Source organism: Rhipicephalus microplus, chromosome 1, assembly GCF_043290135.1.
Source record: "Rhipicephalus microplus isolate Deutch F79 chromosome 1, USDA_Rmic, whole genome shotgun sequence".
NCBI classification, from domain to species: domain Eukaryota; kingdom Metazoa; phylum Arthropoda; class Arachnida; order Ixodida; family Ixodidae; genus Rhipicephalus; species Rhipicephalus microplus.
The window spans coordinates 188,295,556-188,367,644 of record NC_134700.1 but is presented as its reverse complement, the minus strand read 5'-3'; the positions used below and the strand labels follow the sequence as shown (position 1 = coordinate 188,367,644).

The 72,089-nt window shown below is 44.7% G+C and overlaps 3 protein-coding genes across 3 annotated transcripts in view; all 3 read left to right on the top strand.

Moving 5' to 3' along the window:
- LOC119178530 (uncharacterized) overlaps positions 1 to 8,554 on the top strand; it is a 19,445-nt gene extending 10,891 nt beyond the window's left edge. Inside the window, exons 3-5 of the mRNA XM_075888852.1 lie at positions 749 to 816; positions 4,958 to 5,044; positions 8,319 to 8,554. Of these exons, the coding sequence (XP_075744967.1) occupies positions 749 to 816; positions 4,958 to 5,044; positions 8,319 to 8,443 (280 nt within the window). The 3' untranslated portion in view covers positions 8,444 to 8,554. The remainder of the gene's footprint in view (positions 1 to 748; positions 817 to 4,957; positions 5,045 to 8,318) is intronic.
- A 20,349-nt stretch (positions 8,555 to 28,903) lies between these two features.
- On the top strand, positions 28,904 to 33,911 carry LOC119178256 (uncharacterized). Its single transcript, XM_075867991.1, has 5 exons — positions 28,904 to 28,960; positions 30,067 to 30,215; positions 31,617 to 31,684; positions 33,119 to 33,205; positions 33,687 to 33,911. The coding sequence occupies exons 1-5, from the start codon at positions 28,904 to 28,906 to the stop codon at positions 33,809 to 33,811; spliced, it is 486 nt and encodes a 161-aa protein (XP_075724106.1). The 3' UTR covers positions 33,812 to 33,911.
- An 18,393-nt stretch (positions 33,912 to 52,304) lies between these two features.
- LOC119178431 (uncharacterized) lies at positions 52,305 to 71,039 on the top strand. The gene is made up of 5 exons (XM_037429633.2): positions 52,305 to 52,516; positions 68,311 to 68,459; positions 69,804 to 69,871; positions 70,429 to 70,515; positions 70,885 to 71,039. The coding sequence occupies exons 1-5, from the start codon at positions 52,397 to 52,399 to the stop codon at positions 71,013 to 71,015; spliced, it is 555 nt and encodes a 184-aa protein (XP_037285530.2). The 5' UTR covers positions 52,305 to 52,396; the 3' UTR covers positions 71,016 to 71,039.
- Positions 71,040 to 72,089: the final 1,050 nt, after the last annotated feature.

Here is a 72,089-nt window from a genome sequence, read left to right as displayed (position 1 = left end):
CTGTATGTGTACGGAATGTACTGAATGTGTATCGTTATACTTAAAGGGGTCGTGAAACGGCCGCTTTACAGCGGCAATGCGGCACCATCGCCAGCCACATGCGCTAACTGTATCATCAGCCCGAATGGACCTGCATGGATGCATTGCCTATCGAGGAACGCGGAACTCTATGGCATATCGAGCACGCGCAAGTGGCGCTCATCGGCAACTGCCATACGCGATCCGCGTTCCTCAAGGATGCTACTTAATATGACGTCAGAGATCAAGTTAGGGCCGATTGCGTATGACAAAGACGCTGACGAGTGTCCCAGTTGCACGCACTCGCAAGTACCGAAGAGTTCCGCGTTCCTCGATAGGCAAAGCATTACTTATGATGACATCACCTAGTTAGTGCGTGTGGACGCCGGTAGCTTCGCATTGTCGCTTTAGAGTGAGCGTTTCACGACCCCTTTGAGACTTCTTACAGTAACAAAAAAAATTTGTGGAAAAAATGACCAGAATTGTTTGGAGCTGAAGTACTTGCACACAAAACGTGTGAAAGAGTACACGCCTCAATAAAATCACCTAATGAAATGGCTACACTATATATACGCGGACATTTTAATCAAGGGAAAGCAAATTTTAAACACGTTCCTTTCAGGAATTCGTTTAATTTGTAAAGAGCAATGTGAGCGAAAAAGAATGAAGTGCATCTTTTTCTATTGCATTCATTTCATGATATGTACGTTTTCTTGAACAATAATTTTAGGAAGAACATCACCGTCCACTTCGAGAAAGGAGACACACCCGACAAGGCTGTGGTCACCGTAGACAATGGTAACTATTTAAAACAGCACCCTAATGCATGTTGGAACCAATCAGTTGTAGAAGCACTAAACTGCTGAGCGACAATATGACACATACATTCTGCTACCACTTAGTGTCTGCTGTCACTTTGGTCTCACTTTGACACGGTATCAAATGATTGGATACCTCAACAAGAGAGAGCTCAGTATGTACAGTACCGTCCACTGTTAAAGGGAACGCTCTGATAACCACCTGTCATATTGCGGGCCCCATAACTGCAAGTAGACATAGAAACATTGCTCACGCACAGCCCTAGTATATTCAAAGAAGTCAGAACAGTCAACCCACAGTAGTCCTATGCAAGTCTAAGCCACTATGCCTTTTGGTGGAAAGCAAAATCCAGACATGGCGCACGAGAAAGCGTTCTCTTTCACTGTGAATCCATCAGTACATAAAAGTATACGCACAGTTGCGAAGCAAAAAAGAGGTGATGGTTATGCCAAAAAGCAAAGAATTCAATGGTACAGCAGTAGACTGAATGGGCCCAGGACATGGTGTTGTTTTATCCTGTCCATAAGCTGGGTGTCCATTTGCATAGTATCCAAATCAACAAGCATCGTGTCATTGGCGCACCGGCGAACGCAAGCGTGCTTTACCATACATCGCCTCATGCTCCAGCAAGCTCACCATCTCCCTTGGGCGGTCCAAAATGGTTTCTACAATTGAACGGCGTGTCGTTCTTATGACGTCATTGTAGTAGTTAATTATGCACACGACCCCACCAACCCTCACACCGAGGGCGATCCTTCATATTGACTACCCATGTAATTGCTATTAAAAAAATGCTTACATGAAATGGCTGCGAAAACGCAGATTTATACTTTTTTTACTTAAAAATGAAGTTTGAACAGAACATGCGTGTTTATGCGCGTCAGCTTTGCAAAGTAATTTACTTTCACGGTAACATTTCGAAAAAAATATTGTGCTGCTCACTCAAGTACACTGTATACAATGGAATATGAGGCTAATATAAAGGCAGCGCCTTACCTGTACCAGACATTTAAAAACCATATGCAAAGTTTTAGGAAACCTTCACCACGCTAATATCAACTAGCATATTTTCCTTTTTGTATAGTTCATTAAGTGCATATTGCGATGAAATTAGATACTAAATTTGCGAATAACAATTTCATTGAACATTTTAAAACGATTATAATAACTTCTAACAATTTCCGAATATAGTGAATGAATTCCGAACATAGTACTAAATTTCCGAATATAGTACTCAATTAGATAAAGTACCATGGTGAGATATCTTAGCATAGAAGATGCCTACTTACTTACTGGATCTGTTAAATAGTGGCTAGTGCTAGAGGAACAGAATATTACATGACTGAATTCCCGTCTGCAGGGGAAAACCAGCCGCATCAATTGGTCTGAATGGTTTGAAAACTTTTTTTTTGTAAACTCGGAATTTCGATGGAGCTAGAAGTACCGAAACCTTAATTCAAAATTTTATTTCATCGTATGCGTACAGCTGCTTTTGATAACCATGAAATATTTTGAAAACCATAAACCACAATAATTAGCAAGGCTTGAAGTGGTCCTTGGCCGCATTTTCGAGGCAGCAGCAAAGCAATAAAAACAGTAAAATTCTTCACATAAAAATATCAATATCAGGATATTAGCACAAAGAAGTGTGGAAATACACGATTGTACATATTTAAAGAAGCTACTGGTCATCAATACACCATGGAAAGCTCGAAGAAAGAGGTGGAGAATGACAAGAGAAAGAAAATGTTTTAGCACTTCATACACAAGTTTTATAGAACGCAATGCACCATACATTTCATTTCAGAGCACAAAACTTGATAAGAATTGTACACGAGCAAACATAACTTTAACACAAGAAACATTCCACATCATTAGTATTTGCAAGTGCATACATGTTAGTTTGTCTTACATTATGATGCGTTTAATATTTTTGGTGCCTAAATGATATAGTGGTCTGTAACGTAGCATCTCGTAGGCATAATATGTTAAAAACCTCAGTAGTTCCTACAATTCAGAGCTCCATAATTTGGTAGGTTTGTGCATTAACAATATTTTAAAAATGGTCTTTTAGGATGACGTTTTTTTCTGAATACTAGTTTTGTAATTTATTAATATTTACGTGAACATCTGGAACTAGTAGCAGATAGAGTTTTTAGCATAGATGACAAGATATCGTTTGTTAAGGGACGTTTAGAAGAACGCACAGCTTTTTATGCTTTCTATGCAGCATAACTGGTGTTGGTAAGTGTTGTAGTGCCCAAAGCAACATCACAATAATTCATGTATGATAGAAACAGGTATTTGTTCAACATAAGTTTATTAGTTTGTCGAGAATTAACGCTACTTGCATTGTATTTGAGTCGACCAAGATATTTCATCCACTACCTTATTCGCGTGAGCATTCTTTAATAATTGTTGCTGTTGGTGGGGCAAGACAAAAACTTTACTAAAGAAGAACGGACGAAGAGAAAATGCTTGTCTATCAGCTAGCCAAACGCATCTGCCACTTTTTCGGTGCTAAGCGGGGTAATATGAGATGTCGCCAGTGAAATTCGGTGTTGAAAAAAATGGCCGAGTATCTGCTTGCTGCACTGCAAAGGACGTCGAAAAATCTCTCTCTTTTTTTTTTGGAGCTTGTAATGTGGCGCAATTTAGCAGCAGTGCGAAGAAACAAATGTTTTTTTTTTTTAGAACGCAGAGTCATTGGTAGATGGAAGCACCATGTAGTTTTAGCGAAGCGTAATAACCACCAGCGTTTTTGTTCATAGCGTCGAATCGTCACCGCAGCGTAATAAACACTGTCATTTTTAGCATTACGTATCTATGCATTTTCTAATTAAAGAAACACACTACCTCACATCTACGCATTGCTGTAGCGCCTCAAATATACTTAGTTTTTGCTTTTTTTATTCACAATCTTCACAAGTATGAACGCAGCCACCACATGAACATGTGTGGGCGTTGAGCAAGGGCTTAAAATTCCACCGGGTAGCTAAATCTTTGGACAGATCAACCAACAGATAGACAGACCAACGATAGCCCACGAGAGACTATCGCCTTTAATAATCATATTTTAAAGAAAAATGCCTACGTCATCACCTCTAAGGCCCAACAGCTTTGCCATATGCACGATTTCTCTAAAATGAAAGGTCCAATTAACAATTTTTTCTAAAGAGTTCCTTGACGGGCACTTTTGCTGCGACAAAGTTCTGCCTAGATTTCGAATGGTTGTGCGGAAACGGCCGATGTCTTCATATAATCATAAATTAGTGTGCTGTCTGAAAAGACACCTTTTTATAAACGTAACGAATAAGAAGAAGCAAACGAAGGCGCAGTTCTCGGTATTCGCAATGTGAAAAAAAATAATTAAACGTTTCCAGTAGAAAAGGAGACAGGAAAGGCATTCATTTCGTCTAGAAGTAAGAGTATGAGGTGCCTATTGTAGAAATAGAGAAGTAATCAGTGCGTTCTGATCGATTGATTTGTGGGGTTTAACGTCCCAAAACCACTATTTGATTATGAGAGACGCCGTGGTGAAGGGCCCCGGAAAGTTTGACCACCTGGGGTTCTTTAACGTGCACCCAAATCTGAGTACACTGGCCTACAACATTTCCGCCTCCATCGGAAATGCAACCGCCATAGCCGGGATTTGATCCCGCGACCTGTGGGTCAGCATCCGAGTACCTTAGCCACTAGACCACCGTGAAGGGGCGATCAGTGCGTCCTTCTTTTCCAAAAAGACGCCAAACAAGTGGCATTTCATATGCAGTGCTGTCAGGCCTCATTCCGGCATCACGATAGAACAGTGACAATACTTATGAAAAAGGTTAGCTGGTATGTGTACCATCCTATCGCATCATTGACGAAGCAACGTTATTCTTTAAGTAGAGGGTGCGAAATAGCTTAAGAAGTAATTGCGATCCAGAAGTCACCAAAAAGATGGCTTTACAATAATATGATATGAAATTATATAGAGTATATACACTGATATAATGAAGATGCTTTCCGTTTTTTAAGTAAAAGTTGATCTTTCTGGCTATTGCGATTGCCTTTTCATTCGAATGCTGGGAATTCATATGGACGAGGCGTTAACCGTGCATTCCACGATTATTTTCAGCTCAAGACCAGAAACTGGAGGCGAGAGCCATCTATGCTGACTTTCACAGCTGCGCCGTATTGGATATACCGTATAACAGCAAACCACGTAAGAAATACATGTGTTATTGCTTAAATATATGACGTACGCTGGTGCCTGTGATGTTACTTGCAGCTTCAAAAGAGCGTGATATTATAACACACGTGCAGTATAAACAGATTTCCACAGCTCATCAACATCTAGCAGCATAGAACGTGAAGATCACATGTAGACAAGTGCGTTTGGCCTGGCCGTATTGTGGCCTGGCTAGAGGAAATTATGTTTGGAAGTGGATTTCGCGTAGTTGACTAATCTCTATACTATTTTACTTCGAAAGCGTTCCTCTACCGTCTGTTACATAACGTAGCCTTGCCACAAATGTTGTCATGCATGCCTGGAACAATTATTTTAAGTGGCATGATGCCACTGCAATACGACTTAATGTCTTCCTCTAGATGTATGACTGACGTCTATGGCTGTTCTCGCACTACGACAAAACGGGAGGATAAGACGCGCTAGTGCATTGAAGTAGTGCTTGTTGGTTTTTGCTACTTCCTGAAATAATGTTCACTGGTCTGCCGTATACCATAGCCTGAGAGCCTCTAGCAATGTAGCTGAACTAGCGTAATAATCTTCAGCGTAACAATACCATCTCTGATAATTTTCTTGCATTTAAACTGGAGCTACTTTGTTCTTTTTATTTTGGAGGAGCAGCTTGTCCTTTCGTTAATCACTGAGCAAACGTCATAAGCTTTGGCTGGCAATAATTATTATCAGTAGACAGACTGCGTAGCGTACCATGTGTTGAAAGTATTCTACGTATGGTTACCACCGCTGGGGTACCAATAAAGTTATAGTTCAGCAAGGAAAGTTTGTAATTACAATCAAGCGGGTCTTTTGCGACATCCCCAGTATATTTTCAATATGAAACAATACGATTAGTTTCATGCAAAAGAAAATGTTCGCCATATTCTTTTGAGTGCGTTATATACGCGAATGAAAGAGAAAAATTAAAGAACAAAGTAGCAAGTTTGGACAGACAACCCCTCACAATAAAGAAACTACTTGGGCCATGGTCTGAGATGAATCTCCAGAAAAAGGCAATAATCTTCCTGACAGACTTTTTAGTGGAGACCGGACTGTACAAGCGCCTATGATAGACAGCCAGAGATGGGTATATATAAAATGCGGTCGTGTATATACTGACAGTAGAATAGTAATGTGTACGTGTAAATAGTTTATGACTGTGTGAACTGCTCTAAGAAAACTGTGTATTGGCATGATATTTGAACTGGTTTCAGTGTGCTATATATGTTTTTTTTTTCTTTTCCGTATTGTTAATTTTTGGGTACCGTGCTGTAATATACTTTTTTTTCGCTGCAGAACTTTGTGATATGGGGTAGCCGACGCAATATGCACCTCAACCTCTCCACGGCCAAACAGTTAAAACAGAACAGAACAGTTTCCATTTACAATAAGCTAAATAGGCCTACCGACTACCACAGCGACGCCAGTTGGTACCAACAAAATTCAGATTTCCTGGCTGTCGTTTACTAGATTAGTCACTTAAACCTTTCCAACAAAACATGACAGGCGGGATATTAGCATACATGGAAAAATAGCCGACCAAATCCTGCAACACAGGAGTAGCTGATGTCCTAGTTGACATTAGGAAAATAAATAGACTTGGGCAAATTACGTAATGCTTACCACCGTTAGGTCACAGATGGTCAAATATAGACACGAAAATGATGCAAATTGAAGAGAATCGCAGTCAAAGATACCATATAGAATGGTGGAAGGATGAAACAAGTTTGCGCACACAAAATTAAGTCCACTAACGTAAGATTATTAAAATAGCCCTTCCTTTTGCAGCGGAGATCACACATGCCTGAATATTACAACTGAGTTATTTAACAAATGTGAACTTATTGAAGACCACATTCGGTTATGTACAGCTCGTCTCACATGACATTACGACAAGCTAGAATAAAAGAAAACATGGGTGACTCTATCCCAAAAGGAAACAGTATAACAAAAAGGTAAAGCATGTCCTCCCAGGGCTAGTTGAGCGTTTGTTGGGCATTGTTTCTGTCAGAAGGGCGAAGCGATGATAGCGATAGCACCGATTTGCAATGTCACGGGAACAGTAGAAAGCAGCTCAAAACTTCCTGCGTGCCTCTCAAGCATAATCTATGTCCTGTAGGGTAAAGTGCAGGTTGGGAAGCATGCATCGCAACGAGTGGGGCGACGGTCTATAGCGCTCCCTTCGAGCTCTTCACGCCAAGTTGCTCGTCATAACGGGATAAAAAGCCCCCGAGGTCTGCCTACTACTAGTGGTAAATTGTGTATTTAGATAGCTCGTTTTTAATTTGCCAAAGAACGTAGCCTCTGTGGTCCAGTCGTTTCGAGCCACGAGCTACAAAGTGAGAAAAAGTGAGTTATTTCTTGGAGATGGAGCTCCTTCCTCTATATCTTTTCTTGTGATCAGTTAGTATAGTGACTGCGCTTGTAGGTCAGCCACGGCACACATTTTACGAAGACATATCTGTGACGGCAATTGGGTAGCCATTCCTCTTGTGAAGTAAAATCAGGTGGTGGACCCCGTCATAAAACGCTTTCGTGTTAAAAATGAAGAATTCACAATAGTACATTATGACCTACGCAGTCATACATATCCAGAAGCCTCATCTTTCGCTTGTTTTATTTTATTTTCTTGTTGGCAATTTCGCGCTTTCTTTTCACTAAGTGGGCTTTTTTTCGCGCTGTCGCTTTCACTTGCATGCATAAGTGAAGCCCTGAATAAAGCAATAATATGTTACGAAAATTACAATATATATACAATACACAGGTATGCTGTTTTTACTTAATGGTGAACTAAATAATAGAGAAATTAATAACATTGATGAGAGGGTCAGCTTACACAGCATATTTCAGGTTCAGTGCAAAGAGCCGCGAGAATGCATTTGTCCTCCTACATGTCTAATGTTCCTCCGTCCTGTTTGCGTTGAACGCTAATATACGTTTTTTTTTTTTTTACGCTGAAATAAAAAATTTTCAAGCTGAACACTCACAGCTTTCATGCTGACTTGATTGCCAGAGTAGAAGTGTGCACAAACCGCTTTTAAAGCTTTTTATATAAGTTTAAAAGCTTTTAGCTTTCTAAAGCTTTTTTCTAAAGCTCTGAATCTTTTGTAATGCGCTTGTCACTTCTGCGCCAAGCTAAAACATTTTAAGGAAGCCTCACAATACGGCAACTGATCTCTTTAGTCCCGTCTTCACTATATAAGCGCATTTATTCATTTGCCTAATCAGCTGATGCAAACCGAATTTGTTTTTGCAGGTTGCCTTCTGTGGGTCACGGAAGAGGCAAAGGACAACATTCCAAGCAAATGCCACGAAGAGTTTCTAAAGAACTGCAACACAGAAAATATTATTTACGATAAGGAGACTTGCGACCAAGTGTAGGGCTATAGGCGTGAGAAAATTTAACTTGTGTGAGAGACCAGCGCCATGAGAGAGCACCGTTTTGCTGGAGCTTTCATTTTTAAAGTCAAAAATAAAAATATGACCGATAAATAGGCGTGTTACCTTGCAACTGTTACACGTTCTAAACATTTAGCGCAGAAGTTCGCACGCAGCTTTCAAGTCTGCGTTCAAAACTGAATTGAGAAGAAAATACTACATACCTTACACTTCAAACTTTTTGTCGGCGCTGTTCAATGAACACCCGCTGCCCGTAGGCATTTATAGGTTTTCAAACAAAAGTTTTATCACAAGCAATTTTTGGCATTGTGTTGAGTTAAGCTCTGTATACATATAAGTAAAAAAAAGCCGTATGTGTCCAGGCAATTTTATTCTCACAAACAATGCACATCAATGACCTATCAGCAGAAGAGAACATGCGCAGACACATAAATTTTTTACAAAAATGTGTACGTTGCATGTACGTTACATGTGAAACAGAATGCACAAATAGAATGTGGATTGTATAAGGACAAATAGCTCCACAAGGGCTGGAGCGTTAACTAGGCGAGCGAGAGGAAAAGATAAGTTATTTATTGATTGATTGATTCATATGTGGTGTTTACCATCCCGAAACCTCCATATCATAAAGAGAGAAGCTGCAGTGAAGATCTTCCGAAATTTTGACCACCTGGGGTTCTTTAACGTGTACCCAAGTCTAAGCATAAGGGCCTACAGCATTTTCGTCTCCATCGAAAATACAGCCGCCGCTGCCGGGAATCAGTCCTGTGACTTGCGGGTCAGCAGCTGAGTACCTTAGCCAAACGAGGTGAAGGGAAAGATGAAGTCGGGTAATAAAACAGCCCACCCAGGAACGGCTGCTGTCTCTATGTCTCGCTCTTTTACACTGTGTACGTTTCCGTAATTACATGGCCTTCCTGCTGGTACTGAACCGACACCAACCTACCGAAATCACGCAGGCCGACAGTCAAGCTTCCCGCATCCCTAAGAGACGAACACAAAAGGGCAGTACCAGTGCTGAATTTGAAAGTGTGTTTAGTAAAAGTGGTTAATTATTTGCAGTGCATGGCGTATACGGTAGAGCAGACAGTCATCCCGACTGTGCAATGTATTTAGAAAGGGGATAACCATGTCTGTTTAGAAAAAAAGATTTACGACATATGAGGGTTAAAAAAATGGCTGAAGTGGAAATTCTTGCCCACGAGTGAAGCCGTGCCAACCGTAGAATGGCGCCTGCGGAAGCCATCTTACTAGGGGCATTCTGAGCTGTCGGCATTCGGCGATTGAGGAGCGTTTTCCACACACGCCCAACGAGTTTAAAGTGGCAACTTTTTTGGGTCAGATAGCACTCATTGTGCGTCCTTGTGTTACTAGTTTTCTTTACTAAGTCTCGAATCAGAGGCGAATCTTGTTAGAAATTAAGGCCCGTATTCACAAACCAACCTCATACTTTCCTCGAGTTTTCCTTATCGTTTTTAAACATTTATTGCGCATAATAAGCGAATTGGACCAGTATACATGAACTAGTCTTGTCCTTACCTTTCACGTTACCGCTTTTCTATCTTCATAACGCATGTAGAGTACAGGAAGTTGTGGAAAACGTGAGGTAAGGGCGAGGTCGGTTTGTGAATACGGGCCTAGTCACTGATACTAGTCTTTGTGGATTACTTCTTCAAAAGCAATTATCTCCTAATTAATATTTACGTAGCTTTTAGACTAATAAATCAAAGCCACTTGATGTCTAAGTGGGTGCCATTAGAAAATCGCGTGTTTCTTAGATCTTAGGAGGGCAATAGCTGGCTTCACCACAGCTGGCAAAGCAATGCGGGAGCTTGCACTCTAGCAATTTTTTCGAACCTCTTTATTTAAGAATAATACTCGGCGACAACTTTTTATGGCACTGGATCGAAGGCTACAGAGCCAAATAACGTGTATTCTACCGCCAGTGAGCGTAGTTCTAGGATAGTGCACGCATTTTTCACGTAAAATACAAACGTCCCCCTTTACTTTCTACGTACACGTATGTGAGACAGAACGCAGATCACAACAGTAGGATATTCGTATTTCTTTTATTTGTATTCGTTCTGACTTCGTGTTTTTGAACGTGCGAGAAAGTCCCACCTTTTTATGCGTACCTCAAACGCTGCACGGCGTCTGCATCTACATGAAACGCTGATAGTGCTCCCCCGTCACCTTCCGTAGCGTTACAAGACGCGCGCCACATTGGACTACTTCGTGTAGTGCTACATGTGCAGAAGCTCCACCTCCATAACTTTACCTTCAGTGCCAAGAAAAGTTGTCGGCGGGTATAGCTTTGTACCCTATTATGGGGTAGCTTAAAGCCATCCCATGGGCCTCACAATTGATGAGGTCGTATCGCCAAAAAACAAGCACCGGATTGTGTGTTCAGAAAAAGTGGTTAACGATTTAGAGTACTCGGTACTCTACTATGGGAGAGCATACAGCCTTCCCGTGGGCTGATTGTACCCAGCTAATACAAGGTCACTAGATTGTGTTTAGAGAAATTTATTCTCACAGACAGTGAACATCAATTACAATCCAACAGAACATTGTGACAGAACACAACATCGACAGACACACCAAACGTTGTTACAAAAAGATATGTGTACATATGTAAACGGAACACAACATACATAACTTACCCAACTACACAGGAATTGTTACAAAAACAATGTCTACATATTCACAATACATGGTAAACGAAGAACACACAAATGAAATGTAGAGATCTATATGTCAGTTATTTACATAGTATTTACAAGGTATTTGTATGAGTACTAAACAAAGATTAACCTACCAATACCAGGCAGGCTTGAAAACAAGCCTTACACGTTTCTCACAGACGAACACAAAACGGCAGGAACAGTGTCGAAGGAATTCCTCCTCACCCAGAAAGAAGAGTTCCTCCGACAACACAGATAGTATTTCTTTGTACAGTCGCTCCAAAATCAGGAAGAGAGCACGGCGGCGACGACCTGCTGCAACAGCTTCACAACGGTTACGCCAAAGACAGTAGGCACCAGTTGGTAATAAGAAGGCAAGCAAAGCGGCCTCGAGAACAACGTCCAGAAGAAACAAAGCGGTTTCCTCCGAGGCCACGGAATCCTGCATGCACAGCCCTCCAGAAAACACGAGCAACGAAACATTGCCTTAACACATGCTGATTAGTTTCCCGTAGGGAGCAGTTCGGACATGTTGATGACTGGACCATTCTCCACCTTTCACCAGATTAGGTGTGTTTAGAAAAAGTGGTTAACGATTTAGAGCACTCGGTACTCTACTATGGGAGAGCTGAAAGCCGTCCCGTAGCTGTACAGAAGCAGCTACCAGGCAGCGATCTAGATTATGATGCTAAGCTCTGTAACAGCGATCGCCCGCGACCGCAGCGTCGAAGAGAAGGCACCGTCAACAGAAATGTGGCCCTTCAAAAGCACGCTAGGCCCATTCGCAGCTGTGTGCAATGTTTTGCGGTAATTAATGTTCTTCTGATCATGACTTTGTCGGTAGTAAGTCATGCGTGATACGGCAATCCGATCTTTTATCGACGTCACTAGTCTTCCTACATTGCCACACTTATTTGCTGCATGGATATGATAAGTAAGCTGGTGAAAGTGCAATTACAAGCATGGTGTAAGAAAATGGTTTAGAGAGAGGGTGGCGCAATGCGTTAGAAAGAAAGAAAGAAAGAAAGAAAGAAAGAAAGAAAGAAAGAAAGAAAGAAAGAAAGAAAGAAAGAAAGAAAGAAAGAAAGAAAGAAAGAAAGAAAGAAAGAAAGAAAGAAAGAAAGAAAGAAAGAAAGAAAGAAAGAATAGGCCCGGCAGGCACACGCAAAGTATCGCTTGCCCCAAGTTTCAGGTAGGGAAAGAGCCCTGAATTTCTATTCGATGTTGTGGCTCCAAATTGAAGGTTTCAGTGTAAACATACAAAAGGGTTTCAATCAGTCGCTGTTTTTGAAATGTGGAGCATTTCTTGGCGAACTTCGGTGACTGTGAGCGTATCTATCTATGTACCTATTTATCTATCTAGCCGCCTACGACTTTTACCCCCGTATTCTAGAACGTCTCTTTCCTCAACGCTTCACCTTCACTTGAGAAAGCCGATGGAAGCACCGTCTCTAGGCATGGCAAGCCACTGCATATCAGCGATAATCTGCTGCGATTCTTGAGTAGCGCAGCATCATTTGCAGCCGAGCGGTGTCGCAGTGCTCAACTATGTCAAGCGAAGGGTGTAAGTCGAGTCGAGGAGCGTTTGTGAATACGGGGGTTAGCTCTTCTGGCTGTTTGGATAATGGTATCGATACCAAACTTGGTATGATATAACATGACTGTATGACGCACATAGCTGACTAGTCATAAAATGGAAATCGAGACATGTATGTCATAAATGTCATGATTGGCATGTCATCGTCTTGCTGATCTTGCGGTGGTTCCATTCACATGATATGCTGCAAAACTGGTATGGTATTACATGACTGCGTGATGAGCACAAGCGAAAGACCCTAACATCAAAATCACCACATTAGTGTCATGTAACAACACGACTACATGTCACGCTCATGATGCGCTCGCGGCCGTTTCGCTAGCTTCTCATGAAACAATTTCGATATTACGGGACGTGAATGGATGCCGAAGGTATGTGACTGGTGCAAACATGATAATCATGCGCTGATATGCCCCTAGTAAAGATAAGTAGATCTGCCCACTGACCTTCATTGTGGATCTGCATGCCATATTCTCGCAGGCGCGTGCCACGCTGCGTTCCTTTGACGCATGCGCATTTGAGTGCACACAGCATCCCTCCGTCACAAAAACTGGCAGACACGGTGCGCTCTAAGTAACGTCGTCGGCGCGAAATGCAGCATGTCACATTTCGTTCCGGTTGCCACCGGGTCGCGCCGACTGACACTGGTCGCTCCGATCGCGCCTGGCGTCCCACTATAGAGTGCTCACGTTTTGCTAGCGTGGCGTCACTGCACCCTGCCTGCGCGCGCGTCAACGTTGCGTCGGAGTATATTGGCGCCTACATGACGCGCTCACCACCATTGCGCTAGCTCCACATGCACCAAATTCGGTATCACGGGAATGAGTAGACGACGAAGGTAAATGACACATCCAAACCTGATATACGTAATATGCGTTTCACGTAAAACATGACTACATGCTACGCTCGTAGCGTTCTAGCAGCCGTTCCACTAGTTTGACATATACCAAAATTGTTATTACGGGACGTGAACGGACGATGATTGTAAATGACACGTCCAAATACGATAATCATGATATGAATTTCATGCAAAACATGACGACATGCTACGCTCATAGCACGCTCGCGGCCGTTTCGCTAGCTCCATAAATACCAAAGTTGGTATCAGATGACGTAATGGATGACAAAGGTAAATTAAATGTCCAAACAATATAATAATTACATGGAAGTCACGTACGGAATAATTTACCTCCGCCTTTTAACGTTGTGCTGATTTTAAAGTGATTTATCACCCTTCCTCATTCGTGCTTCGCATGTCATCGATTCTCACTGTACGTGGGATCTGCCAATATTTTTGCTCACGTAAACTCAGGTGTGCCTGGAAAACAGACTCTTAGGTTGTTACTGAAACGAACAGTCTGATTACGGATATACCGCTTTGTTCATGCTCATTCAACGCCTCCTCTATTTCTTTCAATGCCAGTGCAAACGCGCGCTTCTCAACGGGAGCCGTCGGTCGACCTTAATTCAGGGAGTGGTCGCGATGCGGTGCTATATGAGGGGTCACGCTGCTCGCGTCACATGTTCTTCCGAGCACTTTATCCCGGAGATGCGACAGACGTGTTCTCCACTCCAATATAATATGCCTGTCAGACTTGTTCCTTCGCGCTCCTTTTTTGTAGCTCGAAGCAATACCGCCGCTGCATCACAGCGCTCTAAAAGTCGGCGCTTGCAGTTGCATTGTACTACCACTTCCCCATTGGTTGCCAGCGTAGTGCCACGAACGATGACACGCTACCTCAAGACACCGTATCTTTTACAGGACCAGCGTGACAGCTAACATTATGTACCCGATGAATACAAGAGGCCGCCCCACGGATCTGTATGCAGCTGACCAAAAATTACTTCGTATGATTTTCATCATGAGGCACTACATGATAGGCTCTCTCCCCCATTACCAAAAAGCACTCACGAAGACTAGGCACGCGGCGAGAGCAGGAAAGGGCTAGCGGAGAGAGTGGTGAACGGCTGGATCAGACGCACCTCGCTGGCATTGACAAAATAGAGGAGGCGCGGACTCATCGCTGTGTTTTACGTGCTACCGCAATGGAATTAGATGTGGGCATTTGAGTGCGTATCTTTCGGCGCATTCAAAGTCCTCCTACGCGTATTTTTTGTCATTTGGCAAATCTGTGCCTTCAGCCAGCATCATCATAGAGCTGAGATCTTTCTCTTGGTGGTGATATTGTACCGCGCGTGATTTCCGAGGGCGAAGCATGACCATCATATGATAAGCACTTGTGGTGTAATAACGTCAACTGGAACAAGATCCTTGTGCTACGGTGAAGCTGGCTGAAACACGGATATGCCGAACGACAGACAAGGCATGTAGGAGTTTCGATGGTGCGAAAGATATGCTTTCCACTTTTCAATTTTTTTTCATCACGATGGTATACATATATTGTTGAAAATACATCCAAAGTTTTTCTTTTGAGGCAGCATATTACAAGAGTAAGATATTGTCTGGTACAAACTTGCATTGAAGACTGAATTCGGGGGGAGAGGGGAAGTGTTTATGCTATAAGAAAGAAAAGAAAAGAAAAAAGTGAGCCCCGTAACTGTCTGCTTCAAGGAGCGACACCTCTTCAGTAACTCACAAGGGGGGGTGGGGGGTGAGAAGGGATTAAAAAGATAGGAATAAAGGTGTAGAGAGAGAGAGAGAGAGAGAGAGATGACGTAAGCTAGTGAGCGAGGACATATTGAGGGGATAGGAAAGATAGGAAAGATGGAAACACGGTCACAGGAGTCCGAGGACGGGGCACCACTTGCGAGAGCTCTTGTCGGCGTCAGGAGATGGCGTAGAGCAAGTCCAGTAAGTCAGAGCTACGCTGTCGTCGGAGATCGGCGTCAGGAGATGACGTAGGGCGAGCCCAGTAGGCCAGTGCTACGCTGATGTCGGAGATCGCGAGTGCACAACCGGTCGGCACGGAATTCAGTGAGCGAGTCACCAAGAATTGAACTGTGTACAAACACAGGCCCTTGATATCATTCTATGATTTCTGTGATTCTATGATTTTTATAAGTCTATAATATTCTATGATTTCGTGTTGCAATGATTCTATGAATCTATGATTTTTACGATTCTATGACTTCTGTGATTCTATATTATACTACGATTTCATGTTGCTCGAAAGAAAACCTATTTCAGTATACTTTGCCAAATAAGAAAAGTGTAGAAAGTGAGCAGGCAATTTTTTGAAACTCTTTTTGCCCTTAAATGATGTTTAGGGACATCGGTAAATGAAACCAGATGTTATCAAGGCCCTGTGTTTGTACACAGTGAAAGGGTAGGTAGTGGATCGCGTGTTCTGATATCAGTCAAAAGCGTCTTTACTAGGCTTTCGCTAGACTTGAGGCTTTACAAGACTCGAGTAGATGCGGTGGAAGCAACAGTACCTTCAACCAGCAGTGAGGCTGAACCCAACATTAGTGTCCCAGCACTTATTGATGGCAATGCTTCTCCTATACTCGATAAATAAGAATAATAAAGACAAACTAACAATTAGGCATTCGCAAACCTTACCCAATTGCGCAACATTCACGCGTTACTGCGACATTCTCGGACGCATATACTCGATTTCCTACTCTGGGAAGATGCAGGTGGCTATTTGAGGGGCGAAGCTCCTCTTAGTGTGTGTTCCAATACTTACCGTAGACGTTAAGTATTAAATAGACCGCTTAATTGACAGCCATCTCAAGTCCGACTCCACTTCTCACGTAGCTGGCAAAATAGACAGTTTCGAGAAGACCGCATCGTCGACAAATACGATATAAGCTACCTTCCTGTCCAAATAAGATGGTGGCTCAACGAACTGCTCGAAAAGCTCTGATATTACCCGAATTGTCGTCTGCACTCAAGCAGACGCTTCTTCAGACGCTCAATATGAGTAATATTTAATTTGTTTAGGTTTGAACGCGAAATACACGAAGAAAAACAGTTACGTTTGATTATTTTAGCTTTCTCTTCTCGACGCGAGGAGGCGCCTTGTCATGTAGAAGCCGTTCAGACGTGTTCAATTTCTCGGACAGCATGGGCTCGATGCTGTCTTCTAAGCTGTCTGGGTAGACTGTCTGCGTGCTGTCTGAGAATTGAAACACAGTCTTAGTCTAACCTTGTCACTCGTCCCACGTAACCGAGAGAAGGGGGGGGAGTAAGAACAAAAGGCAAAAGAAATGAGTGATCATTTCTCATCTCATTTCCTAGATGGCGTTACTCTGCCGCTACTCTTAGGGTGCCTTCATGTGCGCGCACGCCTCCGTGTTTTAGGGTGGTGACAACATCGATCATAGTTGCTTACAACTGGCTAAAACGGCCGCCAAACTTGTCGGGCCACCACGTTGGTTCAAGCGTTTTCTGTCGATTTGGGCAAGTTGGGAACTGGAACATTCGCACACACCGTTTCCAGATGGTCATGCATTGCGGAACGCAGCACCCAGACATTCTCCCTCCAAGGCTCTTGTGTAGTATCATTTAGTGCGAGGATGGTGTCACAGCAGGTGCTAGACCCAGAGCGATGTGGTAGACGCAGCTCATGCCGCAGCTTGCACACCTGAACTGGTGCAGAGTGGCGGCGCAGGAACGCTTGGCCGCGAAAACCAATATGGCGCTTGTTGCCATGGAAACCGGTTCTGGCAACGTTGTATTTTAGCGGGTGGCGGCAAGTGGTGGGTCAAAGGATGACACCACCCTAAAACGCGGAGACGCACGCACATGAAGGCTCCCTAGCTACTCTCCGAAGTGCCGCTACTCTCCAATTGGCGGCTGCGCGGGTTGTGCCGGGCTGCGTGAGCAAAGAGTGCCTCCCTCAGTCTCCTGGATAGTCGCCGTACGTGACAAATCGTTGGTGGGGCGTGGACGAAGCCTAGCGGTGGGCGCGTTGAAGACGCTTGCGCTCGGCTTCATTGGCTCGCGTCTCATCGGTGTTACCCGCGTGAAGTCTGCATTTTCGAACACGATCGGATACATGAACGGACGTACGGAAGCACGTGCGGATGGAGTGACAGACAGACAATAGACAGACGGATGCACAGGCAGATAGACGAACGGATGCGCGGACGCATGGACGGACGCATAGATGGACGCACAGACGGACGGAAGCACGGACGGAAGGAGAGAAGCACGGATGAACGTAAGGACGCTTCGCCCTACTAATCATCACACACTCTGTGGATATGCTGAGATTTTTAGTTTCCGTTGCAAGACATTTCTTTCTCATGTCTTTGCTTAAGTCTTCCAGGCCTCTAACACCACACACAAGACCACATCGCGTATCAACGCAAAGTAATGGTCCCACAGAGAGCTTTCACCAAGCTTTGTTCGACATGACCTGGATGCACTTTCAATTTGATCCCAAAAACTGGGACACTATACTCGCCTTAGTAATGTTCACATTCTTACTGTGCAAGCATTATTAAAGATATACAGTGCACACCAAAGACGCTCATTTTACGTTTTCATTCAAGAACCAACCTTATTCTTTGAAACACATTGGTCGCGAATACACACCCCGCAAATCCTATTTGCACAAGCAATGCTACAGCAACTGAATGTAAAAATTAAACATATTGGTCCAATAGAAAAACTAAAGTCAATGCATAGCATATTGGGTGCAAACTTTCGGGAAAGCCGGGGGACTGGAATGGAATCGAAAGCCAAACAAATGAGCCCACGGGGAAGCTGTGAGCAGGCTTGTCTTGGTAAAGTCGTTCTTTTTGGAGACCTTGTGCGACGGACGTAAATGAACGTGCTAATTGGCGGCACTCTTCGGCACAATGAACAAGTTCGTAGTCTGGGTGGTATTCTGAACAATCTGGGTGGTAAATAAGTATCGTGTCAAGCGTAGAAGAGAGCTCACGTCCGTACAGTAGAAAAAAAAGGTGAAAACCCAGTAGATGCTTGCGTGGCCGTATTATACGTATACGTCACGAGGGGGAGCATCAAGGCCCAGTTAGAATGGTTGGAGAATATGTACATAGAGACCATATCACCGAGTGTGCGGTTAAAGTGCTCCATCCAGCCGTTTGTCTGTGGGTGATAGCTTGTAGTGGTGTGATGAATAATATTGCACTCACTGAGAAGCTCCTGGGCGACTTGTGATAGAAATTCACGCCCACGGTCGCTAAGCGGCTTCCTTGGCGCGCCATGGCGAAGGACAAAGCTACGCAAGATGAACAAGTTGACATCACGAGAAGCAGCGGCTGGCAAAGGGGCGGTTTCAGCGTAACAGGTTAGGTGGTTAACGGCCACAAAAATCTCACGATTTTCAGCAGGAGTACAAGATAGTAGGATGTAGAGGTCAATGCCGATTCTATCAAACGGCCGAGCTGGACACGGCAATGGTTGTAATTCGCCAGAGGCATCATAGGTTGTTTTCCGTCGCTGACTCTCAGTGCATAAACGTATCTACTTTCGAATGTACGAGTGCATTCCATGCCATAAAAATCACTGGCGAAGCCGGTCGTATGTGTTCGAAACACCAGCGTGGGCGTTTTGAGGGTCTACGTGGGAGTACCCGCACACGTTGGAGCGCAAATGATGAGGTACAACAAGAAGCGATTTCCTACCATCCGGCTGATAGTTGCGACAGTACAACATAACATCCCGTATCGCACTTGCTCGTGTACACCAATGTCACGACCGTAGATGTGCTTATTAAGGAATGCCGCCGCTTCGAAATGACCAAAAGCCGCCGTGTTCTGCCTCATTTTACGCAACCACGAAACACGGCTCTTACACCAACCTGCACCGATCTCAGTGCCGCACCACTCAAGCAGGACAGCGTGACACGTATAGTTTGACGGGAGCTTGAGGCGACAAGTCCGGCACCATTTTCTCCATTTCCACTCGACCATGGTGCCATACGAACGCCTTCGGCGATCTCCGTTATTCAAGCCGTCGTGAGGCAGGAAATCGCAAAGCTCGGTTTTCCTGTGGTCTGCTCTGTCTCCCGACCCACTTCCAGACCAATGACAATAAAAACACTTCGCCATGTCTCACATTTTCTTCCGCGATCCCGCTATCTGACAGAATGGAGAACTGCAGACGACAAACAGATCTGCTTCCGCTGCCACCGAGTTGGCCACATCTCCCGCTACTGCCGCACCACTTGGACGCCCTTACCTGGAGCCCATTTTCCTTTTTTTCGCCCATGCCAGGACTCTCGTCGGTATTCACCCAGTCGTGTGTATCCTTCTTCTGACGTCCCTAACAACCGCTCCACCTCTCGTTCGCCGTCAGCTCAACGCCGCCGTTCCCCATCGCTCCAACCACGCCGTTATCAATCGCCGATCAACTATGGGTCCTCTCGGACGGAAAACTAAACCATGCAGCTCAGGGAGCTAGGGCTGCATCAATTGCGACTTATCCCAATTCTCTGTTGACGCTCCTCACTAATACGAACTTGTTTGAGGTGTATGTGAACGGTATTTTTTCGGCGGCGTTAGTTGATGCCGGAGCTCAAGTGTCCATAATGAGTACTCATCTGTGTCGCCTACTCAAAGAAGTCCTCACGCCTGCAGCGACTAAAGCCCTCCATGTCGCTGATGATTGAACTATGGCCATCACTGGAATGTGCACCACTCATGTAAGCCTTGCCGGCTGCCATGTCCCCGTTTTATTTGCGGTACTTGAAAAATGCCCTCACGACCTAATCTCTGGCATGGACTTCCAATCAACGCATTCTGCCCTGATCAATTGTGCCACTGGTACTCTCTGCCTAGAACTTCCTCTTCTCCTTGATTTTCACCCTGAACTCCCGAACAGCCTGTGCATGACTAACTTCTTCCGAATACCGCCTAAAGCTCTCACATTCATTGAATTTGCAACACCCTCTCCCGTGCTCGACGGTGATTATATCGTGACGCCGATTCCTGATGTTCTCCAGGCACCATGACCGTAACCATGGCTTCTAACCAAACATACTTACCTGTTATCAATTCCGGTTTCATAAAACAAGTGCTACCGCAAGGAATTTCGGTTGCCCCGCTAAGACCCTTAATTGACGACCACGTCACCTGTTTTACGGCAGACGTATGTTTCGATCACACATGTCGCTCACAGGATGCCACGTTCTTCGATGCGACCTTACGCTCCATGATCGTCCCGGACCTAAAACTTGATAAGTGAGACGCGCTATGCCACCTCCTGGCTTCATACCGTGAGATATTCGACATCGCCAGCCACCCACTCAGCCAGACTTCACCCATCGAGCACCGCATTGACACAGGTGATTCTCATCCCATTCATCAGTGACCATACCAGTTGCCTGCCACCGAGCGTGAAGTAATTTAACAAGAAGTCGCCAAGATGCTAGCAACGGCATTATTGAACCCTCTTCGAGGGAGCCCTTATGTGTCCCCCGTTGTGCTCGCTAAAAAGAAAATGGCACGTGGCACTTCTGCGTAGATTACCGCCATCTGAATAGAACCACGAAAAAGGACGTTTATCCTTTACCCCGCATCAATGACGCTCTTGATTGTCTCCATGGCGCTCAATACTTTTCTTCAATAGACCAACGTTCCGGCTACTGGCAGATTTCTGTCGACGAAAAAGACCAAGAGAAGACAGCGTTTGTAACTCCAGACGGCCTATATAAGTTCAAGGTTATGCCATTTGGGCTATGCAACGCCCCAGCCACGTTCGAGCGCATGATGGACTCTCTGCTTAAATGGTTCAAATGGTCAACATGTCTGTTATCTTGACGACATCGTTGTATATTCCCCAACACTTGAGACCCCCTTCAGGGTTTGTTAGCTATTCTCGACGTATTCCACACTGCAGGCCTTGAATTAAACTGATCGAAGTGCCACTTTGTACGCCGGCAAATTACAGTGTTGGGCCACCTTGTCGAGCCCTCTGGTGTGCAGCTGGACCTCAAGAAAATTCGTGAAGTCACCCGTTTTTCTGTACCCCAGTCAGTCAATGACGTCCGGAGTTTTGTAGGACTTTGTTTCTAATGTAGAAGGTTTGTGAAAGATTTCGCAACCATCGCTCGACCCCTCACTGAGCTTCTGAAGAAAGACGTCACACTTACGTGGGGTACCGACCGAGCTGCTGCTTTTAAAGACGATAGGGGCGTTTTGGGGGCGAAACCTTCGACGCAAAAATTTTGGTCTGTCTGTCTGTCTGTCTGTCTGTCTGTCTCTGTCTCTGTCTCTGTCTGTCTGTCTGTACATTTGTCTGTTTGTTCACTCTTAACGGCATTGGGTATTTGAAATGGCCGACCCCATCCGCAGCGCCCACCAATGTTGCTCAAAGTTGAGCATTCATGCTTGTGCAATTGTCAATTAAAAAGCAACTATTGCGCATGTCTAGGGCACCATAACAACACGTATATATTCTGCATGTGCGTCTTTTACTAGAAAAGGCATACGTGAGTAATATTAAGGACGGTAGCGCTTATCACGCGGCACTGACCGTGCAACGCTTGCACGGAACAGGGAGTGTTTCCAACGCTTTGCTAAGACGAGACGGTGGTGGCACCCACCCGTTGCCTTGCATTCTACACCTTATCACCTCTGAAATGGGCGCGCACACCTATCTCAGAGCCACGTGCTTTGTTGTCTAAAGAAACTTCCAGGTGGTGCTCATGTTTCGCATGTGACGTGACTTGATGCGCTCGTTCTCCTCCGGAGCACGATCGAGGCACTCTAACGCAGCGCCTCCAGAATACCACTCACCGATTGTTCTGCGCAGAACATCAAATAAATGTCTTGCTGACTCTCTCCACACGCAAGACTATCGTCTTTCGACGACATTTGCAGAAACATGCAAACACGGGGCCAATTTTTTCACCTAATCACGCTACTGACGACTCCACCTATATTGGCTCACTTTGACCCATCCGCTCCGATATAAGTCCGTACCGATGCTAGTGGTCACGGAATCTGAGCCGTCGTAGTCCAACGCCAACGGGCACACGACCGAGTTGTCGCCGACGCTAGCCGCCTCCTCACAGCTGGTGAGCGCAACTTTTTCATTACAGAGCGTGAATGTCTTGCTCTTGTTTTGGCAGTCTCAAAGTTCCGCCCTTATTTACATGGCACAAATTTCTCTGTGATAACTGACCATCATGCGCTATGTGTGCTTACGTCACTGAAGGATGCTACTGGCCGGCTCGGGCGCTGGGCTCTGCGACTGCAAGAGCATACCTACACGGGGACGTACAAGACCACACGCCTACATCAGGACACAGACTGCCTGCCCCGCTACCTGGTTGCTCGGTTGGTAAGTCAATCACTTTGCATGACACCGACACCAAGCCTTGTGTCTTTTCCATTTCGCAAATGACATGCATCGGTGACGAGCAGCGCCATGATGCGTCCTTGCGTGCTATCATTGAGCACCTCGAATCACCATCTTCCAATCAGTCCCATCGCTCATTCGTGCTCCACGATGGTGTATAATACCACCAAAGTTTTGAGCCGGATGGACTGGCCCTGTTGCTTCTCATTCCCAAACATCTTCACTCTGAAGTTCTACATGAACTTCATGATCTTCCGACTGCTGGTCACCTTGGTGTCTCATGCACATACGACCGAATACGCCGACGCTTCTTTTGGCCGGGGCTTGCACACTCAGTCAGAAGATACGTTGCGGCTTGTGAGAAATGTCAGTGCCGCAAAACACCATCGACACTTCCCACTGCACGCCTTCAACCACTTGACATTCCGTCAGAACCGTTTTTCCGCGTTGGCTTTGACCTACTTGGCGCTTTCCCCTTGTCTTCCACGGGTAACAAGTGGATAGCCGTGGCCACTGACTACGCTATGTGTTATACTATCACACGAGCTCTTCCAACAAGCTGCGTCACAGATGTCACCAACTTCCACCTCAAGGACGTGATTTTGCAACACGGAGCCCCACGGTAGCTGCTTACAGACCCGTGGCCGCACCTTTTTGTCGAAGGTCATAGCCGACATCTTGCAGTCCTGTCAAACGAGACACAAGCTTACTGCATCATACCAATCGCAAACCAATGGACTCATGGAGCGTCTAAGTCGAACTCTTACAGACATGCTCGCTCAGTATGTTTCTACCAACCACAGCAACTGGGATTTCGCGTTGCCGTACGTCACATTTGCCTATAATTCTTCGAGCCACGACACTGCCGGGAACTCTCCTTTTTTTGCTGTTTGGCTGAGAATCAACATTGCTTCTAGGCACCGTCATACCGTTCCTTGCAGTACCGACCAGTGAATATGCCGTGGACGCTATCACTCGGGCCACTCACGCACGCGAAATCACCCGTACTCGCCTTCTGACCTCTCAAGAGAAGCAAAGACGTTTGTATGACCAACGACACCACGATGTATACTTTCCGCCCAGTTCTTTGGTCCTGCTCTGGTCTCCGACCTGTCAAGTTGACTTGTCAAAAAAACTGCTTTCTCGCTACACAGGTCCATACCAAGTCGTTCGTGTGGTTACTCTTGTAATATATGAATTTGGTCCTGCCACCCCGTCGCCTTCATGTGCCCAATAGGCTACTGATATTGTACATGTTGCGCGCTTGAAGTGCTAGAGCTCTCCTAGTGACGTTGACATTTAGATGCGTCGAGACAGCGCATGTACCACTGGGGCATTATATTGATATTCTTGGGGGTGACGCACGTGTGTGCCTGACGAGAAAGACGAAGGGTTGTCTCCACTCGATCGTGCCTCAGTTTTGGGACATTGCCACGGGGATGCTTTCAATGCCGTTTGCGATTATATTCAGGCGACCAAGCGTATACCTTTGTGATCTTCAATCAACAAATTATTATTTATCACGCCCCAGGGCAGAGTGAAGTAAACGCAGCTGAGTGGTAATCATAGCACCTCAAATCTCAAAATTGCTCAACTTGACTTTTTTTTGTTTGCTCTTTTTATGTTATTTTTTACATTAGTCATAATATAATACCAATTCATTCCACATAGGTAAAATGATCACAGAAAAACTGCACTACACTTTCTTGGCCAATCCCCCTGAGTGAATATGAGCCATCATTCCAGGAAAAACAAACAAACAAATAAACAAACAAACTCAATCGCTGGTGGACCGGTCACGCCATTACCACTGGTTTTAAATACATCTAATCTCCAGCCTTGTCGATACGGCGTCTCTTCTTTCCCGTAACAATATAAACCGCCCGCCCAGCGAACGGATGATGTGCCTTCATTAATTACAATGACGCAGTCGGTAGTCCTCCGAGGCATGCGCAGAAATGTTACGCCATCTAATCGAGCAGTGCGTTAACAGACTATCTTTAGCGAAGTCGCCCACAAGGAAACCCGCACTTGGTGTGCCACAAGGAGTGGCTTCAGAGCTGTTGGACGACAATAAAAAAGAAGGAAGACCTCACTGTTCTTGTGGTGAGCACAGTTAGAGCGCAACCACCTTCGACAAATGCGTGGGAAAGAGTACACGAGGAAACGTGCCGGCGCGGCTAGTCACTCAGGTGCTGCCCCGGCGTTTTCATTCTGATATGCCACGAGCCCTATTTTCTCTGCGACCGAATCAATGTCTGCTGCAAGATCCATGGTTGCCACCTGACATAACATTACTGCGTGGACGAGGTCGACCGCGGCCACATAACCAACGTCACCCTGCACATCCAGAATCCTTGAATTCGAGGCAAGGAAAGTCGCAGCGCAACGAAGACGTGCACCGACCACCCCGACCGAGCAGGTACCGCCCCCCAAAAAGTAGAACAACTCGGCTAGACAAGTCACGGCATAAGAATAGAAACTTGAGTGAGTTGGTATGCCTTAATCTCGGTCGAACAGCGCGCACGAGACGATCGACGAAGTAAAAGAACACAGGCATGCGCAGACCATGCACCAGAGGCATAGACTTTCTCACAAATATCTAGAGGGAAGTGTGGCGCCACCGTCTATGCGAATTTGTTAAGGAGCGATGTTGGAGCGCTGGGAATGACGATATTTGTGTCTGCGAGGCTTGTGTTGGCTGGTGTTCAGCGAGGCTTCGGCTCAAAACCGAATACGACTGCGAAAATAATGCTTGACTAATGCAAAACGTTTATAGGCGGATCTAATTCATGGGTATTGTATTCTAAAATGAAAGTCTATTTACCTTGACGGCAAAACCAAACGGCGAAAGAAAGGAACAGACCACATAAAAGTGGCGGAGGGAACGCTTGCTTGTCGTCTGCCTGCCAAGTATAGTGGCCATTGGTTACTTCATACGCTTCGTAAAATTGTACATCAATGTAGAAAGTTCTAGTGTTAAATACATGTTTATGTGGAATGACAAAAATAAACAGCTTATCACGTCAAGTTTGAAGCTCACGTATCCAGTCCTTCCCTTGCATCCAGCAGCTCACTAGCACCACATTTCCCTCTAGGTATGTTTGTGAGAAACTATATGACCAGAGGCGTATTTCATAGCATGTGAAGTCCAATCACTGCGTGGCCGAGTGCATCTGCATCCCCATAGCCAAGTTCATTTCTACAGCCAAGGACAGGTACCCACGGCAATTTATCTACGTAGATTATAAATAGTCTGGCTTTGGTTGCCGTAGAAGTAGCATAAAATAAATATACGCTTCTGACGTTTCGATTGAATACCAATCTTCATCAGACACATATATATATATATATATATATATTTGTATATATATATATATATATATATATATATATATATATATATATATATATGTATATATATATATATATATATATATATATATAACGTAAGTAGGTAGTGACTGAAGGTAGAGGCTGAGGAGGAAGAAGTGCAGTATGGAATACACATGGCGTATGAGCCAGGCCACGACTGCCCATTCATCATAGCGTCACACAGGTCATATGCTGGAGCGAGGACTTTCGAAATGCTGACATTCGTGTAGAAGGGAGGTGCGCTTGATGGTTAGATTTTTCCCAAAACACGCATGGTCTTCTGAAAGTAAACTCATGTGCCACTTCGTCTTGTTGCAGTTGTCGATTCGCGCTGGGCTTTCGAATGCTTGAGGACTGCTTAGGGAATTGACGATAGTGTGTTGTTTTCTCCAGATGGTCGGCAATAAGTAGGTCTCGTTATTGGTCGTTAAAACGAGTGAACATCTCTTCTTTGATCTTTTGCCATGACTCGTCATTTTCAAAGATGTGGGCGAGGTAAAACTTAAATGCCTCACCAGAGATGTAGTCAGTCAAGTTGATAATCATCTCCCGTTCCGACCAGGATGCAGCGGCGGCGTGGAGCTCGAATAGGTTGAACCAGTCCTGTACGGGTCCGTCGTCCGCTGATCCGGTGTACTTGGGGATGTCTAGGTCAGTCGACGGTTCTGTCATGTTGCTGGTCGTTGTCCTTCTAGGCGATGATTCGGTTGTCAATGTATGGTCAGGATGTCTTCTGGGGAACTGCGTCGATGATGAGTAACTGATGAAAGGGCAGGCAGGTTTCCATCCTGTCGACTCGTGTACCGCTATGATGACTGAGAGACGTGGCCTGGCTCATACGCCATGTTTATTCCATACTGCACTTCTTCCTCCTCAGCCTCTACCTTCAGTCACTACCTACATACGTTACATATATATATATATATATATATATATATATATATATATATATATATATATATATATATATATACTCTACTCTCATATATATATATATATATATGAGAGTAGATGCGCTTTCACATAACAACTGTTTATTGTGCCGACGTTTCGACGGGAACCCTGTCTTTATCAAGGCAAAAGACGGGGTTCCCGTCGAAACGTCGCCACAATAAACAGTTGTTATGTGAAAGTGCATCTACTTTCGTATTTATAACCTTGCGGCACCAATGTTATTCTTATATATATATATATATATATATATATATATATATATATATATATATATATATATATATATATATATATATATATATATAGAAGTAAGGGAAAGAAGTGTATACCTAAGGGCTCGTTTTTCCGTGTTTTTAACACAATAATAATGAGATATAACAGACAGTAATGCCAAGGAATGTACAGGGGAAGTTATTAACATTAATGGAATGTAAATAAGAAGAAAGAAAAGTGGATGAAAAAATTACCAACTGTAAGCAGGATATATATATATATATATATATATATATATATATATATATATATATATATAAGGGAAAGAAGTGTATACCTAAGGGCTCGTTTTTCCGTGTTTTAACACAATCCTAATGACATCTAACAGACAGTAATGCCAAGTAATGTACAGGGGAAGTTATTAGAACCAATGGAACGAAAATAAGAAGAAAGAAAAGTGGATGAAAAAATAAACAGCCGTGCGCAGGAATCGAACCTACGACCTTCGAATAACGCGTTCGATGCTCTAACCACTGAGCTACTACAGCGGCCTGCTCACGGCTGCTCATATTTTCATCCACTTTTCTTTCTTCTTGTATGTGTTCCATTGGTTCTAATAACTTCCCCTGTACATTCCTTGGCATTACTGTCTGTTATATCTCATATATATATATATATATATATATATATATATATATATATATATATATATATATATATATATATTTATTTATTTATTTATTTATATATGCTTCAAATTTAATGTATTATGTTTAGATCATGAATATCTCTCCTGCGTTATTCACATGACAAGAAGTTGACTACTTAGACTGTGAAAAGCCTCTTCAATAAAATGATGATGATCATTAAAAATTCGACTAACTAGACGTATTCATAAGCCCTTCTGTATTTTTCTCTTACCCCAGTGTTAATAATTTTACAGAGAGACTCACTTCAGACAGCATGTGTATGAAACTACCCCTACGCTGCGAAACACGACCCAATGGAACTGAAATGGAACCAGTGCAAGTTAATGAAATGTTAGCTGAAAAACTAATTCTGTTTTGAATGGTGTTGCGTGAAGGTGATAGGCAGAAAAAGGATGAGTGTACGCGGGGCTGTGTTCACAGTGAATGGATCAGGTTACCTGACAGTCTTCACAACAGATATTCAGAAAGTGGTTTACTAGCGCCAGGCTGTGGTTATCAATTTACGCAAGCCCACACATCGCAAATTTAATTAGCACAAACGGAAGTATGAATAATATCTCACACTGACATCCTAATACTCACAAAGCATGCAACCAAACACCACAATGAAAATGTGTGATATGTCAAGGTTGATAGAACTTTCTCGTATTTATATATAAACTGTACATGCCACCGTCTCACTACACCAGCTCGACGCAACAGAGAGTAGAGAAGATGCTGCAAGTAACCAATATTATCATAGCGTGCGTATGCACTTTTTGGGTTACACCAGGAGACGTTTTTGGTGACTTACAAACACGCTCAGAGAACAATGGTCTCGATTTTTTTAAGGCACGTATAATTTTTGTTTTCCTAAAGGATTAAATATATTCTTACATCTAAGCTAGTGCTACTTGTGTTTGTGAAGTATTTTCAAGGTGTACGGCTCTTTCACCGCAAAACTGAAAAACTGTTTGCACAATTTTTTTACCATACGATTCTTTACGGCGTATTTTATGTCCGTTGCGAACGTCCACTTACTGTATTTCTTCCTGTATATTGGGACACAAAACCCGAAGCATCTGGTTTCTTTGAGGATTTTTAGTGTTTTATAAGCCTCAAAGTACTAGTTCGATGTCCCACGCATACCACAACTCTGATTAGTCTTTATATTGATTGCTGAAGTTTTGCTGATAGTTCCAGTCCAAATAAGCGAATTAATTACGCAATTTGGTTTCAGTGAAGTATATATACTACTGAAATGTTGTCAAAATATTCAATATGGGTTTTCACCGCCCTGAGTTTTTACACGGTTCGCGTAGCCATTGCTTGACCTAACATTTAGAAGTGTAAACTTCTTCTAGCGCACATAAGCCTCAGTCGCCCTGGCTCTGTCTGCATTGGTATGCAATCTATTATACGAAATCAGGCCAGTAGTTACGTTTACAATAGATGCTCCTTCTAAACAAGCGATTGCAATTTATGGACAATACACCACTTCATTTTCTTTTCAAATCACGAATAAAACAATGTTAAATACTCAATAATAAAATTCTACCGCATAGTATTGAAGTGGCGGAGAACCTATTGGGGCGAATTTAAAGCAAACATGAAATTGTCGAGCACAATGTGCTATGTGCTCTTGCGATGTTGCGGAACAATCTTTTAAGATGGGCATCATTATTGCAGTTACCTTTTACTAGCGTTTTGTTAACGGAGACAGTTTTTTTTTCCTTTGATTAAGGTAAGTAGGGTGTTTGCGGTTGGTCTTACCATGCAACCCATTCACGGGTTGAGTTTATTCTTCATATCTTTTTGCAAATATTTCAATTTCACTGCCAACATTCTAGGTAATTCAGGTACACCCCAACGGCGTTGCCATACTGGACACCGACGAAGACGGCGATCTCGAGTGCCTGAAGGCAGTGCGAACGAAACTTGAAGAGGGACAAGCTGCCGATTATGTTTGGATTCTCAAAGGCCTCCATGGTCGTCCGAAGTGAGTCGCGCATGTTCACTCTTCGCATGAATGCATCGCATTTCTTAAACATTGCATATGCACTCCTATGATGCAGCCACCCCATCAAATTAAGCGTGTCGCCCTGTTTATGAAGCACTGTCCTGGGCTAAAATCCTCGCGAGCCCCAGCGCTTCATGTCAGCTTGTCGCTTCAGGTGTTTTTAATTCTCATGTTCCTGATGCATCGTTGCACAAGTGCAAACGACTTATAATATAAACAACTGCAACTCTTACACAAATATCACTGCGTGCAAGATTTACACATGTGTTCAGCCTAACTTCATGACGTGTCACTCACTTAAAAAATTATTATGTGATCATCTTTCTTCCGCAAGCTTCCCATAACGTCGATTTCCTAAGTGCGTGGGATACACCAATCTTTAATTAAAAATAGCTATAAGAGTGCTTTCTAGAGGGAAGAGTCTCCTTAATGAATGTAGTATTGTACGCCGGATTTGTACATTTACACTGATCATCAAAACAAGTAAATTGTGTGGTGAGTGGTTGGCTTGAAGGTGCTTTTTTATTAGAAGGCCTGCAGCTCCGCAGAAGCACATGAAACCTTAAGAAAAGGGAGTAAATACTTCGCCAATTTGCAAAAAGAAGCATTAGGGCGAAGCCATAATTTGGCATCTGTACGTCCAGTAAGCATTCTAAGATAGTTCGAAAGGACCAATTCCACTTGAACAAGCGTTTTCTTTCCTTCCCGCTATAGTAAATGCGATGAGCATGGGGTCTGGTTACACTACCGCGTACTACTCTAGAATACGAAGGTCAAGCATACTCCAAGTTGTATAGCAGTGTGATGCGGAACTGCTGCGTAAGCAAGCCAAAGAAAGCCTATTGCAGCCCTATAGCAGTGCGCTCGTGCTCCGTCACACGCCTTCCTTTCACGTTTTGCGGGTTTCCTTTACAACGTGGAAATTTTGTTGGTAGTTTCTGAAAGTGGTCTACATCTCAGTGTTCGTATTTTGGGTTTCCAGTCCAGAATTAAAAACGAGTAATTGAAAATTAGTATTTAATTAGTATGGAGACTAATAAAAAATAGCCTGAGTACCTACAGGCTAGTGCGAGTAGCATGCGTTTGGTTCGATTCGCCTCCTAAGTGCATTTCAGTTTCAAATTCTTGGCTCAAGTTATGTGGGAGACCCTGTATAACACCTTGAATTGTGCGCACATATAACGCGACATATCTCCACCATACGACATAAACAAGTTAAACTTGGCAATGCATTTAAGCAGATCTGTGCCAAAACTGGCAGCCATTGTTAGCCGAACAGTTTGGGAAAAGAGTATACGACGATACACGAACTATGCGAAAAAGTGTCATCCTTTCATTGCTAAGTTTTCGTGTTACCTACATGTGCCTGCATACTTTCAGACGGAATATCACAGTCCACTTCAAGAAAGCAGACCAGCCCGACAGGGCAATAGTCGCTATTGATGATGGTAAGCATTAACAAGTTTTAGCGTAGGTAATTAACTAGTTTACACATAAAAGAGCTTAAAGTTTAATGATTGAGTGACAAGACTTGTTGTCTTATTTACTGATAGCTGGTGACGCAGTTGTTGCCTAGATACCCACCATGGTAAGGTATCACCATGATTAGTGCTCCACGGGAGCCGTCGGCGTACACAATAGATCGTAGTGGGTTGCGAGAAATTGACTAAAACTTTTGTGCTTGTACACGTAAACATGATGTTCACTGTATCACACTCCTTATAAGTTATTCGTTTGACAATAAAAAGGAAGGACAATTCGTATAAACTAGAGAGAGTAGGATATTTATCAGCAAAATAATATTGTGACCTGAATAGAATGAAGTGATCCTGCAGTCGTACCATCTTTTAGTTTCATACCTAGAACAAATAGATGCCAGTCTTTGTCGATTTTTCACATTGATGTCACTGCCGTGTCTTGTATATGTATCTCTATAAGAATATATAAAAATAAAACAAAAGATAACCATCAGAAAAAAATTTAAACATCCCACCGATAAATTCGAACCAGTGACCCCTTTCTCCACGTCGCACTGCGCAATACAGCTCTACCATGCGTCGTTTTCTTTCTCTTTATAACCTGGCTATGTACACAACCTAATATACAACAAATACTTGAAAAATCACCAAGTGTACAAGAAACATACACACGGTGATTGATTTGCCCACCGGCGTCTAGCAGATGTCGTCACATTGAAATTTGCGCTATGTTATAACTTATAATCAGCTCTACTCTTTAGAGTCACTCGAATGGTCGGGCACTGCCTCAAGAATTTCTGCAAAATATTTTTCTCTGAAATACGACTGTGCAGACCACACATTTTTATGGCAGTTGTAGCCTATCATGCACAATCTCGGCCAAAAGTGGAGGTCCAAGATCATGAATGCGTCAAAATGAGCCAAATCTTCGTTTGCTGCGTTGAAAAACCGACTGCGACACAGCCCGAGTAGGAATTCTTCAAGAAAATAAGCTCCTTCGCTGTGATATAAACAAAACACGTGCCCAAACTTTACTAGCGAGTTGAAACAATTTCACTAATGCTTCGCACCAGTAAAATACTGTACCCAAACATTTATGAAAAAAGTCGTAGAGTAACTGCTGCAGTCACCTCACTACTCTTGGTTAACTGAAAGTCAAAAACAAAGCGCTATAAGTTTTAGGAGACTAACTATTCTCTCTAACTGACGTACAGTAAACGCTTTATGCTAAAGGCAGCTTGAACCAGTACTTACGATATGTTATTCAATGTGTTCTTGGTATTATCCGATATCTTTTTTTTTTATTATGTAGTGAATTCTCGCCAATCTCTGGCTATGACGTTCGCTTGGTGTACATGAATAGAAACGATGATACACGGCTTCATTTTCTGTGACGGCTTTCAGATGAAGATTGGAAACAAGAATCAAAGCTTATCTACGCAGACTACAAAAACTGCGCGGTCATGGAGATCCCATACAATGACAATACACGTAAGCAAGACACTCGTGATTGTTTACGTGGACAGCGTAGATAGAATCCTGTGTTTGGGTCTGTCAGTTCTATACAAAGATCTTATGACAGATGAGCAAGAAATGAGTAAAGCCACAACCAAGGCAATCTGAATTTTAGCTGTGCCTACATCAGTAGCAGCACCAAAAGTACACAGCACTGTTGTTAGAGAGCGCCGCTTCAGAGCCAATCCCAAAACTTTCTATTCATCTCTGACAATTTAACGTATCTATCATTGTGAAAACATTGGGTGGGGTCGTTTTTATTTTCCTTAAAAACTGAACATTTTACCGAACCTCTAAAAAACCTACGTGTTGTCGAGTTTTCATACTAGTGGCAGCATATTAACCGTGGTTCATTGGCTAATTAAATTGATGCCGTCCTATCTGCAGCTACATCATAGTAACATTAATTCGTTCATGTGGGCAGAGGTAACTGTGAAATATTTCGTTTATTTCGCAGAATGTATGCTTTGGACCTCGGAAGAGGCGAAAGACAATGTTCCCAGCCAATGTACAGAAGAATTCCGCAAAAACTGCGACAAGGAAGTTGTAGCTTACGATAAAGCTACCTGCAACCAAGTGTGAAAGGCACTTATCCACGGCAATGATAGCTTTTTCAACAAATTGTGTATGGTAGACTAGTTTTTGTCGGACACTCTAAAATACATCTGTCTATATACCTGCAGTGGTGATTACATCTTTGTATGTTAAGGCCGTCTGTGGAATCTTTTTTTTTTTTTTTGCAGCACATAATAAGATAGAATAATCTTTTGCTGTTTTTCAGTCGTTAATATTGCTAAGCAACACTTCACAAAGCAGTGGGATGTACACAAATGCTACACAAAAAGGCTCTAACCCTCAGTGTATAAATTATTGCACAGCCTGTGTGTCAATATACTATCGTACGTCCTTCGGGAGTATGAAAATGCAGTCCGGAGAATGGGAAATCCACGCTTGGGAAGTCGCACCTTTAAGCGTTACAGACCGTTGGAGAAAGTAATATGCACACACCACAGATTATTTGATGATATCAAACGAGATGAAAGTTAGACTTAGAGAATCATAACTCAACCAAAAGTCATCGGTCGTACTTACATGGATCATTACCAAAAAGCACCAAGGCTACATGTGGCAACTACATGAAGTCCACACATGCCATCAAGGCATTCTTTTTTTTAGGGGGAGAGGGGGTATACAAAGCCCAAACGATATGAACAGGACAGCTGTTAACGCCTGCCGTCGGTTGCAATCCGGCAACATATTATTATCATGAACGGGAACTGAGCGAGAGAATAAATGCACTCTAAGAGTATGACGGGGAGAAGAAAGAGAAAGGGCAAATTTGTCACGAAAAAGTTTATCGATGGTGTCACCCTATAACTACTGTAGCCATGATTCGAAGACGATCATTGTAGCCACTCACTCACTCAGACACGCTAAGAGAGAATAACATTGCCGCGTACATTGCAGTATGCCCAGGAGATAGAAAAAAGTAGTCCGGGAAGAACCCAATGGTTTTCAAGACTATCGCCTTAACCACTCGGCCACGACTGCGGCTAGAAAAAAAGTAGTCAGCAAAGCATGGCGTAGAATGAAAGTTAAATGAAAAAATCTAAAAAATAAAGAGAATGAAAACACAGGGAAAAGTAAGACAGCGAAATAATTAACAAAGTGAAGTAGATGTGTACAGACAAAAAATATGAAGAAAGAGGAACTGAGAATTACATAGAGAGAAAATAAAGAGAGAGAAGGAAGGTAAGGAAACGAAGACAAAGCAAAAAAAGATTAGCCGTGCATTTGCGTGCATCAGTGGAAATGTCGTCGAAAGACGATAATATTCTCTCTGTAGGTGCTTCGTGAGGTAGAGAAGCCATGTGGCTTTAATGTCATGGAACGAAAGCTTGTGTAGAACACAGAGCCACTGCTACGTGGCAGCAACAGGAATGCTCGACAGCTCGACAGCAAACAGGAATCCATTTACAGCGACTCCAGGCCAGCCATCAAAGCCTTCGAAAGCAGAGTCATCTCCGACCAGGCGCTACGTATCCTGCGCAAAGCAGACCTGAGTGCCCTGAAGCACCATACTGTCATCTGGTTCCCCGCCCATCTAGGCCAGGGGCCGGGTGCCCTATCCAACCTCAACGAGATCGCCCATGATTGAGCGCGCGCACTTACCGACCGCACCGCCACAGGGCAACCCTATCTTGCTGGGTTAGATACCAATCGGGATGCACCAATTACGTACAATGAAATAACAAAGCACTTTTACCTGGAACGCCGCATTTTTCCACCACCACATCCGAAACTTAACCGATAATAAATGATCGGCCAGTGGTATTCTGGGATGCCTACGTGCCCTTTTGCGAATGTTCCCAAGAGGTTAAGGGGTTCTTAAGCAAAACCACCAGAACCTAGTGAACTTGGCTGGCTACTCGCTGGCACCTGCTAATGTCTTTATATGCTTTGATTTTCATCGGGTTCTCAACTCTTCACATTCCTCTAAGAAGAAGTTCACAACTACTTTCACAAACGTCACCTATATTACTTCTTAGAAAAGAAAACAAGTAGGCCTATCCATAAAAAGTCGCAAGTTTAAGAGAGCTTACATCACAAAAAACAATTTGCTGCAAACACCGCAAACCTCGAGAATACAACAATTATAATTTGCGTGAGTTTGTGGTAAAACCAAATTAAACACGCTTTCGGTATTCGAGGCGAAGTTTCGTGTAGCTTTAGGCTGTTCTCTACCTCCTGCTAAACGGGGCCCGACCCGATGCACTTCACCGGCAAGCTTCTTTATCCAAGTTATTATCACAAAAGAACGCTCCTATAGCCAATGCCTGCGTCATTCAGGCCTCCTCATGGCATCGGCTCATGCTATTCTTTAAGCTATGGCTGATTTACTTGCTTATAAGCTGTCTCGTAATAGCTCTTGGTGTTTTCTTTTTTTTTCCTGCGTTTTAAGGTGGGGTAGGAACAGTTACCTAATGAACACGCTAGCTTCGCCGGTTAAAAGGTTTGTCGAATGCAACGTAATTTCTGTGACGGCCCGTTAAAACTAGGGTTTTCGCCGCGAATTCAGGATATTTTGGAGATATTCAAGACAATAAAAGTTTTACACATACAAAAAATGGAAAAATTATGAAAGAGCGCCCACTAAACCTTCATATTTGAAACTCCCATAGTCGAAGCATTCACGGAAAAACGTTATTGGGAGTCCTGGGAAAGGCGTATACTACACAGCGGGCCACTCACTCTCTGCGATAGGCACGCCGACGCTGACCGTTGTATTATGAAGTCTCTGGATGCCCATATCTGGTCCCCGTAGATACCTAGTGAAAAAGAAAAGATTTTCAGACATATACAGGAACAAATGTTCTCGTGTGATTAATCGTTTTGACGATACTTGGCAAACAGACCTAAAAATAAGGATGATATCAGAAATAATTGGTCAAACAACAGAGTTGATTATATTAGGTGCTACTAATTATTTATATAGCCGGCATTTATCCGCATCGACACCGAATCACCAACTAGTCTACGTCCACACTCTTCTTAGTTACAGAGACAAACTTGAGAAGCCGTCTTACCTTCAAGTTCTGGTACATTCAGAACACCTATATACCGCTCGCATTTTGGATACGTTGCCTAATGCATTTGCGGACGGCGCTCACCATGCCATGTACAAAAAGAACCGATGTTAGACCAGAAAAAAAGACGGTAATGCCACTGCCACGATCGAAGTAGTCAACCCTTGAATACTGCGCACCATCGGCCTCAAAACGCCGGGTGTCTTGAACTATGCATGGTGTCATTTGCGTGCCTAGAAAACCTTGATTCTGTATGGTGCTGTTTGCACATGCTGTGTGCAACAAAATTCAATTACTTACTGATACTCATTAGAACTTCTAAAGGTGTCAATTATGACTAAAGTGCCGTGACATCGGCCCCATCCCCAATATGAATAGGGGCCTCAAAACTTACCATTACATTGAAAGGACTGAAAATATGAGAAGTTCGATGGACAAGATCGAATATCATCGCACACTTCCGGTTGCGAAAAAAAAAACGGTGGCTATCCCGAATCTAGCGTGACACCTGAAAATGTACACTCACATTTCACGTGCTTTTCAGCTGTTCGACAACTTTGCGAGCGAATGGCATCACCGTCTTTGACGCAGTCAAGGGTAGCGACATCGATTGCTTGACGGGTGTGCGCACAGACTACGACAAGAACGCATCAACCGCCATGTATTCCTGGTTACTTAAAGGAGTAAACGGGCACGAAGCGTAAGTCTCTGTTGAGGCAAAGATAGCTGCAATTTCCAGTTCTAAGTCGCTTACTAATGTATGCTTATGCGCTGTTATGAAGTTACATTGTGGATAATTCTACACCCATTGGCACCCTTGCATGAGAACCTTTGGGTCTTCACAAACGAAAAGAAAAAAATATAAATGAAAGTACTTAGACTTATCAAGCCCTATGAACAGTCATCAACTCCTGAAAAACAGAATCGCGTCTGTAACCTCACCTCGAGTGTTACTGTGCAAGCGGTAACACTATTTCGAAGAAATATCACAAAGCAGAGATGGAAGAGTAGGGTGACGGTGGACAAATGTGTTGTGCCGTTCTAAGTATTCATGCTGCCCTTAGGATTAATGGAGGCCATGGCGCAACAAATCTGCATATAAAGTCGTCCGATAGCGGAATACATCATTCTGCATCGCTAGAATCAAACAGCAATAACTGTTTCGGTCTTTTCTTACTTTCTGCAGGCTCGTGCAGTGTTTGCTTGAGTTTGCGTAAAAATGAACCACATTATATTTTCTAAATATTTTCCTGCAGGCTAGTTGGCTCATACTGAACCAATATTGTATATTGTAGTTACCGTTAATGATGTCATTTCGCAACAAAGTAGGTTGTTCTTTTCTCATGCGAATAATATCTTCTCGATCTGAGTTCCTCTTCTGCCAAACCAGTTTTGCATCCGCACAATAGACCAGTTTACACCCTGAATGAATTTTACTTCGACCATAACCGAAGGTCTGATAAATAAATGGAGATCCCTGAAACCCTCAAACCCACTCAAAACACTATATATATATATATATGTATATATATATATATATATATATATATATATATATATATATATATATATATGCATATATATATATATATATATATATATATATATATATATATATATATATATATATATATATATATATATATATATATATATATATATATATATATGCAGGCATGGTGGTTGAGTGGCCGTAGCGTTGTGTATAGTCCAGTAGATCCTCCGTGAGCGGTCACAACGTGGTTTATTTCGACGTTTTGGCCTAGAGTCTGGCTTTCATCGGGATTAAAGATACAGTTTGTTGGTGCTCAGCTTTAGATAATCTCAAATCAGAGGGCAAGGAAAGAGGAAAAAAAAGACAGAAAAGAAAAAAAGAAAAAGGAAAGAAAAAGAACAGAAAGAGAACAAGAAGAGAAAAATAATATGCGGTGGACGCCCCCCGAGTGCCCCCCTTCCACTCTTCCTTCCACTTCCCCCTTCATCTCTCTCCCCCTTCTCCCCTTCACCTTTCTGATGTCAGCGGTCTGTGTATGTTTCCGTTCACTAACGCATTCCTGCCGATCAGACGGTCCCTCCTGGCACTGGCGGTTCGGTGTGGAGCAAAAAAGAGCTTTTCAGGAAGTCCTAAGCCTTGAACTACTCGGAGTCACGTAAACAATTCGTCGTAGAAGAAGGGGTGCCACGTATTGTGGCAGAGGCTGGTAAGCGGGCATTTTAGGAAGTTCTAAGCCTTTAAGTACTCCGCGCCCTGTCAACATTTCGTCGTAAAAAGAGGGTTGCCCCGTATTGCGGTAGGCTGTGCAAGCGGGTGCAATGCGAATTCCTTGCCCGCTTCTGGATTACGCGTGTAGTGGGGACCTCCCGGTTGTGCACAGGGTTGCTGTTGGGCATGTCATGCTTGGCACAATTGATTGGGTAGTAAAATAAAACAGAAAACAGACGACAGCTGCATTTAGGAAGAGTACTTACACTTGGAATTGTTTTGGGTTGTCCAGTGCCCTTCGCAGCTGCAGTGCCGTAAAATCAGTTACTATTTTCATTCTTGCCATTATTGTTTTCTAATGCTTTAATTGCTGCAAGTGTACCAGAATTCTCATTTATTCCTCTATCGAGGGTGTTGAATCGGTGGATAAGGTATGACTCTCGTTGTTCACGTTCTCGATTTTATTTAAATCCCGTCTCTAAGAGCGTTACTGATAGTTTGTCGAATGCATGGTCGGGAAGATTGAGATTTATGCATTTAGACCTGATTTATGCATTTATACACTTAGACATTTATGCAATTAGACATCAAATGCATAAATAAACTTTGCAAGTGTACCTTCGTGCTAGAGTAGCCCCCAAGGGTATGACACTCTCCCTCACACCAGCCGCTACAAATCTAGATGAACGCGACCAAATAACATGGAAAAACGTGCTCCTTGAGGCATCTCTTAAATTAACAGAAATCGCTCTTAATCACAGTGATAAGCAGTTAAAGAAACTGGTCGCTATGACCAACACCATTTTCCGCCACAACACTTTATCGAACAAAGAAATCACTCGATTAACAGAATTTGAACAGAATAAATACCAAGCCATCATGACCACAAAAAATCATAAACTCAAAGGAGACCATGTGCCCGAACCCGCGTTCCCTGATATAGTTCCTTATCACTACAACACCACCACCCAGGAAATCACTAATGGTACAAACGAGCACCCATCTAGGAACACACTCTGTGACACTGTGGTTGCAAACTTATCGGACACGAGCTTGTCACCTGACGGAGAAACACTGCTATCTAAGGGACTAAGCTTCTGCCCGACCACAAAGTTTTTCGATGAATTCCACTTGCTCCGAGACCTCGACAACTTCGCTCGAAGTTTAAGGTTGCGCGAATATTTCTTGGACAGGCCTTCTAACCACGAAACAATTCACCGTCGTAAATCAAATGATTGGACACCGAACAGTAATCAAGACAAGTGCTTGGACCTTTATATCACCGCAGTACAGAAAGATATAGTACACGAACACTACAGACAGAAAGGAAACGGAGAAAACTTGACAAAATCTGAAAAAATAAGTATGAAAAATTTGGCATCTAGGACAGACATAACAATAAAACCCGCTGACAAAGGAGGAGCAATTGTAGTCCTTAATACAACCAACTACTTACAAGAAGCATACCGCCAACTAGATGACTCAAGATTTTACGAACGCCTCCCAGGTGATCCGACAGACGAATACAAACGTATCATATCAACAGAACTAAAGAAACATTTGGATGCAGAAAAGATAACGAACACTGACCACAAACTGATGCAAGCAGCATACCCTCGTCCAGGTCGCTTCTACATCCTCCCAAAAATTCATAAACCCGGTAACGCAGGTCGACCAATCATATCAGGCATCGGTACAATAACTGAACCCATATCAGGGTACGTGGACAAACTAATAAGCCACATTCCATGCACCCTCGCGTCGTACATAAAAGACACCACACATTTTCTTCGAGACATTGCAGGGATCTGTGTGCCGAAAAACTCGTACGTGGTTACTCTTGATGTCTCTTCATTATATACAAATATTCCTCACGATGACGGCATAGCTGAATCACAAAACATGTACACAAACCAGAGACAATCTAACACCCCAGATTTCTCTGCCATTGCAACTTTGACGAGGATGGTCCTCGAATTAAATTCATTCAAGTTTAACCAAGAGTATTTTCGGCAAATCAGCGGGACCGCTATGGGCACCAAAATGGCACCTAATTATGCCAACATATTTATGGGAAAGCTAGAATTTGAATTTCTTGCACAAAGTTTTTTGAAACCAATGTTATACAGAAGATACAAAGACGACATCTTTCTTATTTGGACCCACAGCGAGGACGAACTTCTCAGCTTTATCGACACCTACAAGGCTGTACATCCGAACATACACTTCACACACACATACTCGCAAGTTACCGTACATTTTCTTGATGTTACCATAACGATAGAAGAAGAGAAACTCTCTAAAACCCTATATCGCAAACCAACGGATCGACAACAATCCCTCCATTACCAAAGCGATCACCCACGCCACTGTAAAAACAGTATTCCATACAGCCAGGCTCACCGGTTTAAGCGAATCTGCTCTAGAGACGCTGACTTTGACATGAGCTCACAGAGGCTAAAACTTATGCTCGAGAAACAAAAATACCCCCCACATGTAAATAATCACGCTGTTAAAAAAGCCAGAAAACTAAAGCGTGAAGACTTACTTATGAAGCGACCACCACGAGAAGAACCACAACGAACAAACCTCTGCTTGACTTACAGCACAAACTTCCCCAATGTAAACAAAATTCTTAAACGACATTACAACATTCTGGAACAAAGTGAACGTCTGAAACACGCATTCCCATCCGCTCCAGGCGTCGTTTACCGACGACCACGTAACCTCAAAGACACCCTTGTCCACTCCCAAATTAACACATCACCCTCCAATAATTCGTGCCGCCCTTGTTTAAAGCCACGATGTCTTGTATGTAAGGCGATGCGAGAAACAGACAAAGCAACCAGCACGCAATCCAAGTTTTCAATTAACATACGAGGAAACCTAACATGCGATTCCTCTAATGTGGTATACCTACTCGAATGCAACGAGTGTGATATGCAGTACATCGGACAAACAGAAACACCATTTAGGATTCGCTTCAATAATCACAGAGCCCATGCGAAATCAGCCCCAAGTATACCTCTATCAAAACATCTCAATCTTCCCGACCATGCATTCGACAAACTATCAGTAACGCTCTTAGAGACGGGATTTAAATAAAATCGAGAACGTGAACAACGAGAGTCATACCTTATTCACTGATTTAACATCCTCGATAGAAAAATAAATGAGAATCCTGGTGCACTTGCAGCAATTAAAGCATTAGAAAACAATAACGGCAACAATGAAAATAGTAACTGATTTCACGGCACTGCAGCTGCGAAGGGCACTGGACAACCCAAAACAATTCCAAGTGTAACTACTTTTCTTAAATGCAGCTGTCGTCTGTTTTCTGTTTTATTTTACTACCCAATCAATTGTGCCAAGCATGACATGCCCAACAGCAACCCTGTGCACAGCCGGGAGGCCCCCACTACACGCGTAATCCAGAAGCGGGCAAGGAATTCGCATTGCACCCGCTTGCACAGCCTACCGCAATACGGGGCAACCCTCTTTTTACGACGAAATGTTGACAAGGCGCGGAGTAGTTAAAGGCTTAGAACTTCCTAAAATGCCCGCTTACCAGCCTCTGCCACAATACGTGGCACCCCTTCTTCTACGACGAATTGTTTACGTGACTCCGAGTAGTTAAAGGCTTAGGACTTCCTGGAAAGCTCTTTTTTGCCCCACACCGAACCGCCAGTGCCAAGAGGGGCCGCCTGATCGGGAGGAATGCGTTAGTGAAAGGAAACATACACAGACTGGTGACATCAGAAAGGTGAAGGGGAGAAGGGGGAGGGAGATGAAGGGGGAAGTGGAAGGAAGAGTGGAAGGGGGGCACCCGAGGGGCGTCCACCGTATAATATTTTTCTCTTCTTCTTCTCTTTTTCTTCTTTTCTTTCCTTTTTTTCTTTTCTGTCTTTTTTTCCTCTTTCCTTACCCTCTGATTTGAGATTGTATAAAGCTGAGCACCGACAAACTGTATCTTTAATCCTGATGAAGGCCAGACTCTAAGCCGAAACGTCGAAATAAACCACGTTGTGACCCCTCACGGAGGATCTACTAGATTATATATATATATATATATATATATATATATATATATATATATATATATATATGCCACAACGGGGGCGTTGTCAACAAGGATAAATATTTTTATTTCCCAACAGTTTCGGGAAGGGTCCTCCCTTCATCAGGGGATGAGGGATGAGTTATACTGACATGAGCTTCCAAGCTTCGTTGCTGCCGCGTCCCTCTCGCCTTGAAAAATGTTTGCGAGAGTGAGAGGGAACTAGAAAAAGAAAAAAAAGGGGGGGAGAAAAAAGACGAAAAAGAAAAAGAAAGCAAAGAAAGAAAGTAAAAAAAGTAAGAACCACTGTCAACACTGAGAACACTGAGAAAAAAATTATCCGGAAGACATTATTGACGATGCCTTACTACGTGCTCGCAACGTGAACAGGAATGATATAATTAAGGGACCAAACAGAGTATCTAAAACGACTTCCCAAACGAACCTTGTACTAACTTACTCCTCATCAGCGCCACGAATCAACAACATACTTTCCCGCCATTTCAACATAATCAGGCAAAGCAAACGACTAACTTCTATTTTCGCAAAGCCACCACACGTGGTGTACCGCCGGGATAAAAATCTGAAGGACATTCTTGTCAGAGCAAAAACAAACACCCCCAAATTTCAACCAAGGTGCCATCCCTGCGGAAAAGCTCGATGCAAGGTATGCCCACAGATGGTCACAACACGTGAATCCAAAGCGAACTTCTCGGATTTCAAATTCTGCATAACTGAAAGCCTTAATTGTGACTCCAGTAACGTAATATACATGCTACATTGCAACATCTGTGGACAAGAATATATGGGCCAAACAGACACGCCATTTCGGCTGTGGTTCAATAATCACCGGTACCACGCCACTTCACTGCCGAAGCTACCTTTATCTAGACATTTGCGCCTGCAAACTACAGTTTTGAAAATATCAGCGTAACTCTTTTGCAGTCCGGTTTCTCAAACAGACGCGAGCGTGAACAGCGTGAGGCATATTTTATTTTCAAATTTCGTACAGTAGTAGCCGGCATCAACGAGGACCCCGGAAAACTCAACTGCCTCCGAGAAGTAAGCCAGGAGAAAATTGGTGACAAAGATTGATAGCTGGAGACCATGCTTTTTTCTGACTGACTTGTACGTGTACACTGTCCTTTCTTTCTTTTTTTTTTCACGTGCACATACAAAGTGCTTACCTTCGCCTACCACTGGATTACCATTCAAGGGAAACGGACGAAGATTAAAGGTAAATAGCCGACCGACCCATTAACGGGAATTCCTTCCTTTACGCACGCCGCCCGCCGACCGACCCATTACGGGGAAACCCCTTTCTTTATGCACGCCGTCACGGACCCTCCCGGCACCGCGGCGACAATCTTGGGTGGCCCGACACACGTCAAGAACTGAACAGCACGTAATATGAACCGTATGTGGATGTAGACGGACAGTTGGCTTCGTTCTCAGTGTTGACAGTGGTTCTTCCTCTTTTTTACTTTCTTTCTTATCTTTCTTTTTCTTTTTCGTCTTTTTTCTCCCCCTTTTTTCCTTTTTTTTCCTTTTTCTAGTTCCCTCTCACTCTCGCAAACATTTTTCAAGGCGAGAGGGACGCGGCAGCAACGAAGTTTGGAAGCTCATGTCAGTATAACCAGAGTCTTTGAAGGACTCTGGTATAACTCATCCCCTGATGAAGGGAGGACCCCTCCCGAAACTGTTGAGAAATAAATATATTTATCCTTGTTGACAACGCTCCCGTTGTGCCATATCTCATACCTTCACGAAGACTAACTGGCCCATTGAATTATTACTCCCACTATATATATATATATATATATATATATATATATATATATATATATATATATATATATATATATATATATACATATAAACTTTTTCGATACTCACTCGCAGTCATATTCACGAAACGTTTCTGCAGCAAGGCTTATTCAGACTTAAATACACTAAAGTTTCTCTCAGCCTGACTCCCTCGAGCTACGACTCGAAAACATATATATTTATAGGCACAATAAGAACACTATAAATGTGATCTCTAGCCTCTAATATATGCCTCTATATCAAATGGCACGTTGGGAACTCTATAGGAAGAAAATAGGCGTTTGCCTAAAATCTGGTCTCTGGTCATGACTATTCAATACGTATTCGATATGGTCCCGATATTCGATGTTCGCACACCTTTATAAATACTCCTTCCTACACAGACTAGCATGCTAGTGGTGCAGAGAGCTTCACCTCGTTGTTACAGTGGCTAAGGTACTCGGCTGCTGATCCGCAGTTGGCGGGATCGAATCCCGGCTGCTGCGGCCGCATTTCCGATAGAGGTGGAAATGATGTAGGCCCGTGGGCTCAGATTTGGGTGCACGTTAAAGAACCCAAGCTGGTCAGAATTTCCGGAGCCCTCCACTTCGGCGTCTCTCATAATCATATGGTGGTTTTGAGACGTTAAACCTGTGGGGCTGCTAACATCCCTTGTTGAGTTGTTTGCCCCGCGTCGTGCACATTTTTGCGCAGAAACCATATTTTGGGGTCACCACTATTGAGTGGTAGGTGGTGTTGCGTTCGCGAGCGTTGACCACCACAATAATAATCAAGCCTTCGTGGCGGCACGAGAGAATCGAGCGAGTCTCTTTCTGTGGGGGCGTTTGGCTTGAACGGTTGTCTCTCGCAGTGGCACCTCGGTCCACGGCACCGCGGGCCGTCTGCCGCATCCCTTGCGGTGAGTCAAACGTTGGCGCAGCCGCCTTGTGTTTGTCATGTTGTTGACTGTTGTTTAATATTCTGTAAAGATGTCTTAATGAAGATGTCTTTAATATTGTGTAAAGATGTAAAGATGTCTTTAATATTGTGTAAAGATGTAAAGATCACGATTGATCTTATAATTCGGCTGGCAATATTGTTGTTCTCAGAGCAGTTGAAAAAATGTGTGTTGTTGATTGGTTTGTTCCGGCCGTGTCTGTACTCTGTTTGTTCACTCCAAGAGCGTGGCGCTCGCTCTCTATTTCTAGACCCCCCCCCCCCCAGCCCCACATATGAAACAAATCAATCAGTGGCATAGAGATGCTGGTGAAAATCTTTCTTTTTCGGAACAGATATCGATCTTTGTTTCTCTTTCTCTGTGTAACACGCGGCCCCACATCGGCTCACCTTTAAGGAGGAATCCTGAGATTTCTATGCTTCAAGGTTGTCTGTATAACACAAACTATCCCGAAAAAGCTGGAGCTGTGAACTTCAGGCTCGCCGTGTTCGCATGAGTAAAGATGAACAAAAGCATAAAAACACGTTAGAAAAGAAGCTGCGTGTTCACTCTGTCTGGGCGTTGAAAAACGAAAGAAGGCGTTGACATCACGCGACCAGGCCCCAATCAGTAAGTCCTCTAAAGCTTCGGAATTGTTGCCTCGTTGCCAACAGAATAGAACGTGGATATTAAAAGTGTACTTATGACATCAACATGCCGCAGTCATTGTGTGAGAAGGTCGAGAATAAGCGCCATGGTGGAACAGGCCAGAGCGAGACTCCGCTCATCACTACTGCCATTGTGAGGAATAGACAATGCATGGTGCGGCGGCCCTGACTCTGCAAGATAAACATGCATGCTACCCGAATGCAACTCCGAGGCGTTCTGTAAATTGAGAATTTCGAGGCAGAAATGGAAAGTTCAACCGCAGAACAGGAGGCCAATAAGCTAGGCTTTCACTTTCACATTCGTAGAAATCTTCAAGCACCCCCTGTTTTTTTTTCGTTATTTCTCGCACGCTGTCTTTGTCTATTTAAAGAAATGCTGAATGCTTCCTGACTTTTTTCGGTAACTCTTCGTGAACGTCTAGTGTATGCCTATGCCTCGTGCATATAGTAGACGAGTCTCGGTCAACCTCGCTCTCCTGCCTTTCATTTATCGTTAGAGTCATCATTCTCCGTAAAACATTCATGATATTCGAAGTACGTTCACGAGAGAGAAAACAATAAGGGACTAATGACTTCTAAGCGTAATTACACTTAGCATGAGATATATGGCTCGCTTACCTTGAGGCTAAAAGCATCTGCGATAAACGAAAACTCTTGTGGGAACATTGACCTCAGTCAAACTGTGACAGCTTCCTGTCCAATCTCCAGTCGCAGTAAATAAAGTGGAATTCAATTGAACTGAACACTTAGACATATATTTTGAATCAGTCTCGCAGCTCAAGCGAGTATAAATATTATACGTGAAATATGGAAGAAATAATATTACTATTTATATGAACATACAACGTAAAGCTATGTTGAGAGAACCATTATCAAAGTATAATAATGACATACAAGTAATAAGCACAGCTCTAAAATTCAGCACAATACACTTCCAAAAGTTTGAGTCAGGAAAAAAAGCTAAACTTCCAATAATGCAGCTGTCCCATTAATCCGCTTAAGTTTGTTCCAAAATGAGAATTTTTTTATTTTCGTGCGGGCGTCAGCAGAGTTTCCCGACACTTGCGCGTACACTTCTTTACACTTTTGTACCATGACTCACCAACGTTTGTGTCATCTCTATGAAGTTGCTCATGTAGTTGGGTTGTCACATTTGTAGCGATGCGATCGTAAACGAGCTTTGGCCACCATGTACTTGAGCGACAACGCTGATAGCAATAATTATGTCCAGGATATATTCGTTTTCTTTATAGTTACTGGTCACGTAACAAACTTGCTCCATGCAGGTTATCTGGGACTTTGACCTAATGTCAAAGCCACAAATAAACCATTTGTAGGATATTTTTACTCTGGGAATATTGTCGCGTTGCTTTCCCCGATGAAATGACGTGCAATTTATTCCGAAGTGAACTGCCGCAGCATTTGTGTGTAAGTAGCTGAGAACCTGCCGCAAAAAGAGCGCACGAAATTTAGTTTTTTTAGAGTTTTGACGGTTTTTGAATCCGTGCCCCGTTTAACGATGCTCCCCAAGCTTGGTGGTGGTGGTAAAAAACATTTATTTCAGAAAAAGTTTACTAGACAGTGCCGACGTGGCGCATAGGAGTGCTAGAGTGGCCAGACGCTATTCTGGGACGCCAGTGGAGCTGGAAGCTGCCCGTGCGCGCTCCACCAAAGAGCTTTGCGCAGCCAACGTAGAGCAGCCGAGCAGGTGCTCCTCCCAAGCCTCTCTGGTTGGGATAGGGAAAGGGGATGAGAAATGAACGGGATTAACTGGGCAAGATGCTACGACGTGATATGTGTCGGCGAGGACATGACAGGTCGAGCAGGTGCCATTGATTTCCGGCAAAAAGTGCCTGGCGACCGCCGGACTCAAAAAGGTGTTCGTCTGCAGGCGGCGTAGCAGTCGTTCGTCCACTTTCTCCAGACCGCGTGCAGGGTCCGCGTAGAGGTGGCGCGAAGACCGGTAATAAGCCAACATTTTGTGAAAGCGCGTCAGGTTGGTGTTGCCAGATTCCGTCTCGAGGCATGGAGGGTCAACGGCCCGGGTAGGAGAAGCGCGGGCAGCGGCATTTGCCGTCTCGTTGCCGGGCAGACCCGAGTGGCCTGGGTTCCAGACTATACGAATGGGATGAGGGTTAAAGCGCCAAGAGGCTGCCTGAAGTAGGCGAGCCGCCAGCGGGGCAATGGAACCCTGAAGGTACTGTGAACAGGTGGAGCGCGAGTCCATCAGTTTGATGCGTGAGGCAGGGTGAGAGGCGGCCAAAGCTATGGCAACCTCTTCAGCGTGCGTTACTGTGTCTGCTCGAAAGGAGAGGCCATCGATGTGTTTGCCCTCTGTGATCACGGCCGCCTTAATGTGCCCCGAGGGGGAGGGAACCAAGACGTCTACGTAGAAAACACCAGGACGATCGGAGTGTCGCGTATGAAGGGCCGTGGTGCGTGCTTGTCTACGGCCGGGATGGAGGTCGGGGTCCATATTACGGGGTAGAGGTTCCACCCATACCTTTTGACGCCAGAGCTCTGGTACCGGCCGCAGAGGGTCTTGGTCAGATATCGGGTTAAGGCCAAGTCTGTGTAGAAAACGGCGCCCTGAAGGCGTCTGCGACAGTCGATTGATTTGGTTAACGCGATGAGCTTCGCACATCTCTGCGAAGGTGTTGTGTAGCCCAGAGCCGCGAATCGGCTGTTGGAGGTTGCAATAGGTAGGTCCAGAGCGCGTTTATATACCGAACGAAGAAGGACGTCCACCTGGTGCTCGTGTCGACAACGCAGGCTAAGGTAAGGTGAGGCGTAGAGGACGTGACTGGTCACAAACGCGTGGGCCAATCAGACGGACTCAGACCCGTGCAGGCCGCCGCGCTTGGTAGATACCCGCCGTATCATGTGGCTCACCTGTTCGCTGGTGTGTCTGAGGCCTGCTATTGTGCCCTTGGGATCCAAGGAAGATGTAAGATGAAGCCCAAGAATCCGACTATTTTGAACTGACGGCACGGGCCCGGACGGAAAAAAAATTTGAGGCGGCGGTAGCGGAGAGACTGAAATAAGAGCCGATTTAGCTGTGGAGCACTCCAGACCGCATGAACCAGCGTAGGTGTCCACCAGAAGGGCAGCCTTTTGCAGGTGTTCTTCGATTTGCGCTAAGGAGCTGGTGTTGGTCCTGATTGTGATATCGTCCGCATATAGTACGTGCTGTATTCCCTCGACCTCGCTTAGAAAAGAGGGGAGGTTCATCATCGCCAGGTTAAAAAGCAGAGGAGATAAGACTGCCCCTTGAGGTGTACCCCGCGTGCCTAATAAGTACGGGCCGTGTTCAGTAGAATTGAGGCAAATGAAGGCGGCGCCATGTGATAGAAGGCGCGAATGTAGTTGAGAGTCTTCTGCCCGCAGTTTGTGGTAGACAGGTTAGTGAGTATAGTGCTGTGTTTGACGTTGTCGAATGCCCCGCGGAGATCGAGGGCGAGCACGGCTTTATCGTTATGGCGCATAGTAGTCGGCTCTATGATATCGTGTTGAAGCTGGAGCAGGACGTCCTGCGCCGACAGAGCTTGCGAGACTCCAAGGCACTGTGATTTAGCTTTCTTGCTTGTCATACAGCGCATTACACCTATAGCAGCTGCTGCTGCATCTAATGGGCAGTGGAAAGAACAATCAATTTTTTCTCTGTGCTAGAGCGTCTCCTGTGGTTCAAAATACTGAGTGTTCTTGAATGTTGCACTCCACAGCATAGTTAGGTTACGTAAACTGTCGTAATATGACGCACCACCTGTGTTACCAAGAAAATTATACTTAAATGCTGTGCAATAAATTCGTCATGTCATAAAATAAAATCCGCGAGTACTTCTGTGTGTGTGTGTGTGTGTGTGTGTGTGTGTGTTTGTGTGTGTGTGCGTGTGCGTGTGCGTGTGTGTGTGTGTGTGTGTGTGTGTGTGTGTGTGTGTGTGTGTGTGTGTGTGTGTGTGTGTGTGTGTGTGTGTGTGTGTGAGTGAGTGTGTGTGTTTGTCAATCAAAAGAACAGGATTCACGTTCATAAATTCGCACAAAATTTGTGCTCTAAAGAGAAATGGTTGCAAATACAGTGATCATGTAGCAACGGGGACTAGTAAATACTCGTTTGTACAGGCGAACAAAGTTCCTCATATCCATAAAACTGATCTACCCTAGAGCTATAGAATAAAAATTGGTTACCTCTAGTATATCCCACCTTTACTGCACCCGAACGCAATATTCTACTTATTAACTCTACTAACCTACCGGATATTTCTCTGCAAAAAAAAAAAGAATGAATTGTTCTTCAGGTACAGCGTCACAAGGAATAGTGTGTCTCGTATTAAAGAAGGAGTAAACGTTTGTTCATGTAATAAACTTCAGCATACTATACATCTGGGGGGGGGGGGGGGGGTTTGTCCGTGCAAATCCAACAACACCTAGCGCACGTGTGTCCCACAGAAATTGGGCAAACCACATATTCACCACTGGTTCACTAAAAAAGGAGACGCTGTGCGCTGTCAAGGACATGGAGCCATCATGTCTTTTTCAGATGCACATTGTTCACAAATCAAGTAAAATGATTACTAGCTGAACCTGTTCAACGAATGGGCTTAAATGCATCCCTTTAGGGTGTTTTTTCTTTTGGTGCAACTGAGGAACGATTGCGAAGCCGTGTGCAATTTTTACTGGAGACAAAAAGGTTAGAATCATGTTAGGTTTATGTACAATTTAAGTGTTTCAACGATTTGGCTTGTAAAGTTCTTTTTTAATACTATATATGTTCCTTCTGTTTTTTTTAATTTTTATAGTTTTGTGAAAACTTTGATTTAGCCAGTGAATGTTTCACTCCTAAACCATCCACTCCTAAACGTATTCCGATCGTGAAACAATAATATCTCTTAAATGAAGTACCACTCTCCCTGGGGCCGATCCCTTGCAGTGGGCTGCACCAGGTCGCTAAGGAACAACCAAACAAGCAATTCCACTACCCTCTGTTCACCTAATAAAAATGACCTAAGAAAACAACAAACGTCCACGTATACGCAGCACAAATCGGCCCACCCCACCACTCCCGGCCGATGCAATAAAAGTGACAAATAAAACACCAGGGCGGCGAACGCTAATTACGATGGATCATGAAAGTACAAGCGTGGGCGGCAAGCTAGACAAAGCGACGCATGTCGTGGCAAAACGATGCACGCTGCCGAATTGGCAAAAAAAACTTCGGAGAAGCGTGCACTAAATTAATTCAGGTTTGGTTGAAGGTTGCGGTATCAGCTAAGGTTCGAAATATTAGGGCCAACTCTTTCACCCGTTCATCTACCTTCATAGAGTTCAATGGCTTATCGAACTTTTTTTTAGCTGCAACCAGCAATATTATAGTGTAGCTAGAACTATATAGTAATACGAGCTCCTGCTGATTCAAAACTTCTACTATAAAAATGTGCTCTTATTTCTTCACAGTCATTCTAAGCAGAGTTTTCATTAACTGAACGTCATGACTAGATAAACCGGTCTGAATGAGTTTTGTACGTGCGTCAATATAGTTTACAAAGCACACGACCGATAAGCAGTGATGTCATTATCACAAAAGTTCATTTTAAGTGCACGTGTTGTGGAATTTTTTAAAGGAAATATTGCCCGTTTTCTCTTCATATTTCCTATTGCTCGTCCCCATGGCGAGTGATCGTGCTGGACAACCTAAGAAGAGGATAGATTCAATTTTATTTGTACACCGAGCAATAACTTTAGCAAAGCTTCACTGACAAACAGCAGATGTGTGCATGGATCGAATGTGTCCCCGTGAGCGTATATAAACCAGTATACACTCGGGTTGTATTTATGCGTCCTAACTAATATTGCTGAGGCAGAGTACGCAAAAGGCAAACGTTTAGCGGGGCGCCCTGAGGTCTAGATTGATAATGGAGCCAGTTTTCAGATTGCCCTTCATCGTACTTGGTACTCTTTGCTTAACTATAGCACCAGTTCTCACAGGAAAAGGCAAGCACCATTTGAAGCATGACACTGCCGATGCCAAAGCGGTAGGTGTTTACACGTGCTTTCTTTGCTTATGTTCCCCTGCATCTATATATCTTTGTGTAATTCAGTTACCGCCGTTCGCTAGCCAGTGTTCACGTATACCATCAAAAATGTTTTTAGAAAAATGGAAGCTTGTGGAAGCTTATGGCACCGTATCTATACGTTGCATTTATAGATAGATATGTTGAACACTGTAGCAGAAATATTTTAAATGCGAAACATTTTTAGTGAACTTCGGCGACTTAGAGCGTATCTATCTATCTATCTATATATCTATTTATCTATCTATCTATCTATCTATCTATCTACCTACCTATCTATCTATCTATCTATCTATCTATGTATATATCTATCTATCTATCTATCCATCCATCTATCTATCTAGCCACCGACGACTTTGAGCTCTCCTGGCCGTTTCGTTAATGGTATCAATACTGAATTTGCTATGGCATAACATGATTCTATGACGAGCATAGTTGACTAGTCATAACACAATTACCATAATATTGTCACGTGATTATAGAATGACCACAACGTCTGTTCACAGGAGCAGCAGCACTGGACGTCGAGCTGAACTGAACGTTAGAGCACGAGCACCACAAACAGTCCTCTTCTTTTTCACACCATGGCACATACTCGCATTAGCATGGCTCAACCTCGTTCCATGTCTGTGGCATTACCCACCTTCCAAAAAAAGTACCACCCCGATGATCAATGCTGATTAAAAGTTAAAGTAATCAGGTGCACGCACAAACACGCATGATGAAGCAGTGCCAGGTGGCTCGGGGGTTGTGTGGCTTCATCCGTGACACATGAACAATGTCGGCCTGCTGGGAACATTGAGATCGCTGAGCTGTGTCTTCAAGCAAGATTTCGTAGTTGACATCTGTGAGGCGCCGTAGTACTCTATAAGGACCGGAGTAGCAATGAAGTAACTCTTCCTAGCGGCCCCATCGGCGAACGGAGATCCACAGCCACATCAGATCACCGGGTTGCTAAATAACATGGCGATGACGGGAGTTGTACCTCTGTGAGTCGATGAGTTGTTGTTTTCGGATCCACTCGAGTGCCAGCTGGCGGGCCGCGTCGGCGAGCCGGATAATGTCGTTCGTATCAGTAGGAATATCGGTCATGTCAGGCAAGAGCATGGCATCCAGCATCGTAATTGCTTCTCGGCCGTGAAGCAACCGGAAAGGAGTGAAACCCGTTGTCTCTTGAACCGCAGTGTTGTAAGTGATTGTTACGTATGGCCAAATTTCATCCCAGTTTTTGTGATTGCGGTCGACGTACATAGATAGCATGTCAGCGAGCGTCTTGTTTAATCTCTCCGTCAGACCATTGGTTTGTGAATGGTATGCGGTCGTTATGCGATGAGCTGTTCCACTGAGTCTCATGACGTCTTGCATCAATTGGGCTGTAAAGGCTGTTCCACGGTCAGTGATAAGAACTGTTGGCGCTCCATGGCGGAGTACGATGTTGCTGATGAAAAAATACTCAATCTCATTGGCAGTGCCTCGTTGTAGGGCTTTCGTTTCGCAGTATTTTGTTAAATAGTCAATGGCGACTACGATCCAGCGGTTGCCATCATATGACTTCGGGAAGGGCGCAAGCAAGCCCATACAGATTCGTTCAAACGGTTGTGACGGGGGTGCAACAGGCTGAAATAAACCAGCAGGGCGCACAGGTGAGGCTTTACGGCGCTGGCAATGATTGCACGTTTTAACGTAATGCTTGACATCATGGGTGAGCTTTGGCCAGTAGTAGCGAGTCCGAATCCAGGCAAGGGTACGTGCGAATCCTCTGTGGCCGGAGGAAGGCTCATCGTGGCAGGCTGGTAAAATGTCAGCACGTAGCCCTGGTGGAACGACGAGGAGGTATTCAGTCGCATAAGGTTTGAAGTTCTTTTTGTAGATATCATTGCGGAGACAAAACGAACCTGAACGTGCGAATGCCGATGCTGGACTCGAGCTGTGACATTAAAGGTAATTGATAAGTTGGCGGAATTCTGAATCATTCCACTGTTGTTGGGCCAAGTCAGATTCACTGACTGCACAAAGAAAATGGCCATCGGTGTCATCGTCGCTTGATGTCGTCGCGAGGGGAGCGCGCGAAAGGCAATCAGCATCAGTGTGCCTAAGGCCCAACTTGTAGACGACTGTAACCTAAATTCTTGAAGGCGCAAGCTCCACCTGACGAGGCGCCCTGAAGGGTCCTTGAGATTGACCAGCCAACAGAGGGCATGAGAGGTTAGTTTCCGCGATGCCACTACTCTTGTTGTCACAGTCGCTCTCCACAGTTACCAACATACTGGCTCGCGGCGGAAGTGCGAAGTGCGGCGAAATTCGAAGTGTTGTGGGCTGCGCAACTGCATCTTTATCCTTTTGTAGGGCTGCATGGTCGTTAGATAACGTTATGAGCAGGTCGAGAAGGTTAATAATGGCTCCATGCTCGCGGAGAAAATCAATTCCGAGAAATAGGTTTATGGAGCATTCGCGCAATACAACGAAGGAAACAATGTATGTCGACTCACGAATTCGGAGGCGGGCAGTGAATATTCCCAGCGGTGTCAATAGGTGACCTCCCGCAGTCCGGTGGTTGGTTTCATGTCCCCAAGGTGTCGTTACCTTTCTTAGCTGTGCAGCGAGGTCAGCGCTTATAACGGAATAATCGGCATCTGTATCTACCAGAGCGGTCAGCGGGTGGTTGTCGACAAGGACAGAGGTGCGAGCAGAGACACGTTTGTCGTCGATGGCACTCGTCGATGAAAGGATGTCGTCGGGTGTCGGCAGGCGGATCAGGGGAGGGTCTTGTAACGGTCGATCAACAGCGGCCTCACCCCCAGAGTTCGCTGTTCTTGGTTTCCCCGGCGCGGGCTCGTGGATCTAGGCGATCGTTCTGCAAGGACGTTCGCAAAGGTCGATTGTTGGCCAGGTGACGTGGAACGCCGTGTAGACGGTGAGCGGGATTGCCGGTGCGGAAGGGTTGAAGATTGCTGGCTTGCCAAGTATTCGGCGATAACACGGGACCGCTCGCCATCTCTGGGTCGACGAGCATGCGGACTAAAGCCAGGAAGACCCATGTGCCTGTATGCGCACTCACGGTAGATGAGACCTGGTTCACCACAGTGATAACTGAGAGGCCGGTTGTCGGGAGCACGCCATACACTGAATTTCCGTATAAGGGGTGGGTTGCCCTACTGCGGTGGTCCTGAGTAGAATGACGGCGCTGTCTGCAGGGTGGATGGACGGGACGGATAGCGAACAGCCGGTGCAAGAGTACTTATTACTTCCGCACACGTTAATAGTGAAGCTTCGGCTGAATGCGGGGCCGTCATGGGTTGGACCTCGGCTGGACGCACAGGCGTCATGGGGTGCACCAGCTGCCGGACCTCTTCGCGAACGACATCCGTTAGAGCAGCAAGATGGGACTGAGAAGACACCACGTGCAGCTTTTGCAGCTCCTCGCACACAATACTGCGCACGAGCTCCGTCAGGTCTCTCATAGTCGAGACGTCAGGTGTTGGCAGGGCCGATGACACGGACGAAAGACGGCCAGGACGCTCATACCAATACTCTCCATTGTCGTGGCTTCGCGAAGGAAATCATCTACAGTGCTGGTGGTGGTGGTGGTGGTGGTGGTGGTGGAAAACATTTATTAAGAAAAGCACAGTGAGTTGCACTACAAATGCACTTGGGTGATCTCCTTATTACAGAAGTCCACTGGAGGTCATCGCTGCTCGGGCGCGGGCCAGCAGGGAGTGCTGAGCGTCTTGGGTGGATCAGCCGAGCAGGAACTCCTCCCAAGCCTCTCTTGTGGGTAGAGGGAAGGGGGATGAAAAAGGAAGAGTGATAGCTGGGCATACTGCAAATATGTGATACGTGTCGGCCAGCACCCCACAGTGCGCACACTATAGCCGTGTATACCCAGCATGAAATGGTGGGCGGCTGCAGGACACAAGAAGGTGTTCGTCTGCAAGCATCTCAGAAGTCACTCGTCTACTTTAGACAGACCCCGTGCAAGTTCTGGGTAAAGACGGCGCGAGTTTTGATAGTAATCAAGAATTTCGCTGTACTGCGTAAGAGCTGAGGTGCCTGGGGGAGACGTGAGGTCGAAAGAGGTAACGGCCCAAGAGAGAGAAATGCAGGTAGCGGCATGAGCCGCTTCGTTACCGGGGAGACCCGCGTGGCCAGGAGACCATACTATGCGGATGGAGTGAGGTTCAAAGCGCCATGAGGCAGCCTGGAGAAGGTCGGCGGCCAGAGGTGCTATGGTACTTTGAAGGTATCGGGAACAGGCAATGCGCGAGTTCGTGATGATCACTCTTGCTGAGCGGTGAGAGGCTGCCAAAGCGATGGCTACCTCTTCAGCCCGAGTTGCATACGGTGAACGGAAAGAGATGCCGTCAACGTGGTAACCCACGGATATCACTGCGGCCGTAAAGTGTCCCGAGGAGGTTGGGCCTGAGACATCTACGTAGAAGACACCAGGAGTGTTGGAGTATCGAGTATGGAGAAGTTGTGTTCGGGCTAAGCGTGTGCCTGTATTTTGACAGGGAACCATGTTGCGAGGAAGAGGCTCAGCCCAAAGTTTTTGCCGCCACAGCTACGGAACAGAGGAATCTGGTGGTAGAGTAGAGATCGGGTTCAGCGACAGCCTGTCCAGAAGGCGGTGTCCATGAACCGTCTGGGACAGGCGGTTAATTCGATTGGTGCGATGAGCCTCCCGCAACTCGGCATACGAGTTGTGCACACCCAAGGCCGCAAAGCGGCGATTGGAGGTAGCAATGGGGAGGCCTAGTGGTCGCTTATAAACCGATCTGAGCAGTGCGTCCAACAGGTTCTCGTGGTGACGACGCAAGCGAAGGTATGGGGAGCGTAGAGGACGCGGCTGGTTACAAACGCGTGAGCCAAGCGAAGGGAGTGCCGACCGCGAAGGCCGCCATGTTTGGTGGAGACCCGCCGAATCATACGGCTAACCTGCTGACTAGTGCGCCGAAGACACGCAATGGTGGAGCCAGGGTTCATAGCAAAAAAGATGACGAGGCCAAATATGCGGAGTTCTGCGACAACCGGTATGGGGCCAGATGGCAGAGATATCTGAGGTGGCGGTAGAGATGATACCGAGAGAAGAGATTATTTGGTAGGGGAACATTCCAGGCCGCATAATGAGGCGTAAGTGTCCACAATAAGTGCCGCGTGCTGTATGCGGTCTTCACTTTCTGCAGGGGAGCCCGAATTGGTCCAGATAGTGATGTCATCCGCGTATATAGCGTACTGTATGCCTTCGACCTGAGCGAGGAGCGCAGGAAGTTTGAGCATGGCCAAATTGAAAAGGATGGGCGATAGAACCGCTCCCTGTGGTGTACCGTGGGTGCCTCATGTATATACGGGCCATGTTCGGCAGAGTCGGTGCGGATGAAAGCGGTGCGATGTGAAAGGAATGACCTAATGTACCGGAAAGCTTTCGAGCCACAGTTCGTGCTGTTAAGACTGGTAAGGATGATGCTATGCTTTACATTGTCGAAGGCACCCCGGAGATCGAGGGCTAGGATGGCTTTGTCATTGTGGCGCATCGTATTAGGTACAATGATGTCGTGCTGGAGTTGGAGAAGGACGTCCTGCGCAGACAGATGGGGGCGAAACCCGAACATCGAGTCACCAAAGACGCCCCTCCTTTCCAGATATGCGGACAGGCGGTCGCGAACCACGGTCTGCATAAGTTTGGCCGTGCAAGAGGTAAGCGAGATGGGTCGCAACGCCTGATTGCTGACGGGCGTGCCTGATTTGGGAATGAATGTGACCACCGAAGTGGTCAATTCTGGGGGTAAGGGTTCACCGTCCCATACTGCGTTCATCAAATGTAAGAGTGAGATTTGTGCGGAATCGGGAAGGTTGGCTAATAGAGTGACTGTAATGCCATCCCTACCTGGTGCAGTACCTAGCTTCATTTTAGCTAACGCCGCCAGAAGATCGGGGAGCGTGAAGGGGGCATCAAGTTCTGAGTTTGGGAGCCCGGAGTAGACGTACTCAGAGCCCATGGGGTCAATCATACGACAAAGAAACGTGCCGCCATATCCACGAAGTGAATGATGATGAGTGGGCGAAGCTCCGGAGATAAACCTGGTAAACCATGAATCCTCCGTACATCTTGCCCACTCGATTTTATTACAACGCTTCTATAGCGCACGTCGCCGCACTGATTTGAACGATTGCCTTCCACCAATGACACGCGCCATATGTGACATCATTTCTATTTTACAACATCTCGCATCTCTCATCATCAACTACAAGTACCGCCGTCAAGTTTATAACATCTTGCATCTTTTCATCATCATCAGCTACAAGTACCGCCATCTAGTGAGCGCTGCAAGAACTAAACGAGAGGTGGCTACATACAGGGGACGCACAGCCCACGCCTTAAGGAGCTTCGCCCCTAATAGCGGTCGCAGAGGTCGTTTGCGAGTTGGCTCGTCGGGCCCTAGTAGGCATAGTAAGCGCGGCGAAGCTGGCGTCGTGTTTCCCCACGGGTGGTAGAGAAATCTAAGAGGCTCCGAAACAGTCACCATGTATTTTTTGAGCTCATCTGACCTGCAGCCTTCACGCAGGCATCGACCCAATTTGCATCCGCAAGCTGGGCAGAGTAGGCAGCAGCCTCCGAGGTAAGATTTCAATGCGGGAGCGAAGCTTACGATTTAGCTTAGATTGTCGATATCAGCGGGTAAGGCTGTGGCGTGCATCCCAAAGGTGGAGGAGGTGGGGATCCACTGCAGGGGCTGATGTGGAAGAGGGAATGTGTTTGGTGTATGATTGCTGTGTATGGAGGGCGAATGATGCCCACGCCTGGTAGTCCTCTGGGGAGGAGAGCAAGGGGAAAGGCTTAGTGGGAACAGCTGACCAGTCCGTGATACAGGCTTGGCGCCAGATTTGGCGCATTTTCTGCGTCAGGAAGGCGATATTCAGCAGCAAATGATCACTGCCAAGAGTGTCATCGAGGTTTTCCCACGTAGCCTGCCGAATATTACGCGTGAGTGAGAGGTCTGGACATGTATCGCATGTCGCCGAATTTCCCATACGCGTGGGATGCGCTGGGTCAGTGAGCAGTGCGAAACCAAGAACGGATGTAAGTTCTTTAGGCTTCCTGCCGCGAGGCTTTTCGAAGTGGTATCCCCAGTGTGGGCTAGGAGCATTGAAGTCTCCGACCACCACCAAGGGTTGCCGAGCCGCCGCTTAGAGAGCCCTGTAGAAGAGTTCCGCGAAAGTGACCCGCTGTATATGTGGGGGACAGTACACATTAAGAATATGAATTGCACCAACCTCTCCTTACATATACTTAATTAAAAAAAGAATATGAATTGATGGAGTACCTCGTTTCTGGGGAAGAACGGAGTTCATGCAGTAATCGTAGGGGAGGTCTAGGTCTAGATCGACCTGAACAGCCGTATATGTTTTGTGAACAAGTAGACTAGTGGTAGTGCCGCCTATATAGGAGCAGTAGCTGGAGAGGGTAGGGTTTTAACCGCATTCTTGAAGGGTGATGACGGCAAGAAGAGAGCACCGAGATTTAAGGAAGAGCAGATGTGCACGCTTTCGCCTGTTCCCGAATCCCCTGCAGTGTATTGAATTATTTCGAATTGAGATGATAGTGAAGATGTAAATGACGGAGTCGCCATGATGAAATATAAAGTTTTATGGCCCATCCTCCATGTCCTACTCCTGACTTTGCTTAGTTGGAAGGGAGATGGAAGCTGGATTGAAAGCCGCTGAAGAGGAACCGGCAATTTTGCGTCGACGCGGGACAGGATTGCTGTCCGTAGAGACCGAGCGTGAGCGAGTTTTGGTGCGAAACTGGGTGACAGCCCAGGCCTGAACCGCCTGAAACACCTTAGCTACAATGTGTTGAAAAATAATGGTAGACATGTGGCAAAGAACGGCATTTTCGAGGCGACTAATGCGGTCCTCCAATGGTAAGGTTTGGTCTATAGGAGTGGTCTGAGTTGCCCCCTGAGCTGGAGGGGCAGCCGACACCGTCGTCGGGGGAGTGGTATCACTACGCGGGGTGGGCGTAGCAGGATAGTCATTTTAGGGGTGGTGGGTTCAACCAATAGGGTAGCAGTGGGAGGTCCTGCCAATTTCTGCTGTAGCAGTTCGAGAGCTGCGATCTGCTTAGTGAGAGCTACAATTTGCCGCTGAAGAAGCGCGTTCTCTTTTCGTATAGTGGAGAGCTCTACGGAAGAAGGGAGAGGGGAGAGAAGCAGAGGCTGAGTAGCATTCATCTCTGCCCGGATGCCTACCTGAGGTGATCCCGTGACAAGCTGCGGGTAGTGAATTGAGGTGGCCGGTGGTGTGGTCGGCAGGTCACTGAGTGGTGAGTCATGCTTGGCTTGCGTATTCGCTGGTGGGCCTGGTGATGGAGGTGCAGTCCGTTTTGGGGTTGATGGTAGCTTAGGTTTCCGATACTTTACTGGGCGTCCCCGAGCACCGGTTTCACGTGGCCCGGAGCAGAGGAGGCATGTCGGGTTGCATTCATGTTGAGCTAGGTCTTCAGGAGTCAATTTGACTTAGTGCCACAGCGGGTACAGCGACCGGGAGTAGGTCGCGGACAAGCCGAGGGTTGATGACCAATGGTGCCGCAGAGAGAGCAGGCTGGGATGGTTTTCTTATACGGGCGCACGTAGGCCACGACACTGTGGTAGAAGATGAAGCGGGGGAGCTTCGTGCCCTCGAAGGTCACCTCCGCTACACTAGAGTCACCAAGTTTGCAGACCGTTAGGATAGTGCCTCGCGGCCATACGAGTTTGGATTTGATGCACTGCGGGGTTTCAGACGGGTTGATGGTGATCACACCCCGGCAGATTTCTCCTGACGCCTTGACGTGGCCCCGAAAAGGGAGCTGCTGGTCTCCCACCAGCAACTGAATATCCCCAAGCAGGCGCTGCGCCATGGATAGTGAGGTGACACTGCACACGAGAATGTTTTAGTCTCACACTGGCCACACGTGGAGCGTACTTGACGAGTGTTCTTTCAAGTATGAACGAATCACATCACCGACACGATCGGACGAGAGGATGGATTTGAGCTCGAAAGGAGCGCCCGGCTTCAGCACGACGATGTAATCGTCACGAGAGAGACGAGGGGTATGGCATGGTCGCCACTTGACTTGACGCATCGGCGAGGCAGAAGCTGTGATGCGCGCACCATCCATAGAGGGGCGCGAGGACGAGCTGTAGGTAGCCGCCTTTTGCTGCGCCACAGCGCGCTACCCATTTCCCATGGGCGCAGACGCGGCCTGGGATAGCTTCCGTTCCCAGAGTTTCGTCATGTCAGCTAAATACTCGTTCTCCGACGGCATGGCTTGGTCAGAGGAGGTGGATTCCATCGTCACAACTTGAAGCGTGGTCGGGTCATAGCCCGTAACCGTGGTAGTGGCCGCCATCGGGCCGGGAAAACTCGGGCGTTGCGGAGCTAGGCCTAAAGGGACGAGACCTAGCTCGGCGTCGCGTCGGCGTAGAGATAAAACATAAAGAAGTTGTCGAAAATGTGTCCCACCTGGACACGGGTGGTATCCACTCGGAGCAGAGAACTTGGCGGTGACAATGAGGCCAAGATTTTTTTGCCCCAGGCGTGAAGAACCGCAATAATCTTTGATCACTGTGCTGGGATCACAGTGCTGGGAGGGTTGCGCACTAGTCCAGCGAACAGCTGCTCTTTCAGTCCCCGCATCAGGAGGCGCACCTTCTTCTCTTCCGTCAATGAGGAGTCAACTCGCCTGAACAGCCGCGACATGTCTTCAATAACATGGCAACACTCTCGTTCGGACGCTGATTTCGGGAATTGAGGAGCCGCTCCGCTTGCTCTTCTCGGTCAGAGCTTCGGGAGGTATTCCGCAACTGGTTGCAAAACTCTGGCCAGGTTGTAATAGCGGCTTGATGGTTTTCGTACCAAGTGCGCGCAAAGTCCTCGAGGTAAAAGTAGACATACCGAAGCTTTCGCTGCTCGTTCCACTCGTTGACGCTGCCGCAATGGTTGTAGTCGTCAAGCCAGTCGTCGACGTCCTTGTAAGGGTCACCGTGGAATGGCTTCGGGGTTCGCGGGGCGTTGAAGAACCATGGAGGAGGCAGTATCGATGTCTCTTGGGTTTTCGTTCCTGCACTAGCCATAGTTCTGCCGAGTTGTGGAACTGGTCCGAATTCAGGAGGTGCGCCTAGTTGTGGCCTGCTACGCTGTAGATCAGCTGGTTCTTCCAAGTCGCGACTAGTGTCGGGACCTTGCTGCTGATTGCAGTGCATACACTACCCAGCACCTCCACGAGAAAACGTCACGTGATTACAGAAAGACCACAACGTCTGTTCACAGAAGCAGCAGCACTGGACGTCGATTATGATTATGATGATGATGATGATTATGATGATGATGATGATGATGATGATGATTATGATGATTATGATGATGATGATGATGATGATGATGATGATGATGATGATGATGATGATGATGATGATGATGATGGTCCTTGTTACTCTGGCGCACACCCTTATAGGGGGATCGGCCAAGAACCGGGTGGCGGGATCTTAAGTAAAAGGTTTATGGTTTTTCAAACACAAAGTAAATTTGGACTAAAAAATTATATAGAAAGAAGAGCCAAAAAAATCGAAAACGAGTATATCTGAGCAGGGATGCAGGCTATCAGATGCGATTTGAGACAGAGGTAATGGTGGGTCTTATACACACATATTCATATATATATATATATATATATATATATATATATATATATATATATATATATATATATATATATATATATATATATATATATATATATATATATATATATATATATATATATATATATATATATATATATATATATATGGGGCAGTTTAACATGGCAATCGCTTTGTTTCAATTAGGTAGTCAAATGTCAAATACCGCAGAGCAGACGTCCCTGTGGCTATAACCAAATTCAATGCTGCCAAACGATAAAGTTACTGCCACATTCAATTCTAATCCTAATTTTTTAAGTGGAGCTACCAGGTATCTTTTCCGCTGATAAGAATATCGTCGACAGAACAAAAAGCAATGATCTATAGTTTCCATATCTCGCAAATCTGACATAAAGGTGACGCCTTTAGACCAACTTTATGCAAATAATAATCTAGTTGCAGAATTCTGCAACACAATTTTGTATAATTAACTTTCAATTGCCGTGTTGCGCACCACTGTCTATTCCATCAGCATCTTGAATGTGTGAAATCACGAAATTTATCCAATGAGTAGCAGTTAGATTCATGCAAACAGAGGTTTCTAAACATTATTGCTGTCGCGTAAGCCGTATCAGGCAAAATCGGGATAAGGGGACCACTAAGAGATACTGTGGCTAGTGCATCCGCCATCTCATTGAGATATATGCCACGATGGCCTGGTACCCATAAGAGCTACAGTTTTTGCAAGTTTGTTGGTATGAGGTTTCAAACACGTGCATAAGTATTAAGTTGGCTCCTGAAGACAGCGCAGCACATACTGAAAAAAAATCTGTAAAGCTGAACCGAACGTTAGAGCACGAGCACCACAAACAGTCCTCTTCTTTTTCACACCATGGCACATACTCGCATTGGCATGGCTCAACCTCGTTTCATGCCTGTAGCAATATGCATGTCATGAATATTATCATTTACATTTCATGGTCTTGCTGCTCTTGCAGTAGGTTTCATTCCCATGACATGTTGCAAAACTGGTGTGGTACGCTATGACTGCATGGCGAATACAAGTGAAAGACCCTAACGTGGAAATCTGGACATGCATGTCATGTAAATGATGAGTCATAGCTACACGCCACGCTCATGCTGCTATACACGGTCGTTTCACTACCTCCACATATAAAAAATTTGGTATTACGTGACGTGATTTCATGACGACGGTATATGACTAGTGCAAACATGATAATCATGACATGCGTGTCATCTAACAACATCGCTACATGCCACGCTCTTAATGCGCTCGCGGCCGTTTTGCTAGCTTCACATATACAGAATTTGGTATTACCTAACGCTAACAGACGACGAAGGTAAGTGACACATCTAAAAATGACAATCTTGACATGCGTGTCATGTAACAACACGACTACATGCTACGCTCACGATGCGCTCGTGACCGTTTCGTGTATAAGTGACGTGAACGGATGACGAAGGTAAGTTACACGTCCAAACATGATACTCTGGACAAGCGTGTCTTGTAAAACATGACTACTTGCTACGCTCATAGCGCGCTTGCGGCCGTTTCGCTGGCTCCACATATACCAAATTTGGTATCACGTGAGGTCAATAGACGACGAAGGTAAATGACACGTCCAAATATGATTATCTTGACAAAGAAGTCATTTACGGCATAGTCTACGTCCGCCTCGTAGCGTTGTGCTAATTTTAGAGTGACCTTTCAACCTTCCTCATTCGTGCTTCGCATATCATCGATTCCCACTTTACGTGGGATCTGCCATTTCTTTTCTTTCAGTCAAGGCTTTTTCTTATTTGATACTTCTGAAGGACTAGCTTTAGCAAAGCTGTTTTCACGAATGCGTTCTATTCGATAATTCTGAGGAATTTACTCAACGATGACCGAGACTTTGTCGCACGCCCGCCTACTCCCGCAGGCAGATATATAATAGATAGATAGATAGATAGATAGATAGATAGATAGATAGATAGATAGATAGACAGATAGATAGATAGATAGATAGATAGATAGATAGATAGATAGATAGATAGCTGGATAGATAGATAGATAGATAGATAGATAGATAGATAGATAGATAGATAGATAGATAGATAGATAGATAGATAGATAGATAGATAGATAGATAGATAGATAGATAGATAGATAGATAGATAGATAGATAGATAGATAGATAGATAGATAGATAGATAGATAGATAGATAGATAGATAGATAGATAGATAGATAGATAGATAGATAGATAGATAGATAGATGTACTTTTACATAACTTCTACTGCTCAAGCTGATCTCACAGATCGCCATGGCAGTTGTAGTGCAAAAGTTTTCCACCACCGCTGCCAGTGTGTGTAACTACTGTAGCAGGAAATAAGAAAAATAAGAAAATATGAAATGAGAAACAAATCTGGGAATGTCAGCCACGATTACTGACAGTCGACATTAAGAAAGCACCAGCACCTCCGATTAGATTTTAAGCAGCTATTCAATATCAAATGGCAGCGTCAATCTTGGTGAGCATGCCAATACCTTTGGTGGTGCGTGTTATTCTTTGCTTCCACCCACAACTTACATCGTCTTTGGTAAACAATCTTTTCCTGCTTTCGGGCATGATTTTGGTGAGTGATGCATACATATATTACAGGAAAACCTGTTATGACGTCACACGAGGCAATTTTTATTGCTGTAGTTGCCTGCTACTGCCACCTTTGCCACTGATGTGCGCAACTGCTCTCGCACAAAGCGAAAGTGAAATGTAAAAAAATGGCCCATATCTGCATGTAATCTGCAAATGTCATCGAAAGACGATAGTCTTGCGTGTGGAGAGAGGGAACAAAACATTTATTTCAGGTTCTGCGCAAGAAAATTGGTGAATGGTATTCCGGAGGCGCTGCGTTAGAGTGCCTCGAGCGTGCAGCGGAGGCGAACGAGCGCATCAAGTCACGTCACACGTTATACATGAGCGCCATCTGGCAGTTTCGTTTGGAAAACAAAGCGCGTGGCCGTGAGCGCACGTCTCAGAGGTGATATGGTGTAGAACGCGAGGCGACGAGTAGGTGCCACCACCATCTCGTCTTAGCGAAGCGTTGGAAACGCTCCCCGTTCCGTGCAAGCGTTGCATGGTAAGCGCAGCGTGATAAGCGCTATGGTCCCTAAAATTACTTTTGTATGCGTTTTCTAGTAAAAGATGCATATGCAGATTATATGCGTGTTGTAATGAAGCCCCAGACAAGTGCAATAATTGCTTTTTAATTAACAATTGCGCAAGCATGAACGCTCAATTGGAGCGATATTGGTGGTCGCTGCGGATGGGGTCGGCCGTTTTAAGTACCCGATGCCGGTAAGAGCAGACAAACAGATAAATGTACAGACAGACAGACAGACAGACAGACAGACAGACAGACAGACAGACAGACAGACCAATATTTTTGCGTCGAAGGTTCCCAAGAATCGTCTTTAAAAAAACAATTTCGGAACGGACAGGATAAGGGCCCAGGCTATTTGCGTGGCAGCAGAGTATTCCACCACACGGTCATGATGGGGCTTTGAACAACCTTCGCGAAATCGCCATCTATCAGTGTCATGTCGGGCAAGCCATCATGTGAGCATCTGTAATATTGAAGGAAGTGTGAATTTAAGGGCTCGTTTTCTTTTTAAGACACAATAATAATGAGAACACACAATGATACCAAAAAAAGACAGTACAGGTATTGGTATTACAAGTAATTGTAACGTAAATGTAAAGAAAAGTGGACAAAAAGATAACTTCTCAACGGCAGAATTCAAACCTGAGACCTTCCAATAACGCTTCAAATGATCTACGACAGAGCTACGGTGGCAGCTATCACCCGTCTGCTTTATAGGATATATATATATATATATATATATATGTGTGTGTGTGTGTGTGTGTGTGTGTGTGTGTGTGTGTGTGTGTGTGTGTGTGTGTGTGTGTGTGTGTGTGTGTGTGTGTGCACTCAAATTTGCGAGGTGGCGCTGACTGGGACTACTGCATTTAAATGCACATACATACCCTGTAAAAGTGAGCAGAGAGATGACCACCACCGTGGCTGAGTGGCAGAGCAACGGAAAGGTTATTCCAAGGTCTTAGATTTGGATCCTGCCGGTAACAAGTTGTCTCTTTGTCCTCATTCATACGTAATATTGAGTCGTGGTAAATTAGGATAACAGCCAGGCAGTGTGAATCGCACAACTGGTAGGTCAATGATTGCATTATGAAACACTAAGCCATAATTCTTCTTCATCATCAGTCACAGCATGGTGTCATTTTGCCCTTGTGCAGCTTCGAAACATCATTGATCGAGGCACAGAATAATAGTAAACACCAAGACATTTTGATTGTGCATTTTTACAGATGTGCGATGGGTAGACTACCATGCTTTTCCACACTGCCCCGCCGCGTTGGTCTAGTGGCTAAGGTACTCGGCTGCTGACCCGCAGGGCGCGGGTTCGAATCTCGGCAGCGGCGGCTGCATTTCCGATGGAGGTGGAAATGTTGTAGGCCCGTGTGCTCAGATTTGGGTGCACGTTAAAGAACCCCAGGTAGTCTAAATTTCCGGAGCCCTCCACTACGGCGTCTCTCATAACCATATGGTGGTTTTGGGACGTTAAACCTCACATATCAATCAATCAATCGTGCTTCTCCACAGAATGATGATAAATGGTGCAGTAGAATTTTGTAAAGTTATGAATATTTGTGGCGTGGCGAGTATCTTGCATGTGAACTTGTACTTGTTGCTCTAAGAGTCTAACACTGGCTATGGAAAGCCTCCTTCATTAAAACCAAGAAATTACCGAGATGACACAACGCGATTGGAAACTTATGCTAAGTAGAACTAGCAAAACATTCACCTAGGCATGAAGACCACGAAATGATTGGTAGAAGAAAGACCGTCGCAAAGTAAGCTATGAATTCAAGTGAAAATACTTCATTTAACAATAAACGTAAAACTAGTACATGGGCCAACTACAGGCTTCTTTTAGCAAACTTAATAGTCAGGTCCTTCATGGCGTCGAGTTTGAAGGTGCATACAAATGGCGTGTATACTTTTCAGGTGTTTGACAACTTTGCCAGTGCCGTAGCCATCTTCGATGTAGACAAGGACGGTGACCTCGACTGTTTGTCAACTGTGCGCCTAGACTACGACAAGAATGCATCAACCGCTATATACTTCTGGACACTCAAAAACTTGAATGGACGCGCGTGAGTTCTCAGTCATAGTCGCGTGTGTTTTTACAAAGTTCCTTCGTTCTGTGTAGGAACGAAATTCTAAGTGATTCTGTATTCGTTCACTGCCACCTCATGACACTACTTGCGTTCGTCGTTTCGCTTGGTTAGAGACAGTTCACAAGCACCCCATATTATACTCCGTAAGATGAAGATCTAATGGAAAAATTACTCCTGATGTAATCTTGACACTGTCATTTTTACGACGCACGAGAAAGCAAACCCGAGAAAAAAAACATCGCTGCAAAAAGAGGGGATGAAGTATCGAGTAATAGACGTTCCAAACATTCCTAAATAGCGCATCTAACCTACAACCGAAAAAAAAAAGACAGGGAAAGTATGTTACAGACCTTTTTGACATGCGAACCAAAGGCGACGCAGGAGTTGCTATCCCACAATGAAAGTTACTGGCGGCTTGCATCAGTAAATAACGCTTCGCTCTTTGCTTTTCGTCCTTGTCTACTTTCAAGTGCCTCGTAGTGCTTATTATTGCTTAAATTCAGGTTGTAGGCCCGTAGGTAAGTGTGATCTTGGGTGCCAGCGAGCTTCTTTGTCATTCAGTGTCATAAAAAACAATGCATACTTTTGGACCTAATAACAACGATCAATAAAATGTCCAAACGTGAGGAGTTGTGATAGTTTCGTGAACGCACGCTTCGTGGTACAAAGCACCAACCACAAAGCAAATAAAAATGAAGAATGACAGCCTTCAAAAGTTAAAGGTTCTGATTTGCCCACTATTTCAATGTTGTCGCACTTTGTTTTTTTTAGCGTGGTGCAGTGTAATGTCCTATTATTCCTTCAACATTGCTACAACGATAGGCTAATGTGGTCTCGAATGGTTGCAGTAGTCTCATTATAATTGTCTTCACCTGTCTGCGATGCAATTGCCTATTTTACTTGTCGTTACATTTAACTATTCATACGATCGAATTGTCTGACATGCAGGATGGTCGTAACAGTTCAGCCCTAATCATGGTTGCTTGTTTCATAAAAAAAATGTGTTGGCTATTTGTAAAGAACATAATAAGTTCGCCGCCAAAACAAATCCTGGCCAGGTTCAAGCAAACCTTATTGTATACCGCTTGTTTGGAAAAGCGCTATCAATCTCTACCCATTTGTTTATTACTTTGAGCTTTAACATTCATTTCTGAATTCATAGCACCTGCACTACAACATTTTTCCAGCGGGTAGTTTTACATTCACCACGCTACCGAACATAAAAATTCTTATTTTCAGCTTCTCGCGCTCAAGTTTATTTATTTGTTAAACTTAACGCGTCATGCAATTGCTAACACAAACATTTCATCCCAATTTCAGGCAGAACATTTCTTTCCAAGTTGCTCCTGGACCAGCACCAAACCAGTTCTTAGTTAAAGATAAAAACTGTAAGTAATTGCTCATGTGCTCGAAGGAGCCATTGTACTGAGATTCATGGAATCGAAAACACACGAGCATTCAAAAGCTGTGGGAACTACGTTCTATGAAAGTCAAAATGAGACATGGTGGAAGTGTTGAGCCGATATATTACACAAACTAGACACATGTGGCGAATTCCTTCCTCTCACATTTTCAGGCTACATTTATTCAATAGAGACTTTCCAGTAATCTAAATTGGCTGTGGGAGTTTCCATTAACACATTGGTCGCAAATTCGTGCATTCGAAACCGAGGCTGATCTTTCATGTAGTGTTCCCGCAAATATTTAGCATATCGCTGCCTTCCTGCTGCTTGCGAGAGCAGTTATTTCTTCACATACAAAAGGTGAGGGAAGTCACCATGGCATAAAATTTAGTGCCGCTTGCGATAGAAATGTTCAAAACAACTACTTATTGTTCTTATGTGCTTACCGTTCCGACTCCACACAATTTATAAAGGTGTGGTAGTATTTACACTGTCTTCATCATTTGCGCTAATTAACCAGTTTTTGAAATACCTCATTGCAGCTGACGAACCAGTTCAAATCGGCACCTACGACTACACGGACTACAAGAACTGTGTCGTCATGGAGATGCCTTATCATGGTGGCGACGGTAAGACAGAGTAATGGTTTCTTACGGGCCACATAGAGCGGTTTTTGGACGTTTCTTTTCTGCAAGGAAGTAAAATAAATGCAAACATCGTTCTAAATGTGGCCATAGAGAGGCTACAATTGATACAATACTGATTACATATTCTCACTGGAAACTGCGCCATGTGCTTAAAGACCCATTTAAAGCTCAATTTTCCTGAAATAACCCTGCTTGGTAGAGTTGACGATTTGTGGCGCAGCTTATCTTCTATGAAGTATTTTTTGTGGTACATGTTCGATTGTGTAGCCTCAGCCTTCTCTCAACTCAACATAAGGTAGCACTTGGTTATTGGTCGATATAATCCCACTAATACGATGTCTACAAATACAGAGTGCGTCCTATGGGTGTCCGAGAAAGCTATCGACGACATTCCGCAACACTGCTTGGATCACTACGACGACAACTGCGAGGACGCGAAACTGGCTTACGACAAGGATTCCTGCTCTACGATGGAGAGCTAAATAAATAAATCTGACATTCCGTAACTACAGCGAGTCATTTCCGCCGGTTTCTGCCGAAGGTATTTCGCAGCAACGCTGTGCGAACGTAAGTAAAAATGCTGCCGTAAAGTCCACAGAATTCGACAACTCAGTGATTAAAAATTGGGTCTGATGCAGATTGATTGATATGTGAAGTTTAACGTCCCAAAACCACCATATGATTATGAGAGACGCCGTAGTGAAGGGCTTCGGATATTTCGACCACCTAGGGTTCTTTATTGTGCACCCAAGTCAAAACATCACATGGGCCTATAGCATTTCCGCCTCCATCAGAAATTCAACCGCCGCAGGCGGGATTCGATCCCGCGACCTGCGGGCCAGCCGTCTACTACCTTAGCCACTAGACCACCACGGCGGGGTGGTCTACTGACTAAGACTAGTCACTTAGTTGCATAACGAAGAACTGCTAAGCTGGAAAAAAGTGAGGCAGCTGCACAGTGGTTGTACGAAAACTGAGGAATCAGAGAAACTGTTGGCGTTCTTTCCTCCTTCCCCTCTTTCTAATGGTCACCTTCCTTTCACAACTCACATACCTTGGTATGCTACAAATCACAGTCATTTTTTCTCATCTTCCTTGTCTTGCTATCGCTCCCCTTTCCCACCTCCTTGCTATGTTATACTACAGTGGCTTTGGCACGTTTTCTTTTCCTCTGTCTTTCCGTTTCTGTCTCTTTTAATTTTGGTCCATTTTCGTTTGTCTATTTTTTCTTCTTACTTCTTTGTTTTTTTTTTCTTTATCAATTTTTGCACGTACTACACTCTAGCTCTCCCTTACTCTAGTTCTTTCTTCGTCTTTTCACGTTTCCTCCATTTCTTTTCCTGTATTTTTCGGTTTCTCTTTTTTTTTTTTTGTAAAACTATATTTCCTTCTTTGTGCGTACTCATTTTCCAGCTGTTTTACTGCATGTTGGAAGCTAATCTGAAAACAAACAAAACAACGAAGAGAGCGCGCACCGGTTCATCATAGATTGATTGATTGAACGAATTTTATGGAAGCCCTGCGGGACGCGCTCAGCGCGCAGAGGAGAACTCCCA

Excerpts from the sequence above, each read along its gene's own strand:
- LOC119178256 (XM_075867991.1), top strand. The coding sequence starts at position 28,904 with ATGCCACCGTCTCACTACACCAGCTCGACGCAACAGAGAGTAGAGAAG. Across the intron at positions 30,216-31,616 it reads GGCCTCCATGGTCGTCCGAA|ACGGAATATCACAGTCCACT; the intron begins GTGAGTCGCGCA and ends GCATACTTTCAG. Across the intron at positions 31,685-33,118 it reads AATAGTCGCTATTGATGATG|ATGAAGATTGGAAACAAGAA; the intron begins GTAAGCATTAAC and ends GACGGCTTTCAG.
- LOC119178431 (XM_037429633.2), top strand. The coding sequence starts at position 52,397 with ATGGAGCCAGTTTTCAGATTGCCCTTCATCGTACTTGGTACTCTTTGC. Across the intron at positions 52,517-68,310 it reads ACACTGCCGATGCCAAAGCG|GTGTTTGACAACTTTGCCAG; the intron begins GTAGGTGTTTAC and ends TATACTTTTCAG. Across the intron at positions 70,516-70,884 it reads GCCTTATCATGGTGGCGACG|AGTGCGTCCTATGGGTGTCC; the intron begins GTAAGACAGAGT and ends CTACAAATACAG.